Consider the following 60,948-nt stretch of genomic DNA (forward strand, 5'->3'; position numbering starts at 1 on the left):
CACTTCACTGGCCCCACATGGAACATATCTGTGATAGCAATATATTACCGCACAAAACCAGTCTCAATGAATTAAAAAAAAAAATACAGTGCTTGTGAAACTTCTCCAGAGGAACAGAACCTAGTGTGTGTCTCAATGTATATTTATTAGACCACCTTACAGGACACAGGCTGGTTAGTGTAACAGTGGTTGTCTGTAGAGCGTATGTGAATCTCATAGCTCTTTAATCCACTAGATCAACCTGGCACTGAAGACCTTGAGAATTCCCAGAAAGCTCTCTGCTCTTCAGTTCGAAGAAGCTGCACTCCATTTTCAGGGAAAGAGAGTAGTAGAAGTCCCAGCAACAGAACAGAAATCACTAGCAAGGGGCACACGAGGACAGATAAACAGCATTGCTTTCCCTCAGCCCTGATTACGTCTAGGACACCATGTAGATGATGCCCAATCTGACACAGGGTCTTCTCCCATCATCCAATTCTTCTTGGAAATAACCTCAGAATCCCATCAAAGCCATGTATCTTCATTGATTCCAGAGCCAACCAAGTTGACAAGCAAGCTGAATCATCACCATTCCCACCCCAAAGATTTCCTCCACACTAACCAGGGAGGAACTTCCAGCCTCTTTTGTGGAGTCTCCACAGGATTCTATTCCATGAGTCCTACCATCTTCCCTTTTCCTGGTTCATTCCACATTGGGTACTCATCTCTCTCTAAAAATCCATAAATGATGCTTTTAAAAATAATTCCTGTCCCTGATAATGTGATATTTCACACCAATATGGCATTCATATTGATATTTTTTCTTGCCATGAGCTCATCCTTCAATGAACTCTTTCAATCTGGAAGGATGTGTCACTTGGGGGATTTTTTATTATTATTTCTTTGGTAGCTTGATTTTATCTACTTCCCCCCTCTCTTTTCACAGTTATCATTCACATAGTCCCTATTCAGTTTTTCTAATCTCTTGTATTTTATTTTCTATACTTCTGGTATGTGTTGCTTATTAACAAAATACATTGTCTACTGTGGACATGTTTTGTTCTCTGAGGATATTCTTATTTCCCTTTTCTTCCTGTTATTTGTGTCTTGGCTCTTTCATAACTCAGTCTACTCTGGCAGACATCAGTTTAATGCCTTGCCTGTATGTCTGTGTTTGCGTATGTCTGTTTGTCTGTGTGTCTGTGTGTTGTCTGTGTGTGTGTCTGTATGTGTATATGAATGTGTGTATGTTTGTGTATATGTATCTCTGTCTGTATATATGTCTGTATTTGTGTTTGTGTGTATGTCTTTTTGCATGTGTGTGTCTGTGTGTATATCTCTGTGTGTTTGTGTATGTGAGTGTGTATGTCTGTGTGTACTGGCTTACTTACTCTCTGGCTCTTTCGCTGTTGACTCTCTTGTATATCCCAGCACCACCTGCCTAGGAATGGTGCCATCCACACTGGGCTGGACCCTCCTCTATCACCAATCAAGAGAATTCCTCATAGATAGAGCCACAGGCCCAGTCAATCCTTCAGTTGGTACAACCTTAGGTAATCCCAGACTGGGACAAGTAGCCAGCTGAACTAAGTAGGAAAACATACCATTGTAAATGTTGGTGACATAGGTAATTTCTTTCCTTCATGCATAGTTTAAAAACCCATAAGAAAAGTAAAAGGAAATAGAGAGAACATTCTTCAGGCATCACTTGATTTTGAGATTCTAAAATTGCCTACTACAGATCTACAGTGAGTTATCAGCACATGCTTTCCAGGAGCCAAGCTTTCTGCCCTCGTTGTGGTATCTGTTCCAATGGCAGGAAGTTTGCCGGAGGAAGTGTATGTACACTTACTTTGTGTTCCTACTCTTCTTTCTCTTTCTCCTGCTTTGTGCTACAAAGGCAAAGGCCTTAGATTGCTAACCCCACATTTCTAGTTCCCAGAGAAGTACTGGGTATGAGTTAGATGTCAAATTTTTGGTGTAATTGGATAACAAAAAGCATCTCAGACATTTTTCCAGAGACTGTACTGGAGTCAGCTTGGGTCAAGGCTAGCTAACATAGTCAGCAGGGTGGAGGGTCCAGGCAAGCTAACCTAGCTCTAACATCTAAACTAGGTCATCCAGCCTGGCTGGGGAGCAGGGATTTTGTAGTTTTGCTTGCAAAGGCAGCCCCATGTTTATGGACAAATGGAAATTTGGCCTCAGATATTGCTACCAGCCAGAAACTTCATAAACAGGTTCAATGAAGTATCTGGATATAAAATTAACTCAAACAAGTCAATGGCCTTTCTGGACACAAAGGATAAACAGGCTGAGAAAGAAATTAGGGAAACAACACCCTTCTCAATAGTCACAAATAATATAATACCTTGGTGTGACTCTAACTAAGGAAGTGAAAGATCTGTATGATAAGAACTTCAAGTCTCTGAAGAAAAAATTAAAGAAGATCTCAGAAGATGGAAAGATCTCCCATTCTCATGGATTGGCAGGATCAATATAGTAAAATTGGATGTCTTGCCAATAGCAATATACAGATTCAATGCAATCGGCATCAAAATTCCAACTCAATTCTTCAACGAAATGGAAAGGACAATCTCATCTGGAATAACAAAAAACCTAGGATAGCAAAAACTCTTCTCAAGGATAAAATAACCTCTGGTGGAATCAATATGCCTGAACTAAAGCTGTACTACAGAGCAATTGTGATAAAAACTGCATGGTACTGGTATAGCGACAGACAAGTAGACCAATGGTATAGAATTGAAGACCCAGAAATGAACCCACACACCTATGGGCACTTGATCTTTGACAAGGGAGCTAAAACCATCCAATGGAAAAAAGACAGTATTTTCAACAAATGGTGCTGGCACAACTGGTGGTTATCATGTAGAATAATGCGAATTGATCCTTTCCTATCTCCTTGTACTAAGGTCAAATCTAAGTGGATTAAGGAACTCCACATAAAACCAGAGACACTGAAACTTATAGAGGTGAAAGTGGGGAAAAGCCTCGAAGATATGGGCATAAGGGAAAAATTCCTGAATAGAACAGCAATGGCTTGTGCTGTAAGATCGAGAATCCATAAATGGGACCTCATAAAGTTGCAAAGGTTCTGTAAGGCAAAAGACACCGTCAATAAGACAAAAAGGCCACCAACAGATTAGGAAAGGACCTTTACTTATCCTAAATCAGAAAGAGGACTAATATCCAATATATCTAAAGAACTCAAGAAGGTGGACTCCAGAAAATCAAATAACTCCATTAAAAAATGGGGCTCAGAGATAAACAAAGAATTCTCACCTGAGGAATGCCGAATGGCTGAGAAGCACCTGAAAAAATGTTCAGCATCCTTAATCATCAGGGAAATGCAAATCAAAACAACCCTGAGATTCCATCTCACACCAGTCAGAATGGTTAAAGCAAAAATTCAGGTGACAGCAGATGCTGGCAAGGATGTGGAGAAAGAGGAACACTCCTCCATTGTTGGTGGGATTGCAAGCTTGTACAACCACTCTGGAAATCCGTCTGGTGATTCCTCAAAAAACTGGACATAATACTACCAGAGGATCCTGCAATACCTCTCCTGGGCCTATATCCAGAAGATGTTCCAACCGGTAAAAAGGACACATGCTCCACTATATTCATAGCAGCCTTATTTATAATAGCCAGAAACTGGAAAGAACCCAGATGCCCCTCAACAGAGGAATGGATACAGAAAATGTGGTACATTTACACAATGGAGTACTACTCAGCTATTAAAAAGTATGGATTTATGAAATTCCTAGGCAAATGGATGGACCTGGAGGGCATCATCCTGAGCGAGGTAACCCAATCACAAAGGAACTCACACATTATGTACTCACTGATAAGTGGATATTAGCCCAGAAACTTAGAATACCCAAGATATAAGATACAATTTGCTAAACACATGAAACTCAAGAAGAATGAAGACCAAAGTGTGGATACTTTGCCCCTTCTTAGAATTGGGAACAAAACACCCATAGAAGGAGTTACAGAGACAAAGTTTGGAGATGAGATGAAAGGATGGACCATCTAGAGACTGCCATATCTGGGGATTCATCCCATAATCAGCTTCTAAAGGCTGACACCATTTCATACACTAGCAAGATTTTGCTGAAAGGAGCCAGATATAACTGTCTCTTGTGAGACTATGCCGGGGCCTAGCAAACACAGAAGTGGATGCTCACAGTCAGCTATTGGATGGATCACAGGGCCCTCAATGGAGGAGCTAGAGAAAGTACCCAAGGAGCTAAAGGGATCCGCAATCCTATAGGTGGAACAACAATATGAACTAACCAACACCCGCCCCCCCAGAGCTCGTGTCTCTAGCTGCATATGTATCAGAATATTGCCTCTTCGACCATCAGTGGAAAAAGAGGCCCATTGGTCGTGCAGACTTTATATGCCTCAATACAAGGGAACGCCAGGGCCAAGAGGTGGGAGTGGGTGGGGGGGAAGGTGGAGGGAACTTTTGGGATAGCATTGGAAATGTAAATGAAATAAATACCCAATAATAAAAAAACAATAATAACAAAAGGAATGTCCAAAAAAATCCCTTTAAGTTTAACAAAGTGGAATAACTTCCTATGCACAGCTGACAAGGCCAATTTCTTAAATGCACATAGGAGAAACTGTTTGGTTGAATCAAATTTCAGCAATTACTCATCCCAAGTCACAGTAAGGTTCTGCTGTATTAGTTAACTCTGCATTGCTGCGACTATAAATCCTGGCAGATATAAGAAAGGAAATATTTACTTTAGCTCACGGTCTCAGCCCATTCTGGCAGAGCAGGAGTAGCAGCAGTTGAGCTCATGGTGGCCAAAGCATGTGACAGTGGCAATCCCTAGTGTGGTAAGCCAGGAAGGTGGAGGTGTGGTAAGAACCAGGGCCTACCCCTATGACTCAATCCAGCTATTCTACACATGGCTAAGATGTCAGGACCTGCTCCAAAAACTTGTGGAGGAAGTTTCAAACCTGAAATATAACATCTAGATTGTCCTATCATACCATCACAGTATCATTTAATATGCCCCTAGGTTCAGTATATTTCTTATACATAGATAGTTTCTGAGGTGGTGAGACTTCAAGTTCATTATGGGAAGGAAGAGAGACAAAACCTCATAAGCATTGGTCTGAGTAGCCACCAGGAGTCACATAATATTCAGCCTAGTTCGACTTAATCATTAGGAATTAACTCCCAGCCGTGTCCACTTTACCATTCCTTCTTAGGTTTTAGCTGGAATTATTTCATAAAAAGCTATTTTCCCTAACACACACACACACACACACACACACACACACACACACACACACTATACAATTAAGAATTCAATCTGTGTTTTCCCATGAAGTAGATATAGCTTTTCATGTGTTTTAATAAATCTTCCTAATATCTTCCGTGAGCAATTCAAATATAATTTTTAGGTTTATTTACTCCCTTTGTTTATTTCATTGCTATTATAAATGCTATCTTTAAAAAAACTTCATCCATGCCTACTTCATAGCAAGAAAAATATGACCAATTTTTTTTCATCTTGTTCTCAGGTTGAATAATTTTGCTAACTTTTCTGTTCTAATACCTGCCAATTATTTCAGGATTTTCTAGAAGCCTCTCTTCCAAGGTTGCTGCTGTTCATTTTTTCTCCTAGTATTGGTCTGTATTTGATTTCTTTCTCATGTCTTACACTGCTACCATAGCACCTTTGGGACAATATTGGGCTACACCAGAATCTTAAGTTATCTGTACAAAATATTGTTAGTCACCCGCCATTTCACCAGGGAACAAAATATAAAAGAAACAACTCTACTCATCTCTGCTCACCCCAGAGACTCACTCATCTCCCCATTACAGATATCCCAGAGGTACTATATGTGAATCTATCATAGCACCAATCTGGAAGGCTTGTCTGGGGCCTTTTCTGTTTCCTGGGCTTGACTTTGTTGACTATGTTGAGGTTGACCAGTTGGTGTGCGGCTGTGAAGCTTCCCCCTGGTTTGCTTATGAAGCTTGGATAGAGAGAAGGCAGTGAACCTCATGTCAATATAAGCAGGATGAGCTACACTGGGGTTCCAGGGAGTCCTGAGCATAGTGGGGACAAATCAGTGGGATGGAGCTAAGGAAGCAGGAAGTCATACTTCCCAAGATCCTGAACAGACATGATAACAGCCATTCAAAAGAAGATGTAGATCATGAGACAAAACTCCCAGCAGTGGGTGACTCAAAGGTTATGGGTATTGGCAATGAGTCAGGGACAGGTGCCTAAAACACAGGTTTTGTCATCTGAATATTATTTAATCAGCCTAGGAATATGCCTATATCTATAGGTCAGACTCCAGTTTAGCACTGAGGGAACAAACTAGTTATGTATGAAAAGTCCCTCACTAGTGTTCTGGCATGCAACAGGAGATTAATACACAGCAGCTCCTGGCAGCTATAGCTCCTCTGTACATATTCAATGCTGTCTCTGCCAGAAACTGCTGTTTATTATACTCCCCTTGCATGCCAAGACACGAGCTAAGGGCTTTGTGGTCTGTTAGCTGTGGGCTATTCTGCCAACTCTGTCAACCCCCTCTGTTCTATGGCCTTCAGGTGCTCCCTGCTAACCTATCATAGCACCCATTCTGGAAAACAGCTTGCTGGAGCTTGCCATGTTTCCTGGTCTATGGATGCTCAACCCTGCCTGCTGGCTTTGACACTTGCCTGTTGGCATGGTTTAGAGTTCTTTTCCAGTTCGTAGACAAAGCACAGGTGTGGCCTTCATGAACAGGCTAGATTCTGGATGCACTGGGTGTGTGGGCTTTAGGGTTCTTTGTTGCCAGGACCAATTTTATTCCACTATACCCTGGCTTGTATCTTAACCATTCAGGGAATCAAAGAAGCGAAACCTCCCATTTGGACTGTGGAATCACTGCCCACGTGTGCCAATTTGGTATATGATCTTCAGCATGTTTTCTTCTCTGGCCCTGAGACCTCCTAATTTAACTGTCCAGGAATCTCTGAGAAGAGACCAGAGGCCCCCTTCCCAATTTTCTTCTTCCTGGAAGGCTTCTAACTCTAGGCAGAATCTTTCTACTATAAAACTCTGCCAGGGAGGTGTCAGGAAATTCACTCCTCTCATAACTCATACTATTATCATGACCAATATCCTTTCACACATTTCATCCTTCATTTGATGATGTCTATTAAAGTCGGTTAGGAGCTCTCTCCATTCTTTGAGGAATATTTATGCATTTTATGGGACTCTCAGGAAGGAGAGAAGCCCCTTATTAGGGGCAGGCAGGGAGATCCTACCTTAGAGGGGCATCAGGAGGCCTCGATCAGGGAATAGTGAGGCTGAGACTTTGTTTAACTTGCTAGTTTATGCACCTGTTTGAACTGTTTTCTTTGTGGGGATTAAGGGATAATTCCAAGCAGTGTAGATGGATTGCTCCCTCACTGAGGCTGCCTTCTCTTTGCAGCAAGGATGGTAAGAAAGAGTTTAGGTCACGTTTTCTCCTCCTCATTCTCCTCCTCTCCCCCTTTCCTCCTCTTTCCTCTTCTTCTTCCTCTCCTTCGTCTTCTTCTTCACCTCTCCTCTTTCACCCTTCTTCATGAATCCACTAAGCAATTAGTGCTTGGAGAGTTGATTTACATCTACCATATTCCCCACAGTTGTAGTCCCCAAGCCACATTTCAGTAATTAGCCTCCACAGAACGCCCCATGCTTCAAAAAACAAAAGTGACTCTCCAGCCACCCCTCCTTTGTGATTGAACTTCAATATTTAGAGATATTTTTGGTTCATATAAAAATTGAGCCGTCCCCATATGCCCTCTCCCCATCCTCATAGCCTTACCCACCATCAGCATCCCACATCAGAGTGGCACATTTACTGTAATCGATAAGCCTATATGGATGCATCTTTATCCCCCAAACCATAATTTACATTAGAGTTTGCCCTTGCAATTGTCCGTCCTGTGGATTTGGGTAAATGTACAATGAGATTCAAATACCATGATAGTAGCCTACAGGATAATTTTACTGCTCTAAAATGCTGTTTTGCTCCAAATGTTCACCTCCTCCTCTTTGCAGCTTGGAAACTGCATCCTCTGTCTGCCTTTCCAGCACGTTGTAAGCTGAATCATGTGGCGCATGGCCTCCTCAGATTAGTTTGTCCCATAATGCTAAGGCATTATGTCTTTACTTTCTCTGTCTTTCCATGGCCTAATAACTCATTTGTTTTTGTGTTGAATAAAATCCATTGTTTTGATGCAATGTAGTTCTTTTGTCCTTTCAGCTATGGAAAGGTATCTTGGGCATCTGTGAAAAAAAGTTGTCATAGACGTCTGTGTGTGGGTTTTGGGTGAGTGTAAGTTTTCAGCTTCTTTGGGTAAATACCAGGGAGCATGAAGGCCAGATCATATGGTGAGATTGTGTTTGCTTTATAAGTAACTGTCAAATTGTCTGCCAAAGAGATCCAGCTCCGTTTTGAGCCATTGCTTGTCCCCTTGGGAAGTGGGCTTTCTACACCAGGCGCTGATGGATTTCCATTTTTTTCCCTGTGTACTCAGAACTCTGTGTTCTGTTGCTTCTTCCTCCTATATATGGCTCCCAAAGGCTTCATCTTCTTGATAGAGGTTAGTGCAGGGTCTTTGTGTTCACTATTGCCAAGATTCCTGCAGCCATCCCAATGATGATCGATGCTACTAGGTTCCTGGGGATGGTGAGATGGGCCAGTTCCTAGGTTACCCCAGAGCCAACCAGTACGTTCCTGGGAAGTCCACCTCAGAATCTATGTTGAATTCCCCACCTCTCCAGGCAAAGCTGATTTTGGCAGTGACTTAATTTTGAGGACTCCTGACAATATTCAGAGCACACTACTCACCTGCATTTTAGATCTTCCAAAGTACCAAAGCACATCTTTCAGAGTTCCAGCATCCTCCCCACCCCACCCCATCTTCCCCAAGGAGGTACCTCTGGATTGTGGACCTTCTGCCCTGCCCCTCCCTCCTAGTAAGCCTCCCTATGTCCTGCCCTCCCCACTCCCTGGCCTTTTAACAACTGGGTCTGCTGCCATTCTGTTTGTGCCTTTTCCTCCACTTTATTTTAATTGATTCTGAAGTGTTAAAGCATTTAGTGAGTATGAATTTGTGTTTTGCTGAAATCATCTCTTTCTGCAAGCTTGATTCCCCCTTCTTTCAACTCAGCTAAATCTTGCCTCCCCCAAATTAAATGGCTCCAGGGCTAAACCAGATTTGACTTGATTACAGAATTCCATAGCATCTCGGATGCTGCTGATCTGGCTTGTCCCAGTTTGACCTAGAAATGCTTCCCTGCTCTAGAGTGTGAGCCTCATTTGCTGAAACAGGTGTGCCTGCCCCTGTCCTCTGGGGGATGGATGACAGATAGGATGGCTATCAGATAAAGTGGGGCATTTTGCCAAAACAGGGATGAAGAAGACCACTCCAGCTAGGAAGGAGGGAGGTATTGGTGACAGCCTCGGATGTTTGGGGTTACTCCAAGAAAGAGGGCAAATGCTCTCCTTTCTCAATCACTAGTTAAGGCTCATTGTCTCACTCTGGGCTTGGAGATCTGGTGTCTCTGCATTATGAGGAGACAGAAAGTATGAGGGAAACAGTTGGATCTTGCCCTGTATTCATGCGACTTCTCCTGTCAGGTGCTCACGCAATGGTGACTGTGTGGTTTAGTGCCATCCATAACTCGGTTACAGAATTCCATAGCAGCTCTGCGGCTGCTGATCTGTCTTGACCCCCTTTGATGTGTTCAGATTGGTATGTACTAGACTGCTTATTTTTACTGAAGTAGAAGGGAGTCACTGGATGGCTTTAAGTGGCTTTCCCAAGGCCATACAGTTGATCTACTGTTCACAGGAAGTGGAAAGACAGGGTTTGAATGTAGGAGAGTTCTCTTCTCTACGAGACTCATGTATTATAGTGTCAGGGGCCCAGCAGGCTCCATTCATTACTAGGACTTCGTTTTCTATGACGGATAGTCTTGGTGTGGTTCCAGCTCTTCCTCATTCATTCCTTTGGTACACAACCAGGGGGCTGCTCAGTGAAGGAGGTCACTTGAGTGCTTGTGTTTAGTACTCCCAGGCTCTTATTTCGAATGCCTTGATTTTAAGCTATGATTCTGTGAGTCTGATTACAAGGTAGGATAAAGGTCCTGCTTCTGTGGCATTATGACATTTGCATCCATGCATATAATCCACTTTAATCATAGCCTTGTCACATTATTTTGTACAATTAATATGTGTTCTCTTAAGACAAGGGAGAGAGTGCACCTTACTATGGTATGTGGGTGGTCATTGCTCTGTAAGGGCTGAGTTTCCAGACGAAATCCAGCTACTGTGCTGCTTTGACCTCTACCCCTTCATGACTTCACACCTCCTCTCCCCTGCACCCAGGGTATTATGTAGAATGAGCTACTTCGGGAATGTGAATGCACTTGATTGCATAGGATTTGATCAACACTTCTTTTTTTATATCCACACATCTGTACCTACAGTCACAAATAATAGATTCTGTTAACATATCTTCATAAGCTACAGCCCTAGCTGTTGAAAACAGACAGGACAAGTCTCAGCCTGACTGTCTGTCCAGGGCATGCCTTTCAGCTCTGCAGGCCAGGGGATAAGATGCAATTCCAAATCACAAGGATACCTGTCTTTGTTAAGGAGTATACGGCGGGTGATTAGGGGTTACGCTGATTATGGACACGTAGAAAAAATCAACCTCAGTCAGTTAGATCAGCAATTTGTCCTCCTGGTTTCTTATCACCCCAGGGTGTATCCAATTATCTCAAGAAGGGTCAGGAACCACTCAAGATGTTATTAGTTTTAATCCATCCTAATTAAATATATAAATGGGCCATGTACCACTTTGTGGAAAGAGAAGGGGGTGGTGCGATACATCTCAAAGCCAAATAAGTAGTTTTTGAATAGTTAAAGCCTACTTCTTAAGGGCTGCCTCTTCCCCACCCCCTCCCCTTCCTCTTTTTCTCTCTATACCTTGCTGGGTGTTCTGACAGCATACAGTGTAATGACACTAACAGAACCAGCAGTTGGTGTGGGAAAAATGAGGCCCAAGTCTGAAGTGGGTTTTAGTGTGTGTAATGGAGAGGCCGGGACTATGGAAAACTTTTGCCTCTTGATGCTGTGTGGTTTGAGGTCAGTCAGATTTGAAGGAGTCTCTGATGAGGTTCTGGTTTCTAGGGCTCACCAGGTGGTGAGGAGGCTTGAGGCAACAGTAACATGCCAAGTGCAGAGTGATTGATACTGCCACACACTCACGACCTTCATTTGGTTTATTAAGCACTGTCATGTTCTGGGCACTGGGCCTCGCGCAAAGGAACAAAGATGAACAATAGATTTAGAGTCTCTGTTCTCTTGGAGGTCATAGTAGAAAGTCTTTAGTGGAAATGGTCCCAGTGATGCATCGCAGTCTATGAACAACAAGCTCTCTCTGTGCTAGTACACTCTCAGGCCCCCAAGACTGCTTCCAGAGGCAGAAGAGGGACTGCTCCTGCTTTCAGTGAATACCGAAGGAAGTGGGATGCTGGCCTCTCAGGTGTCAGCCGTTTCTTCTAGAAGCTCTCTGGGAGTCTGTGTCTTGTCTTTCTTGCTACATTATTGCTTTATATATGTTGTAAAGGAGACAGAGAGGCCACAATTCAGAGTGAGCTGGAGAGGTGGGGTATAGAAATGGATAGAGTCTGTGAAATGGCCCAGTTTGAGTAAGAGATGCATTCTGGAAGGGACCAAAATGGCTCTGTCACCTGGTGAGGGACAGGTTGTTGGGGACATATTGTGTCCTTATACTGAGACTATTCCACACAAACCACAAGATAGGCTTTCTGGAGCTTCCATGCTGCTGCTAAGATGTCCTTTAAGGAGGCTTTGGTGGGACAGTGAGGCTCTGCAGGGGAGGAGTGTAAGGAGATTCGTTGCCTCATCCATCCATGCACTCAAAAGTCCCAATGTGAGATGGCAGGCAGTTGAACCTAGCAGCTGATGACAGGAAGCGTGGCCTCTTGACATTTTCTTTGTCATTTTGGAGGGTAGGGAGAAAATGGAGCAGGGAGAAAAGCTTCAAAACTCATGACCCTCATGTCTCAGCCTCCTGAGTTTTGGGGTTGCAGGCATGTGCTACTTTCACAGTCTTGTGCATCTGGTCTAGGAACCTTACATATACAAGACACTTCCCTTCTAGATTTCTCCATCTACACTGCCTCTGCATCTATCCAGTGCTATCCCACCCGTTACATTTTCTATCTAGATAGATAGATATCCCCATCTATCTGTCTATCTATCTCTATCATCTATCTATCTATCTATCTATCTATCTATCTATCTATCTATCTATCTATCCATCCAACTCTATCTATCTATCTATCTATCTATCTATCAATCTATCTATCTATCTATCTACCTATATCTATCTATCATCCATATCTATCTATCCATCCATCTCTATCAATCTATCTATCCTCATCTATCTGCCTATCTATCTCTATCATCTATCTATCTATCTATCTATCTATCTATCTATCCATCCATCTCTATCTATCCCTATCTATCTATCTATCTACCTATATCTATCATCCATATCTATCTATCTATCCATCCATCTCTATCTATCTATCCTCATCTATCTGCCTATCTATCTCTATCATCTATCTATCTATCTATCCATCCATCTCTATCTATCTACCTATATCTATCTATCATCCATATCTATCTATCTATCTATCCATACATCTCTATCTATCTATCCTTATCTATCTGCCTATCTATCTCTATCATCTATCTATCTATCTATCTATCTATCTATCTATCTATCTATCCATCCCTATCTATCTATCTATCTATCTATCTATCTATCTATCTCTATCCATCTATCCATCCATCTATCCATCTATCCATCCATCTATCCATCCATCCATTTCTATCTATCTACCTATATCTATCTATCATCCATATCTATCTATCTATCCATCCATCTCTATCTATCTATCCTCATCTATCTGCCTATCTATCTCTATCATCTATCTATCTATCTATCTATCTATCCATCCCTATCTATCTATCTATCTATCTATCTATCTATCTATCTATCTATCTCTATCCATCTATCCATCCATCTATCCATCTATCCATCCATCTATCGATCCATCCATCTCTATCTATCTACCTATATCTATCTATCATCCATATCTATCTATCTATCCATCCATCTCTATCTATCTACCTATATCTATCTATCATCCATATCTATCTATCTATCCATCCATCTCTATCTATCTATCTATCTATTTATCTATCCCCATCTATCTATCTATCTATCTATCTATCTATCTATCTATCTATCTATCTATCTCCATCATCTATCTATCTATCTATCTATCTATCTATCTATCTATCTATCTATCTATCTATCCATCCCTATCTATCTATATCTATCTATACATATCTATCATCCATATCTATCTATCCATTCCTATCTATCTATCTATCCATCCCTATCTATCTATCCCCTTCTATCTGTCTGTCTATCTATCTATCTATCTATCTATCTATCTATCTATCTATCTATCTATGTATCTATCTATCTATCTATCTATCTATCTATCTATCTATCTATCTATCCTGTGTGTGTTTATGTTGCACATGGAGGTTAGAGGACAATTTCTCACCTTTCCCCTTGGGTCAGTATCTATCTGTCTTATTTCTATGGCTGTGTTTGGTAGTTCACATCAGCTGGGTTTCTATACTTCCCCTCCCCCTCCTCCACCCCATCCCCTTTTAGTATCTCCTTGTATTAGCTCATTGGTAAGACTGTTGAGATCACAGAAATGAACCTATGTCTGCATCTAACCTTTTCCAGATCAAATGCAGAATATCAGGCTTGCAAGTCAAGAGCTCCCACCTACCAAGTCATCTCTTTGGCCCGCACTCCCAGTCTCGTGGGAGATTTTCCTTCTTAGATGGAACCTAATTCCCTGGCTGAGGCAGGAACTGTTCCCATGCATCCCTTATGCTCTCAGTTCCTCAGTCTTAATGGCCCGGTCCACACACTGATTCTATAGAGAGAGCAAATTACTTAGTAGAAGTTTAAGTCATGTTTCTGGAATGAACTTTATGCTGAGGGTCTGAGTGTAGAGCCAAGATGATGATGGTGGAGAGCAGCAGCATGACAGCAAGAGATAGATGTTAATCTTTACCACCAGGAGCTTTAAGATCAGGTATAATCTGTCTAGGTCATAAAATGTGCTCGAAGTTTCTTCTAGCTTTCTTTGCTCAGAAGCCTGGGGCTGTAGCTGCAGCTACATTTCAAATTCTTAAAATGTCTTGAGTAATTTTTTTAAAACATTTTACCTTCAACGTGCTTTGCATACCACCACACAGTTTTAAGACTCACATATAATTTAAGGAACATTTAATCAATAGTCTTGATTCATTTTTCCCTTAAATCATCAGTATTAGGGTTGTGAAGAGCCCATTTGAAGTTCAGGAAGGCTCTTAAGCATTTTTAATAACCATTTTCTCCCCGAGTCCCCCCTTTTTTTTTCAAAACTATCTTTTTGAAAGATACTTTTTCCAATGGGTGAACAATCTCAAAATGCCAGGTTCTCAATTGCTTAAATTGTGGTCAATATGTAATCCTGTAAAGAAAAAGGACTTGTCCAGCATAATTTTATTCACACACACACACACACACACACACACACACACACACACACACAAATATAAAACCAAAGTGGATTTTGCTGGTAGTTGTGGGAAAATGCCCTGACACCGACTCTTAGATTCCAGTTATGGGTTAAGGGGCCATAATTGGTCAAGTGAGATGAACTCTATAACAGTGTTTTACTTCCCTAGGCTCTTGGGCTCCTAATACATACACCTCAGGGCCGATGTGACACTCTGTTTCTACAGTATTCTGCTTATTGCATGTGACATTTCCTGAGTACTTCATTATTACCTCACAAAATTATGTAATTTCCAGTGCATGTTACAGGCCAGGGACCTGAGCCATTCAAGGACTTATTGTGCCCTGAGGCTGCCGTGACAAATTACAACAAAAGCCTGGTGGCTTGGAACTGCAGTGGTTTATTCTTTCCCAATTCTGGAAGCCAAAAGGATGACATTCAGATATCATTAGGGCTATACCCTGGAAGGCACTGGAGGATAATCTGTTGATCTATTTCCAGCCTTCAAAGCTTAACTTTTAGTGACTCCAGGCATTCCTTGACTTGTGTCTCTAACAGCTCAGCTTTGCTCTTGTGGTCCCATGACCTTCTCTTCTTCATTTCTGGTGTTCTATCAGCTATTTTTTTCATTGCTGCAATAAGATGCCTAATAACAGCATCTTAAAGAAGGTAGGGTTTATTTTGACTTATAGGTCAAAGGTACAGTGCACCCTGGGTTGGAACTAGGATCTTAAAGGAGCTTGTCTCATAGCTATAGTCAAGATATGGATACTTCAGCTTGACTCCTGTTCTCCTCTTTAGTCAATCTGGGATCCCAGTCCATGGAAATGGTGCAGCCCACATTTGTGGTGGGTCTTCTCTCTTAAGTTTTGATCTGGAAATTCTCTTCTTGGAGAATGCCCAGAGATTTGTCTCCTATAATCTAGGTGATTATAGAACCAGGTAAGTTGACATTATTTATCATCACAAGTGTCCTTTCCTTTTCTGTGTCTGTCTCACTACATACATCACTGGGTAGCCCATTAAAAGCTCCTTTCACCCACAATCTTTAACTTAACCATTTTTTTCATAGAAAGTATACTATCCACTCACTTTGTAAGATAATATTTACAGGCTCAGCAATTAGGACATGAATACAGGTTTGGGTTTTTTTTTTGGGGGGGGGGCAAGCACCTATGGTAGCTTCTAAGGAGTAAAATCAGTAGTTGAACTCAAGCATTGGAATCCTTATAGGTCATCAAGATGAGCATAAAGTACACTGTGAGCCACTGGTTTGGGGTCTTGGTTCCTTACACCTTTTCTATTATTTAAATTTTTTTCTTTCCAAGGCTGAAAAATGCTTGAGTCTAAGCCCTCACATGAATCTCAAAGTTTCCAAGGCTGGTGTTCTACTATAGACCATAATCTTTCACTGTAGGCAGTCATATGTCTGTCCATCCCTTATGTGAGTGCTGTCTGGGATGTAGGATTATATGTATAGATGATCTAACCATATCAAAGGGTCATGGTTTTGATCAACAATGATCAGTTATCAACAGTTCTTTATACTCCAAACCTATGCTAATTGAAACCATGTTTCCCATAAGCATTCTCCTCTTTCCAAAGCTTGCCTTCATCCACATGCTTTCTCTGAAGGTCGGAAGAATGTTCTAGTTTCCTGCACATGCCTTTGATTTCAGCATGTGGCTGACCTGACTGATCCCTGCTCCTGACTTTTTTAGGCACGTCTTTGGAAGATTTGGCGCTTCGTCATGCCCCAGATCCCATCTTAATTTCAACTGTCTCCAAAGAAGCCACAAAGCAGCCAGCCCATCTTGAAGTCATCAGCTTCCATTGAGGGACTGGGAGCATCTGTCTGCAACCAACATATTACTTTCCTGGCTGGTAAATCAGTAGTGGACTGTGTGCTGTGCTTACAGGTAATGTCAATTAATGTCAAGTTGGGTCCAATTCTAAAAATACTCTCTTCCTTTCAGCATAAGATTGTTTCTGCAGTATGACCCATCTCATGACTGGAACTCCATTGCACTCTAAACATTTACACATCTAATGCATGCTGAAAGATTAACCTGCATTATGCCTATCCTGCAATGTGGAAGTTTCCTTTCCTGGCAAAGTCTGTGCTATTGGAAATCATTTATTGAGATTTATGTTCTAACAAGGCTGCATGGGGGCTGGCTGCTTGCACTGTGAAGGTCCCCAGAGCCAAGCTTGAAATCCTAAAGTTGAGAAATCAGGGATATTTGGAGTCTTTAGGAATACTTGATCCTAGCTATGGAGCAACACCAGCCAGGTGCCTATCCAGCAGTGATAACTCACTGGCTGTATCACTGAGAAATACTACAATCTTTGAACCCATGCTTGATGGGGTGAGATGAACATCCCATACATTTTAGGGCTAATGGACAGGACCTACCTTGACATTCCAAACACAGAAGAACACTTTGAATGTAGAAAATTCATGAATGCTTTAAGTGTTGTGGCAGATTGAGAGGTTGAGCAACAAGGATATTGCTACAGGATCCTACAGCAGGGAGAAAGCAAAGGCTTTGCAGGAGAGAGTCAAGGATCCTGCTCCATTTTGCATGGGAAAAGAAGTAGAAAATAATACAATGGGAGGCAGAGTGTGAGTTTGTCAGAGACCTTGTTTCTTAGTACTTAGCAGTCACCACTCAGCAGGTGTTTAATCATTGCACACTGTGCATTTGCTTAGCACTTACTGAATAACTGCTATGAGGCTAAACGCATGTGTTGATAGCAATGCATTCTGTGTTGCTATAACAGAATGCTTAGTGCTGTGTCATTTAAAATAAAAGAGGTTTAATTTACTTGTCCAATGCTGGTGGCTGGACGGTTCTGGCACCCTTCTCCTGGGTACACTACCATGTCAGAGAAGTGGAGAGGAGAGTGGGTGCGTGTAAAGAAAGGGAGCAGATGTGCTCGGCTCCCATTATAACAACCCACTCTCACAGGAATTCATCTATTTCTTAGGGTGGAGACTCCAAGATCTAAATTCCTTATACTAGGTTCCACCTCTTAAAGAGCCCACCGTCACAGTACTGCCAATACTATAAAACAAATTCTAGCACATGAGCCATTGGTGAAGTTTTAATTTGAATATGATGTGAATGTGTCCCACAGCGACTCATGGATTGAAATATCTCACTGTAGAAATTAAGAGTGTGGAGATTCAATCGCATGGGAGTTTAGAAGAGGGGTCTTTGCAAACAGATAATAAATGTCTCTACAATAAATATGTGATTGGATGCTACTGCCATTGTAAGATGAAGAGAGGTCAGAAGACACACACACTCACACACACACAGCCTCTGATGTGTCCACAAAGATGCTGATAAACACATATCTGCACACATATGCACATGCACACACATGCACATTTGCATATTTATGTACATACCTGCACACACTTATACAAACTCACACATGTACACATGTATACATATATGCACATACATATTTACACATGAACATGTACACACATGCATATATGCACACTCACACTTGCTTACACAATGCACACACACACTCACACACATACATGCAACATGAATACTCACCGATTCACACACACGCATGCATATGCATTCTCACATACATGCACAATCATGTGGATTTCCTGTCTAGCTGTGTAACTTCTTCCTGTCATGATCCTTTCTACTTCTGTAATGTCAACTATCATTAGACAGGTGTCATGTTGTTCAGATTTTCACCCTCCAAAGCTATCAACTAAATGAACTCCTTAAAACAAACAAACAAACAAACAAACAAACAAAAAACATTACTCAGCTTTGAATATTTTGTTATAATAGTGGAAAATAGACCAACCAATAACCAGCCCATCTTGAGACCTATCCCAAGGGCAAGTAACAATCCCTAACACTTTAATGATACTCTGTTATGTTGGCAGACAGGAGCATGGTGTCCTCTGAGAGGCTCCACCCAGCATTTGACTCATACAGACAGATACAGGCACCTACAGCCAAACAGTTGATGGAGTTTAGGGACCTTGTTGTTGTTGTTGTTGTTGTTGTTGTTGTTTTGTTTTACATTCCTAATGTTGTCCCCCTTTCTGGATCCCCCTCCAAGAGTTCTTCAGCCCATCCCCTCCCTTTGTCTCCGAGAGGTGCCCCCCCCCACTCTCCACCTCCCTCCCTCACCCACCCATCCCCACCTCATCCCCCCTTTGCACCTCCCTCCCTGGAGCATCAAATCTCTGCAGAATTAAGCACATCCTCTCTCACTGAGGCCAGACAAGGCAGTCCCCTAGTACATATGTACCAGAGGCCAGGGACCAGCCCATGTATGCTCTTTGGTTGGTGATTTAGTCCCTGGGAGCACTGGTGGGTGTAGTTAGTTGATACTATTGTTCTTCCTATGGGGTTGCAATCCCCTTCAGCTCCTTTAGTCCTTCCCCTAACTCTTCCATCAGGGTCTCTGAGCTCAATCCAATGTTTGCCTGTAAGTATCTGCATCTGTCTCAGTCAGGTGCTGGTTGAGCCCCTCAGAGGACAGCCATGCCAGGTTCCTGTCTGCAAGCACAACATGGCATCGGCAATAGAGTTGGGGTTTGGTGTCAGGCCCTTTTCTATAGGTGACACATTCTGTCATTATGGTGAACCCCTGGGTTGACATCTCCAAAGGCCCCAAATATTATCAATGCTTCAACATAAATTTGGAAGGACACATGTTCCAACACCATGCCCCACAAACTAGAGCCGGTTACCATTAGATGTGCTCTGCCTGAGAGAAGTCATATTAGGTCCACTGATGGACATCAGGTGGAATCTCAAAGACAAAGTAGAAAGTCCTTACATAAGGTCTGAGGACATGCCAGTAAGTAAAGTTGTCATTGTGAGATGAAGGAGCTCAAGGAGCACGACAAAATATTTCCATGCCAAGATTGATTGGAAGTTTTAATGACTGATAGGCACTTCAGGCAGACACACAGCAGGTGAATCCTGAGAGAGAATATTTTGCCTAAGAGTGAATGGGGTCCATTTTATAGTCATTAGGAAATATCTGTCCTTGTCTCCTGGGAAGTTTGTTTGGCCTCTTATTTGAGTAGTTAGGAGGACAGACAACTATGTTTTCTGACATTGTTGGCTCCCTTTTCTGAAACTGGCCACTGGGAAAGGTACCCAGGGATATTTGGATTGGTCCTAAATGCTTGTAAACTGCATCACAAACACTGTCAGGCTTCAAGCGGCAAGGAGCTGATACAAGAGTATAAGATTTTGCCCTTTATTTAGGGCTCTTTTATTTGGGGCTTTCTCTCTACAAAGAGTACAATTTTGATCTTCTCTGTGACCTAAGCCAATGTGATATGAAGACTTAGAAGTTATTACCACTGGAAACACAGTGAGCACTGGTGACTGTGACATCAGCACCTGAGGTGCATGGGTCTGGAACAATGCTTACAATTCCTGGAAGCCACAGTGATACAGATTTGCGTGAGTGCCATCACCTTTACAGATTCAACTGAAGACCCAGCAATGTAGCACAAGTCAAACAAATAGTCTGAATGTTTCAGAAGGGTCAAATCGGCATCTTTATGAAAAGCTTCAATGCATGCAGTTAAAAAATATGGATGCATCATCATACTTAATAATAGTTATCAATTCTATAATCAAAACATTAATACCTTTAAAGGGAGAGGCAGATTGCACTTCAGCAATGGCTGGGCATCAAGGAGACTACATACAAGTGACCTTATACTCAGGGTGCAGGGCATGCCTCCCTGTGCCAATGAACTGTCACTTTGATTAATGGAGGCCTTCTCACTGCAGCCTAAGACACTCTTGAGATAGTCTGGCTCTTAAATGTCCCCCAAAGGGACTATTGCATGGCTATAGACACTTCTTGTGATGGGTCTCTTAGGAGGGACTTAAGCACATTAAATACTTTTTATTACTGTGATAAAATATCTGATAGAGGCAATGGGGGGTGCTACTTTTGCTCAGATATAGAGTCTTCCACAACCAGGAAGGCATGGCTGCTGGAGAAGCTGGTATGTGGTGACACTCCTTATATGACAGTGGCCTAAAAGAGAGAGAGCCCTTCTTAGGCTAGGTATGAACTTAGAATCCACCCCTGCCCCACAGTGACCCACTACCTTCAGCAAGGCTCCCAACTCCTATAGGCCCCACAACCTCCCCAAAGAGTGCTACCAACTGTAGACCAAATGTTCAAACACAGCTTGTGGGGGATGCCTTACCTTCAAACCAAACCATGGCATCAGGTCATCAGCATCAGGTCCTCTTGGGTAAGATATGGGGACCTCATCTCTCCTTGCTTGTTTCTCTGATGTGGAAGATTCTATCTCCTGAACTGTGAGCTAAAATGATCAATATAGATTCCCACCTTCTGTACCCATCAACTAGCATGCTCCATATCACCTCTATTATACAAAGATACCACATAACATTTCTAAAGTGGAACGTGCATGCCTCTGGTAGCTGAATGTAGAGGCAGCAGCATTTACAGACATGAAGATGTGTGTCTGCCTCTCATCTCCTTAGTTTCCCTATAGTTCTCTCTGCTTCCCACCTTTTATCAGGCAGTAACGCAAATCCACAGTCTTTCCTCAACTGCCCCATGTGCCAGACACAGAAGGAGATATCTGACCATGCTCAGAAGTGATCACCTTCTACAAGGACAGTGGTCATAGAAGTCCAGGCCGCAGACATTCATGTGTGATGTGTTGAAGAAAGAGGAGTCAAGATGTGTATGTACTATGGAGAGCCCTCAGGAATACACACCATAGAGAAGCAACAGAAACCTTGCACTAAAGAAAGGAATGTGTGTGTCTCACGATGAAACCTTCTTTACCAAAGAGCCACACTCATCATGTACAGAACAAGCCCTCTCTTCTTAGATCACTCGACAAATGGATCAATTTACAGATATCTGTGCTTTGGTGAGGTTTTGACAAATAGTGCTCACAAGAAAAGTCCTATAGTTTAAATTTAGTGGATACCCAAATTAAGGGTACTGAGAACTCCAGCTTCAAAGGACCCTCTTTCAACAAGTTATAAGACCATGTTTACCAAATTGTGTGACAAAGAGCCCTTCCTCCCTTTAGCAATCAGAGCCAAGATCCTCCCAGAGTTCTCATTCCATGAAACCAGATAGGTCTGAACTTGGTCAAAAGCTGTGAGTGCTTCCATGCTGTGCTGTATACTAGGAATCTGTGACAGACCCAGAGTTCAGTGTTTTGTTGGGGGCTGGCCACACAGGCACCTGTGCTAAGTTCAGGACTCCCAAATAAGAGAGGTACATAGTGCAGACATCACTGCTGACACCATGTAAGCCAAAGGGTGTTCTTGTTAGAGCCAGCAAGGTAGGGGCGAGGGAGCTAAGAAATTACCTCTCCTCCACACATGAGTGCTGGCACCCCAGACTGCCAGTGCCAGTGTGCCCCAGTGCTGACTTGTAGGGTTAGCTTGAGGTTTTCCTGATGTAACATACCTTCTCATTCCCAGGTAGGGAGACTTGGGCCTGTGTTGTCTGCACTGGGAGTAATGAGACAGTGAGGTTATCCAGCTGGAAATGAGAGAGGGAAGAGACCAGACAGGCTGGGACCCAGACACTGTGCTGTTTGTTCTGTTGCCCCCGTGTTGGCTGTGAGGAAACCCCACCCACAATGTATTTCATCTTGTGAGTGAGGATTCACAGAGTTGGTATAAGGTTGCTCTCTAAGAGAGTCACTGGGTACAGGTTAGTGAGGGTTCAATAGAGTAGTTAGCCTTGGATGACTGATAGAGATGAAGAAAAAGTGATATATTAGATGATAAATATCATTGTAATAATAACATTCTTTAACAATATTTGAATGCACAAGAACTAGAGGTTGAGTTTTTGTATGTATCAATTATTACAATAGCAATACTTCCATTTAAAATTTTTTCTGTAATTTATTTATGAATTCACCTAACATTCTGATTGCAGACCTCTCTCCTCTCCTCCACATCCCACCACCCTCACACTCCCCTACCCCCATTCTCCCTTCCCCTCTGTGATGGGGAACACCACCACATGGGTGCCAAGCCACACTGGCATATCAAGTTGCAGCAGGACTAGGTGCATTTTCTCCCACTGAGACCAGACAAGGCAGCCCAGTTAGGGGAAAGGAATCCAAAGGGATGCAACAGAGTCATGGACAGACCCTGCCTCACTTGTATGGGACCTGCCAAGGACCTGTCCCAGGCACTGGTGGCTCTCCCTGGAAGGTAGCTGATGGAGGGAATCATTGGGGGTGGGCAAAACTTGGTTTTTTCGAGAGTAAATGTTGCTTAGTATTAATAAGGTTTACCTATCTTAACTCTAAGTTACTCTGAGGCCTGAAGCTGCAGGCCTGAAGGTTAACAGTGGGGGATTAGGTTATGGATGAATTGCTAGGACTCCTTTCTCTCTTGCCCAGAAGCCTCACCTCACACTGGCTAGAGTAAGAAGAATGCTTGGAGCAATTAACTGTTAGTGAACCAGGAAAAGAGAGTCATACTCGCAGAAGGAAGCACTTTTATACATGTGAATATGCACAGACACACATACATTCACACACACTTTCATAAACATACACATTCACTCATGGTTGTGATACACTAAACACTTATTATGTCACTAGCTCCACAGGTTCACTTAAAGTTTAAAACTACAATTCTTATGTCTAAGTTAGCATTGAAGTTGTATGTAGGTAAACTCAGTGGACATGTTATCTTCTATTCTAGTTTTTATAGAATCATATTAGGAACCAAGAAATCATCTATTTGTCTATATAGCACCACTACAAGACAGTACATGTTCGTTGATCTGCAGAAAATCTGCCCAAATAGGGTGAGTTTCTTCCCAGGAGTTATTATATTAGCATAATAATGACAGGAAAGGCATATCAGCTGCAAGAATCAGTTCCTGAGATGAAGTCTTTCAGATCTTTCCTCCTAGAGCCCACCCACTGCAGTCCATGCAAAAACAGTAGGCCATCTCCAAGAAAGTCATCCTCTAGCCTTAGCCTCACCTAGATGGCTCCTGACAGGGACCCACACGGAGACCATGCTGCACACCTGCTACATATATGTAGGGGGCCTAGGTGCAGCACCTGAATGTTCCATGGTTGGTGGTTCAATTTCTGTGAGCACCCATGGTCCCAGATTAGTGTGGTGTCCATGATGCCTCTGGTTAATTCCTTTCTATCCCCTAGTCTTCCACAAGACTTCCCAAGCTCTGCCTGATATTCACTGTGGGTCTCTGCATCTGTTTCCATCCACTACTGGATGAAGTCTCTCAGGAAACATTTATGCTAGGATCTTGTCTATAGCATAGCACAATATCACTAATAGTGTCATTTGGCTTTCTACATTGGGATGGGTCTCGAAGTGGGGCAGTAATTGGTTGGACATCCCCTTATTCTCTGCTCCATCTTTAACACTGCACATCTTGTAAGCAAAACAAATTTTAGGTTGAAGGTTTTGTAGGTGGTTTGATGTCTTCCTTCCTCTACTGGAAGTCCCACATGGCTATAGGAGGCTGCCATTTTAGTCTCCATATGCCCTCCTGGTAGAAACCTCAGCTACGGTCACACCCATAGACTGCTCAGAGCCTTCCTCATCTCAGGTCTCCAGCTAGCCCCAGAGATGTACCACCATCAACTTCCATTCTCACCCCCAGCCTTCTCCCCCACTCACGCCCCCACAACTGTTCCCCATATCAATTCCCCTTCTCAACCCCTTTCTGGCCCAGTTTCCTCTCTCCAACCACCTGCAATTACTACTTTCTCCATGGCTAATGGAAGTGCAAACTTATACAGCTACTTTGAAAATCAACTTGGTGGTTTCTCAAAATATTGTGAATAGTCCTGCCCCATGACCCAGCTATACCACCCCTGGGTATATACCCCAAAGATGCCCCATTATACACAAGGACACATGCTCAACTATGTTCATAGCAACTTTTTTTGTAATCGCTGGAAAATGGAAACAAACTAAATGTCCCTCTACTGAAGAATGATCAAGGTAATGTGGTAAATCTATACAATGGAATATTATTTACCTATTTAAAAATAAGGATATTGCTGGGCTTGGTGGCATACGCCTTTAATCCCAACACTTGGGAGGCAGAGGCAGGCAAATTTCTGAGATCGAGGCCAGCCTGGTCTACACAGTTAGTTCCAGGACAGCCTGGGCTATACAGAGAAACCCTATCTCAAAACTCCCTCCCAAAAAAACACTCCCCCAAAAGGGGGACATCATGAAATTTGCAAGAAAATGGATGGAAATAGAAAATATCATCTTGAATGAGGTAGCCTAGACCCAGAAATACACGTATGGTATGTACTCACTTATAAGTGGACATTAGTCATAAAATACAGGACAATCATGCTACAATCCATAGCCCCAAAGAAACTAAGTAATAAGGAGGATGCAAGGGAGTTATGTGAACCTCACAGAGGGTTCTTTGATGAGCACAGCAGGGACTTTTTGGCTTCAGGGTCATCTCCATCTTCCCTATAACACTGCTGAAGGCAGACCCATTACTGTGGACAGATCCTTTCTCTGTTCAGCTTTTGCAGTCTAAGGCTGATTGGTCTGTGTGTTACTTTTCAGAAATACACAGTATCTCTCTATCCTCCTGCAGGGTGGGCTCTCTGGCTGCCTGTGAAGAGTACCAGCTGGAAGCATTATACAAAATTCACCATCAGGCTCCCAAAACAGGTGGGGCCTAGGATGGAGGACTTTCTCTCTAGGTCTCTGCAGCTTCTGACTGCTTGCCTCTTCCTCATCTAGCTCAAGTCTGGTCACCAACATCTCTAGACTTCCTTCACATCTGGAGCTCTGCACTCAAGGCTTCCAGATTGAAGAGGTATGTGTGTGTGTGTGTGTGTGTGTGTGTGTGTGTGTGTGTGTGTGTTAGGCCACGGTGCTAAAAGGGAGCCTGGGAGTCTCCTGCCAGAGCTTCTCAGGAAGTGATATTGAAATGGGGACAGGGAGAGTGGTGGGGCTCAGGTGTGAGAACTGGGTGAAAGCAAGCAAATTTATTGAAATGAATTCTAAAATGTGGCTCCAACTTGTTAACTTGTAAATTCCTTGGCCTCCTGTAGCCCCCAGGGTGACATTGCTGGTCAGGAGACAGGCATCAAATGCAAAATCTCTTCTCCACTGGTATAGGACACAGGAGACACTGACAATAAGCTGGAGTATATGTGGCTAACCTCAGGATGGACTGTTCTACTGTTGGGAGAGTCTCAGAGCAGGCACACCCCGCTGTAGGTAACACTTCAGGATGACTGTGCCCCACAGCCGCAACACATTAGGGTCAATAGGTGACCATTATTTATTCCAAGTACGGCACCTCTGGGTAGGCATGCCCCACTGAATACAACACCCTGGAATAGACCCCAAAACTGTGAAAATAAAGTCTGCCTCCTTACACTGTTTCTCTCTGGCACTTGTTGCAACAACTGATGTTATAACTCTTTCTCCTCCATCTCCCATTTCCTCTCCTCCTCTCCCCTCAAATCCCATAATTGGTGTGGAGTTCATTGCCATTTTGGGAAGGACATTACCCCTGCTGGTGGCTTCCTCTTCCCTAGGTGGCTGAGGGAATTACATAAAATGACATTGGGATTTGTCACTCCAATGATGTCAATGTTTGTTATGTCTTTTGAGTTAGGAGGAAGGGCTGGAAATTTTGCCCTTCAGACTCTATACTTGGTCCCCTCTATTTTGTAAGCCTGAATGTGACTTTTGTATAGTGCTCCTAGCTGGTGCTCTTCACAGAGCCCACCCTACGTGTGTGTGTGTGTGTGTGTGTGTGTGTGTGTGTGTAGGTTTCTCTGTAGATCTCTGACTATCCTGGACTCACTCTGTAGATCAGAGTGGCCTCAGACTCAGAGATCCACTTGTCTGCCTTCCAAATGTTGAAATTAGAGATACACACCACTGCCAACCAGCACCCCACCCCCATCATTCTTTAGGACATATCCTTCTACCTTTAACAGATGGCCTGACACTATTTCAGAGGAAACATTTGCAGTCACCTGCCCTCAGATGACAGGATCTGCTCAGTGACTCTCTTGCCTGTACTTTCACAGAAGATATGCAAACTTTTTAAAACAAACTCTACCAGTCTGTCTGTGATGCCCAGAACCAACTTCCAGAAAGGTAGCAAGTAGCCAGTAACTGCAAATTGACCTGGAATAAGACTACTGAAATAGGAATGGTGTGGGTTTGGAAATCTGAAAAGCATAATGTGCCCTTAAGCTGGGCTATTCAAGGAGTAGACTGCCTGCCATGGACTCCATAGGAGGTGGTGGTGGTGATGGTGGTGGTGGTGGTGGTGGTGGTGGTGATATGTGTGTGTGTTATCCTGGGGTAATGTTTTTGTTTTGGTGGTGGTGGTGGCGTGTGTGTGTGTGTGTGTGTGTGTGTGTGTGTGTGTGTTAATCTGAAAGCCATGAGTATTGTTGTGTGGAGTGCCCTGGATATTTGGGAGAACATGTGGAACGGACCTACTGGAAGCTATAGTTTCTGGGTACACCTCATGCCTGAATGGCAAGAAAGTCAGCTTTAAATTGGAACCAGAACTTGACCACAGGTGGAGCTGTGGGTGATGCTGTGTATATGTAGAGAGACAGCGAAGATAGAGGCTTGGTCAGTCTTTCTCCAAACATCCAGGCTAGGACAATTGTTTAAAATTGGGATTGAAGCTATAGACTCTCCCATGACAGGCAAGGCCTCTGGCTCTGGGCTGCATCCTCTGCCTTTTAGCATGGGTTCACTTTCTCACCGGGTTTAGTTTTGTTTCCCAGACTGACTTTAAATATGCTCTGCAGGGTCACTCTTTCTGTCTCAGTCACCTGAGAAGCTGGGATGGCGAGGCCCAGGTTGTACTTTTCATTAGGCGTGGTCCTACTGAACCTCTGGTTTCTGTCTTTACCTGTAAAATGGGAATACTAATCTCTACCTAGCAGAGGTTTATTTTATGATGAAATAGATAATAATGTGAATACAGCACCTTCAGCAGGCTAAGGGAGCCCTAATGTCCTGCACCCACAATTACTCCTATAGTCTTCTTGATAGCTGTCAGGCTGGGCAGAAGGGCTGACTATGAATCGGGACCAGCAGCTAAAGCAGATAGGGTTCTCCTTACTGCTTCTCTGTAATGTGTTAGGTCCCGAATGGCCACGTGGGCCTTTTCAGTTGATTACAGTAGGACTGAGCTGCAGTTATAGCACACCAACCCAGTGCTGTCACGTTTGCAGCCATGCCTGAGGCTGGCTCAGAAGTTGGAGATGCCCCTGGCAGAGCTACTTCCTGTTTTTCACTCTCATAGTATGACTCTGTGGAACAAAAAGACTGAAAGGGGGCTCTTGCATAGACCACTCCCAGTGAGATCCTCATTGTCTGATCCATGCGTTATTTAATCCATTCACTCATTCATTCATTCATTCACTCATTCACTAGTAGTGGTTTCATGCACAGTGGATGTGGCTCTGAGTCAGGTATAGGAAGAAGAGGAGAAAAACAAAGCATGTAATCAGCTGATGGGAACCTCACTGAACACTCAATAAGTTCTGGTTGAATAATTAATTGCTGGTCACCAATTTAGCAGATTGTAGGATGATAACAGTTTAACCTTGAAACTGAGGGATAAATAGATGGACTTAGGAGGCTCCCAGCTTCACTTGTCCCCACTTTCACTTGTTGGGGCAGCATTGTTGGAGAGAGAGCTCTAAACGTTCTCTGTAGGTGACACATGTTCACCTTACCTCTGCTCTGAGTCTCCTTGTCCTGGGCCAGCCTGCCAGTGGCAATGCAATGGTGATTGCTAGATGCTGTGGAAAGTGACAGGCTGAGACTTGTACTAGTGTAAGATAGGAAACCATGGGGATGTGAGCATCGGTTAGAACTGTTAGGGTCAAAGGACATAAGCAACAAGAAGACAAGATACTTTGTTTTATCTCTGTTATTTCCACAGCCCTTGGAAGAGCATCAAGCCATAGAGAGCGTAATGCTTCAAGAAGGAAATTAATGTGCAAATAAATAATTAACGAAATAAAGGGATGAGACCATGAGTAATTTGCAGGATCTGATTTCGGGAGGTTTTCATCCAGTGGGAAATCCAGCCCCTCCCTACTCATTTCCATCAACCTTCTTCTTCAGCCATTAAGGTGAGGTGAACATAGGGGCCCCCAGAGGGCGCGAGGCGGCTGGGTTTCCCGCACGGAGGGCTTTTCCTGTGGCACCGCATTGGGCGGAGCCTATGGGCAGGCGCCCAGCCGCTGGACGCGGTAGAAAGGCGGGCAGAACGCAGACCTGGGGTTGGGGCTGTTGCAGTGTCCTCCGGAGCGGTTTGGGAAGGGCACGGGGCGAAGATGGCGGTGGAGCCGTAGGACGCCTTGAAGGTGTTCGTGGCGGTGAAGGGCAATGAGGACAGGACCCGTTTCTTCCTGGAGTCGGCTGGCTGGAACCTTCAGGTAGCACCGCGAGACGGGCCGCTTCGGGCGGGCTGGGGAATGCGGAGTGTGGCGTCTGCTCTGAGATCCCTACTGGGCCAAAGCACACAGTCAGGCCTGCGGGGGTCGCCTGCCACGCGTCGCCGGCCTGGCTTTGAAGTTCATGGACATGGGCTGACCCCGGCCTGCTTTTCAGGGCCTCAGTTTTCTGGCTGGCTCGCAGTTTTGGCGAGACTTTGGGCGCTGCCGCAGTCCGCATGGAGTTATCGCATGGGGGCGTGGCAATCGAGTGCAATGGACTTTCTGGCTTCCAGATGGTGCCCCACCGAGGTTTAGGTGACCTTCAGATTCCACTTCTGCAAGGATGCTGTGCTGGTGGGGGAAACCCTGCAGTGCATCAGCCCACGTCCCACTCGTGCCTAATTGCAGGGAGAAACTACCTGTGGGATTGTGGATACTACCAGTACCCGCGGGATTGGCATCTCTGCACATTTCGTAGTTAACTGTAAAATGGGAATTTCTTAGGACTTACTGCCTTGTTCACTGGCATGTAGTAGTCACCAAGGAATTAATTTAGAAGACAAAGCTCCACCAGGCATGAAATGTTGCACACTTCTGATCCCTAGAGCAACGCCCATCTCTTAGTGCTCAGAAACACAGTAAGTAATGTTAGAAAGAACTGATTGCATAAGTGTCCTTGGCCAACCTACATCTTAGGTAGATGATGATGACTAATATTTCTTGAGTACCTACAACAAGCCAGGCACTGTTTAGCATTACAACATGTCTCATTTACATCTCTCACAGTGCAGCTGAGACTTGGAGGATAACTAACTTGCTGAATAACTCACTAACTACTAATTAAACAGGTAAAGACTAACCCTATCTTATGGATGAGGAATTGGACCATCAAAGGGACACCGCATGTGCTCACTGTGTGAGCTTTCTGATGTAACCATGTCTACTGACTGTAATATTTAAATAGCTTCCCTAACATTAGGGATCTTTATTCCTGTAACTCTTTCAGCACTCTGGAGGCAGAAGATCTCTGAGTTCGAGACCAGCCTGATCTACATAGTTCCAGGAGTAAATAGTCCCTCTTTCAAAAACATAACAAACAGGAAGAGGTCAGATGCTCTTAAAGGCGCTGTGAAGCCTCTGTGCTGAGCAGAAATACGTTAGAGAAAAGCTTCTATCCCAGGAGATCATCCGAACTGAGGCTCTCACCTGTGTGGTAACTTGACTAACAGTGCCAGGACTTGAATGCAGGTTCTCTAAATGTCAGTTTAGTACAACTCCTAAGATGGCACTTGACTTCCCAGAAGCTGGTTATACTACGTGAGGAATACCTTCAGACTGATTGTCCCATGACAGCTCATTTCCTCCTATACAGTTGGTTACCTTTTAGGAGGTGCCTCCTTCACCTCTGTGGGTAAGAGTCGATAGTCTAGGTATTCAATTTCATGAAGGTAAAATCAATTTGTTCTCATGATCCTTTGTACACAATAGCAAGGACTGTAATGAAGAGTTAGTCACCATCTAAAATTTTGGAGAATTTAATGCATCCTACATTATCTTCTGTTGAAATATCCTATTTGAATTTGTTAATCAACAATGTGATCCAAAGGAAAGGACATTGTCATTTCTACCTGAGGAAAATGAAAGGGGAAACCTTTCTTTATTAAGGCACTAATAAATTTAAAACAAGGTACATGATTTTTAATTTGTTGTGCCAGAAACGTGTGTGGAAAAATAGATTATTCTTCTACATAAGTCAAAATCACATCAGTAATTCTCAGTAGGATTAACCTAGGATTATAGAAACTGTAATTAAATGAGCCCTCTCTCTGTGACCTAAAAAGGACACTTGACATTACCTTGGAAAGTTCCATCTGTCTAGGGTGGTAGGCTGATGCTTTAGCAAGTACTAGGAGACCTAGGTGAGTTTGCCATATCCAATTGCTTTTCTTTCATCATGACTTCAAAAATGTCCCATTCTTTCTGATAAATGGCATTAATTTACTGAAGAAAAAAGAGTGTTTTAAAGGTTGGATTTATTGAAACAACAGTGAGATAATTATGAAGCTTTCTGAAGATAAATTGGTAAGACATCCTTGATAATATACACAGGCATATAAAAGAGGCATTTAAATATGTTCCATGGTTTATTTAGACTGCCCTGAGCCATATGGGGTGGTCCAGACAGAACATTAAGAAAAAGACCTCTGAAATAGCCCACCCACACTCTGGAGAAAACCAGGCTTCTGGCAATTGGAAGCAGCTTGACTCTGCATTCCTCATTCCTCTGGTGGAGCTAAAGTGATGCTTGTGGATCTGGGTGGCTAACACCATGGATTATAATTCTCTGACAGAAGATCTGGTACTGGGTTCTGGTGATTTCAGGCGCTCTCTTCCCTGGTTGTAGTGATCAGTTTGCAAGACTTCATCAAGCCTTTTTTTAGGGATGAAGCCCACCTTCAGACAAGACTTTCTCTCACTATTTAACTATCAGAAAACAGACTGACTAGCTCTGGGAGAACCCTCAGGTACTAGGGAGAATATACAGAGCAGTATCTCTTATTTCTTCCACCTCTGACTCTTTAAAGAGCACTCTTAGGTTGCTTAAGATATATTTCCCTTCATGAATCTGAGGCTTTTGTTTCCATAGATATGACGTGAGTGGAAAACTATATTTAATGCAGGAGACAACAAACCTATGAAAATTATCTTTCACTTCCTGATATTTTCTTTCTCTCTCCATAGAGTAGGGGGTTTGAGGTTCACTTGATCTAGTTTTAAATGTTAGCCATCAGCTCCTATATTTCTGTTTCCCCTTTTCTAATGAAATGAAAACAAACAAACAAAAAACAAAACAGGACAAGACAAAAAAAAAAAAAAACCCTTAATAGTTGAGCATCTTTACTTTGTCATCTAATTCTGGATTTCTGAAAATTCACAGTGTAACAAAATCTCCCAACCTGAAACAGACATGGTTTCATTTCATCATGGTTTCCTTCCTGCATTCTACTAGGGGAAGAATTTTGGGACTTTCTGTGATTTCACACATTCAAAGTTTTTAAACATAGATCTTGTTCCCAATCCAGCCCTTCTACTGAGGCTAAGAACATGAGCATCTTTCCCTCCATCTACTCTCCCAGTGTCTCCTTTTGGGTGTGCTGAGTTCAGAAGGTCATCTGAATGTTTTCCCAAATAAATAGTTCTCTAACTAACTAACAACAACAGTCTTATTTCACTAGTTCTCTCGCTCAGAGGATTGTTATCACCAGAAAGTCTTTGATGGCACACCCTCCTCTATCAAAAGGTTTATGGTCTTCTGATTATTCTTCCTTGTCTACTGGTGTCTACTTAGCTTGTAAAAGTATGGCTGCTCTCAACTGTGACTTAAGTATGAAATATACACTGAGCCTAAAACAGAACATTAAAACAAAGTAGAGGTAAAATAAGATAGTTTATATACTGGGTAAATGCTGTAATTATCTGATGGGGATATTTCTGTGATAAAATATGTGGTTAAAATCAATGGACTTTTTATAACTTTAAAACGTGTCTTTCTGAATATTTACCGTTCTCCAGATTTCAATGAATTCTATGTTAGTGAGTCCTAATGAAGTTCTATATGAGCAGGCCTACTAGCTGACCTTAGACCATTACCAAGGGTTGAAAACTACAATCCAGGAATGGCTGCCCCAGCACTGACCCACAGACAGACTCTTGTATATAGAGAGGCATTTAATGATATATTTCTGTCCTTTTATTTTAGAGGAGAATTTGGATCCTAAGGAAGAATACTTTGTCTAAGTTGCACAGTTATGTACTAACAGAACTTATACTATAGCATACTCATCTTGCCTTATGGTCTAGAGATCTTTGGCCCAATGGCCTTTGGAAATTCAGAGATGAAAAAAAAATGGCATTTTATACAATTGCACTAATGATCGTCACAGTGGCAATATTTCACAGTTGGCCAAAAAAAGAACTGCCAATTTATTTCTTTAAGATTACCATAAATTTCTACATTTGCTGTTTGGGTGATGAAAGAAAGTTCCCAGGCTAGCTCATGCACAGGAGGTACACTGTCATCTTATAGGTAGGGTGCTGACAAACAGCTTAGGGCCCATGGTGACAGCAATGGAAGCATAGTCAGTCACCTAGGTCTTCAGAGAAATGAGATCACATGTTCTGCCATTTGCATGGTTTGGGGAGAGAGATGCTAGTTTCTCTTTTGCTTCTAACTAGCTTGGTTGTGGCCTTGATCTTACTGAAATCTGAACAATTGGCTATTACTTTGTAGCTACTCTATACTTTAGGTGCCTCCTAACCTGACTTTGCAAGGCCTTTCACTAGTTACAAATATTTTCTGTTGTTTTTCATTGAAGTTCTTGGAAAATCTGGTTCCCATAGCCAATCATTTAAATATAGGGACCCCTGGCTGCAATGATCAATGGTTAGTTTATGCTTTACTTGTCAGAACAGCAGGAGAGGTTTCATCAGCCATACCTCAGAGAAGGTGTAGGTAAGGCATTGGAGACTATGGACAAGATTGTTTGCTTGCAAGAGGCCACAAGAATAACCACAGTGTTACAAGTTCATCTGCCAAGCTGATTCTGGTTGTTGGATGCTCTGTGCTTTGTTTGTAGTGTTGTTAGTTCCACTCATTCCTTTACGACTTAAACCAAGTCCTATAATTATCTAAGCATCAAAAACACACTGTGTCCTATGTATCCCCAAGGCCCATCCAGACTTGACCCTGAATGAATGAAGGAGAAAATTAGGATAAAGAACACTTTTTATATATTTACTCTTTGGGCACAGAGGGAGTTTTGACTGTATGCTTTTCAAATTATAAATGATGTCACAGTAAGCTAAGCATCTTGTCATTGCCACTTTGTGCCTGTCTTACCTCAGGTAGTTTTGTTCAGGAACAAGAAAAGTCAGAAGTGGAATCTAATTTTTCCCACATATTCATATGGAACATTCATTCACAGTTGGAGCTGACATTGCTCACAATGTTGTTTCGGACCCATGTTGATGTATTTTATTCATATCAATGACTAAAATTTAGAATTATTAAGAGTGAGAAAAGCTGTCTCAAGAATCGAGTGGAGCATGAATAATAGAAGATATCCTTTGCACTGATTGGATATAACTACCTTATTGCTCAAATATGATTGGGTTATTGTGAGACAGGAGGTCTTTGGAGTCCTATGCCAATGGGACCCACGAGTATCATATTAAATTATGTTGAAAATGCTATGAAATGCTGCATAGCATGCTCTATACTGCTGGCCAGTATTATAAAAACCAGACGACTGGGAAGAGATGGAGCTACTATTACCATAGCTGCTACTACTGCTACTACAGCTACTACTACTACTTAAGTTTATGAAATCTATAAGGGATTTAATCAGATGCTTGACTAAGCTTTGCATAACTCTCTGGTTATTAAATGTCATTCCTATTTCCAAAACTGTGTGTGGAGGCAAAAAGTGACACTTATCTTTGAGCCACTGTAAAAACCTATTCAAGTTTAAAATTATCTTCATTTCTGTTTCTTTGCTATGACACACTATAGTATTTGTGTCTGGCATTTGAGAATGGAGCGAAATATATTATGATATTTTGTGTACTGCCCGCTGTATATTCTGTACCCAAGAAAAAGTGAATCCAAACTTAAGTCTTGCACCAAATGCAGAACTCTGAGATAGAGAATTATGTTTCAACAATTCTTATAATACTTCCTCTCTCCCTTCTCTGATTTTCACAGACAAGGCATAATTCCTGTGATTTGATTTGAAAGAGGGAACAGCTCTGTGCTGAATGATGAGATCTGAGCACAGAATAAAATATTCTTGAATTAATTTGTATAATAACTACACTGTAGCTGTCTTCAGACACTCCAGAAGAGGGCGTCAGATCTCATTACAGGTGGCAGTAAACCACCAGGTGGTTGCTGGGAATTTAACTCAGGATGTTCAGAAGAGCAGTCAGTGCTCTTACCAGCTAAGCCATCTCGCCAGCCCCTGGGACTTAACCTCTAACATTTGATACCATGAAGCACAGGGAAAGAACAAACACCATAATCGTAGGCTGGATAGGAGAGGGGAACACAGGCCATTAAGGAAACAGCGTGAACATTGTGGATATTCTATTAGTTCACGGAAATCCTTCAAGTAACTTCATATTTCCCTCCAAGAATGGCCAAACTCTTAAGAATTACATCAGTAATAGTGCATTAAAATGGTAAATTATATTTTCTTTTTTTTTTTCCCAATTTATTTTTTTTAATTAGGTATTTTCTTCATTTACATTTCAAATGCTATCCCCAAAGTCCCCCAGACCCCCCTCCCACTCCCCTACCCACCCACTCCCACTTCTTGGTCCTGGCATTCCCCTGGTTCTTTTTTTTTTTTTTTTAATATTTTTATTACATATTTTCCTCAATTACGTTTCCAATGCTATCCCAAAAGTCCCCCATAGCGCCCCCCCACTTCCCTACCCACCCATTCCCATTCTTTTGGCCCTGGCATTCCCCTATATTGGGGCATATAAAGTTTGCAAGTCCAATGGGCCTCTCTTTCCATTGATGGCTGACTAGGCCATCTTTCGATACATATGCAGCTAGAGACAAGAGCTCCGGGGTTCTAGTTAGTACATCATGTTGTTCCAACAATAGGGTTGCAGATCCCTTTAGCTCCTTGGGTACTTACTCTAGCTTCTCCATTGGGAGCCCTGTGATACATCCAATAGCTGACTGTGAACATCCACTCCTGTGTTTGCTAGGCCCCAGCATCGTCTCACAAGAGACAGCTATATTTGGGTCCTTTCAGCAAAATCTTGCTAGTGTATGCAATGGTGTCAGCGTTTAGAAGTTTTTTATGGGATGGATCCCTGGATACGGCAGTCTCTAAATGGTCCATCCTTTCATCACCGCTACGAACTTTGTCTCTGTAACTCCTTCCCTGGGAGTTTTGTTCCCAATTCTGAGAAGGTGCACAGTGTCCACACTTTGGTCTTCATTCTTCTTGAGTTTCATGCGTTTAGCAAATTGTATCTTAAATCTTGGGTATCCTAAGTTTTGGGCTAATATCCACTTATCAGTGAATACATATTGTGTGAGTTCTTTTGTGATTGTGTTACTTCACTCAAGATGATGCCCTCCAGGTCCATCCATTTGGCTAGGAATTTCATAAATTCATTCTTTTTAATAGCTGAGTAGTACTCCATTGTGTAAATGTACCATATTTTCTGTATCCATTCCTCTGTTGAGGGACATCTGGGTTCTTTCCAGCTTCTGGCTATTATAAATAGGGCTGCTATGAACATAGTGGAACATGTGTCCTTTTTACCGGTTGGGACATCTTCTGGATATATGCCCAGGAGAGGTATTGCTGGATCCTCCGGTAGTACTATGTCCAATTTTCTGAGGAACCGCCAGACTGATTTCCAGAGTGGTTGTACAAGCTTGCAATCCCACCAACAATGGAGGAGTGTTCCTCTTTCTCCACATCCTCGCCAGCAACTGCTGTCACCTGAATTTTTGATCTTAGCCATTCTGACTGGTGTGAGGTGGAATCTCAGGGTTGTTTTGATTTGCATTTCCCTGATGATTAAGGATGTTGAACATTTTTTCAGGTGTTTCTCTGCCATTCGGTATTCCTCAGGCGAGAATTCTTTGTTCAGTTCTGAGCCCCATTTTTTAATGGGGTTATTTGACTTTCTGGAGTCCACTTTCTTGAGTTCTTTATATATATTGGATATTAGTCCCTTATCTGATTTAGGATAGGTGAAGATCCTTTCCCAATCTGTTGGTGGTTTTTTTGTCTTATTGATGGTGTCTTTAGCCTTGCAGAAGCTTTGTAGTTTCATGAGGTCCCACTTGTCAATTCTCGATCTTACAGCACAAGCCATTACTGTTCTATTCAGGAATTTTTCCCCTGTGCCCATATCTTCAAGGCTTTTCCCCACTTTCTCCTCTATAAGTTTCAGTGTCTCTGGTTTTATGTGAAGTTCCTTGATCCACTTAGACTTGACCTTAGTACAAGGAGATAGGAATGGATCGATTCGCATTCTTCTACATGTTAACAACCAGTTGTGCCAGCACCATTTGTTGAAAATGCTGTCTTTCTTCCACTGGATGTTTTTAGCTCCCTTGTCGAAGATCAAGTGACCGTAGGTGTGTGGGTTCATTTCTGGGTCTTCAATTCTATTCCATTGGTCTATTTGTCTGTCACTATACCAGTACCATGCAGTTTTTATCACAATTGCTCTGTAGTAGAGCTTTAGGTCCGGCATGGTGATTCCACCAGAGGTTCTTTTATCCTTGAGAAGAGTTTTTGCTATCCTAGGTTTTTTATTATTCCAGATGAATTTGCAGATTGCACTTTCTAATTCGTTGAAGAATTCATTTGGAATTTTGATGGGGATTGCATTGAATCTGTAGATTGCTTTTGGCAAGATAGCCATTTTTATAATGTTGATCCTGCCAATCCATGAGCATGGGAGATCTTTCCATCTTCTGAGATCTTCTATAATTTCTTTCTTCAGAGACTTGAAGTTTTTATTATACAGATCTTTCACTTCCTTAGTTAGAGTCACGCCAAGATATTTTATATTATTTGTGACTATTGAGAAGGGTGTTGTTTCCCTAATTTCTTTCTCAGCCTGTTTATTCTTTGTGTAGAGAAAGGCCATTGATTTGTTTGAGTTAATTTTATATCCAGCTACTTCACCGAAGCTGTTTATCAGGCTTAGGAGTTCTCTGGTGGAATTTTTAGGGTCACTTATATATACTATCATATCATCTGCAAAAAGTGATATTTTGACTTCATCTTTTCCAATTTGTATCCCTTTGATCTCCTTTTGTTGTCGAATTGCTCTGGCTAGGACTTCAAGTACAATGTTGAATAGGTATGGAGAAAGTGGACAGCCTTGTCTAGTCCCTGATTTTAGAGGGATTGCTTCAAGCTTCTCACCATTTACTTTGATGTTGGCTACTGGTTTGCTGTAGATTGCTTTTATCATGTTTAGGTATGGGCCTTGAATTCCTGATCTTTCCAAGACTTTTATCATGAATGGGTGTTGGATCTTGTCAAATGCTTTTTCCGCATCTAACGAGATGACCATGTGGTTTTTGTCTTTGAGTTTGTTTATATACTGGATTACGTTGATGGAATTCCGTATATTGAACCATCCCTGCATCCCTGGGATGAAACCTACTTGGTCAGGATGGATGATTGTTTTGATGTGTTCTTGGATTCGGTTAGCAAGAATTTTATTGAGGATTTTTGCATCAATATTCATAAGGGATATTGGTCTGAAGTTTTCTATCTTTGTTGGGTCTTTTTGTGGTTTAGGTATCAGAGTAATTGTGGCTTCATAGAATGAGTTGGGTAGAGTACCTTCTGTTTCTATTTCGTGGAATAGTTTGTGAAGAACTGGGATTAGATCTTCTTTGAAGGTCTGATAGAACTATGCACTAAACCCATCTGGTCCTGGGCTTTTTTTGGTTGGGAGACTATTAATGACTGCTTCTATTTCTTTGGGGGATATAGGGCTGTTTAGATCATTAACCTGATCTTGATTCAACTTTGGTACCTGGTATCTGTCTAGGAACTTCTCCATTTCATCCAGGTTCTCCAGCTTTGTTGAGTATAGCCTTTGGTAGAAGGATCTGATGGTGTTTTGGATGTCTTCAGGATCTGTTGTTATGTCTCCTTTTTCATTTCTGATTTTGTTAATTAGGATGCTTTCCCTGTGCCCTCTAGTGAGTCTGGCTAAGGGTTTATCTATCTTGTTGATTTTCTCAAAGAACCAGCTCCTTGATTGGTTGATTCTTTGAATAGTTTTTCTTGTTTCCACTTGGTTGATTTCACCCCTGAGTTTGATTATTTCCTGCCGTCTACTCCTCTTGGGTGAATTTGCTTCCTTTTGTTCTAGTGCTTTTAGGTGTGTTGTCAAGCTGCTAATGTGTGCTCTTTCTAGTTTCCTTTTGGAGGCACTCAGAGCTATGAGTTTTCCTCTTAGAAATGCTTTCATTGCATCCCATAAGTTTGGGTATGTTGTGGCTTCATTTTCATTGAACTCTAAAAAGTCCTTAATTTCTTTCTTTATTCCTTCCTTGACCAAGGTATCATTGAGAAGAGTGTTGTTCAGTTTCCACGTGAAGGTTGGCTTTCTATTATTTATTTTGTTATTGAAGATCAGCCTTAGTCCATGGTGATCTGATAGGATGCATGGGACAATTTCAATGTTTTTGTATCTGTTGAGTCCTGTTTTGTGCCCAATTACGTGGTCAATTTTGGAGAAGGTACCATGAGGTGCTGAGAAGAAGGTGTATCCTTTTGTTTTAGGGTAAAATGTTCTGTAGATATCTGCCAGATCCATTTGATCCATAACTTCTGTTAGTTTCACTGTGTCCCTGTTTAGTTTCTGTTTCCATGATCTGTCCATTGGTGAAAGTGGTGTGTTGAAGTCTCCCACTATTATTGTATGAGGTGCAATGTGTGCTTTGAGATTTACTAAAGTTTCTTTAATGAATGAGGCTGCCTTTGTATTTGGAGCATAGATATTCAGGATTGATAGTTCCTCTTGGAGGATTTTACCTTTGATGAGTATGAAGTGCCCCTCCCTGTCTTTTTTGATGACTTTGGGTTGGAAGTCAATCTTATCTGATATTAGAATGGCTACTCCAGCTTGTTTCTTCAGACCATTTGCTTGGAAAATTGTTTTCCAGCCTTTCATTCTGAGGTAGTGTCTATCTTTTTCTCTGAGATGAGTTTCTTGTAAGCAGCAAAATGTTGGGTCTTGTTTGTGTAGCCACTTTGTTAGTCTATGTCTTTTTATCGGGGAGTTGAGTCCATTGATATTAAGAGATATTAAGGAAAAGTAATTGTTGTTTCCTGTTATTTTTGTTGTTAAAGTTGGCATTCTGTTCTTGTGGCTGTCTTCTTTTAGGTTTGTTGAGGGATTACCTTCTTGTTGTTTCTAGGGCGTGGTTCCTGTCCTTGTATTGGTTTTTTTCTGTTATTATCCTTTGAAGGGCTGGATTCGTGGAGAGATAATGTGTGCATTTGGCTTTGTCGTGGAATACTTTGGTTTCTCCATCTATCTTAATTGAGAGTTTGGCTGGGTATAGTAGCTTGGGCTGGAATTTGTGTTCTTTTAGTGTCTGTATAACATCTGTCCAGGATCTTCTAGCTTTCATAGTCTCTGGTGAAAAATCTGGTGTAATTCTGATAGGCTTGCCTTTATATGTTACTTGGCCTTTTTCTCTTACTGCTTTTAGTATTCTATCTTTATTTAGTGCATTTGTTGTTCTGATTATTATGTGTCGGGAGGTATTTCTTTTCTGGTCCAGCCTATTTGGAGTTCTGTAGGCTTCTTGTATGTTCATGGGCATCTCTTTCTTTAGATTTGGGAAGTTTTCTTCTATAATTTTGTTGAAGATGTTTGCTGGTCCTTTGAGTTGAAAATCTTCATTCTCATCCACTCCTATTATCCGTAGGTTTGGTCTTCTCATTGTGTCCTGTATTTCCTGGATGTTTTGAGTTAGGATCTTTTTGCATTTTCCATTTTCCTTGATTGTTGTGCCCATGTTCTCTATGGAATCTTCTGCACCTGAGATTCTGTCTTCCATCTCTTGTATTCTGTTGCTGATGCTTGCATCTATGGTTCCAGATTTCTTTCCTAGGGTTTCTATCTCCAGTGTTGCCTCATTTTGGGTTTTCTTTATTGTGTCTACTTCCCTTTTTAGGTCTAGTATGGTTTTGTTCATTTCCATCATCTGATTGGATGTGTTTTCCTGTTTCTCTTTAAGGACTTCTACCAGTTTGGTTGTGTTTTCCTGTTTTTCTTTAAGGACTTGTAACTCTTTAGCCATGTTCTCCTGTAGTTCTTTAAAGTCCTTCTTGATGTCCTCTACCATCATCATGAGATATGCTTTTAAATCCAGGTCTAGTTTTTCAGGTGTGTTGGGGTGCCCTGGACTGGGCGAAGTGGGAGTGCTGGGTCCTGATGATGGTGAGTGGTCTTGGTTTCTGTTAGTAAGATTCTTACCTTTACCTCTCGCCATCTGGTAATCTCTGGAGTTGTTATAGTTGTCTCTGTTCAGAGGTTGTTCTTCTGGGGATTCTGAGTATCCTCTGTCAGCAGACCTGTACAGACTAAGTTCGGCGGAGTCCCGGAGCCAAGATGGCGCTCCCTGCAGGGCAGGTCACTGTTCTCCGGCTGGGAGGGTGTCGGATGTCTGCGGCCCCAAAAGGGTGCTGCCTCAGCGGTTCTGTGGCTCCCGCCTGTCCCAGAAGCTGTCTGCCTCTGTGGTCCTCACTCTGACCTGTACAGACTAAGTTCGGCGGAGTCCCGGAGCCAAGATGGTGCTCCCGGCAGGGCAGGTCACTGTCCTCCGACTGGGAGGGTGCCGGATGTCTGCGGCCCCTAAAGGGTGCTGCCTCAGCAGCTCTGTGGCTCCCGCCTGTCCCAGAAGCCGTCTGCCCCCGTGGTTCCCACTCTGACCTGTAGAGACTAAGCTTGGCGGAGTCCCGGAGCCAAGATGGCGCTCCCTGCAGGGCAGGTCACTGTCCTCCGACTGGGAGGGTGCCGGATGTCTGCGGCCCCAAAAGGGTGCTGCCTCAGCGGCTCTGTGGCTCCTGCCTGTCCCAGAAGCCGTCTGCCCCCGTGGTCCCCACTCTGACCTGTAGAGACTAAGCTTGGCGGAGTCCCGGAGCCAAGATGGCGCTCCCTGCAGGGCAGGTCACTGTCCTCCGACTGGGAGGGTGCCGGATGTCTGCGGCCCCAAAAGGGTGCTGCCTCAGCGGCTCTGTGGCTCCCGCCTGTCCCAGAAGCTGTCTGCCTCTGTGGTCCTCACTCTAACCTGTAGACTAAGTTCGGCAGAGTCCTGGAGCCAAGATGGCGCTCTCTGCAGGGCAGGTCTCTGTCCTCCGGCTGGGAGGGTGCCGGAAGTCTGCGGCCCCAAAAGGGTGCTGCCTCAGCGGCTCTGTGGCTCCTGCCTGTCCCAGAAGCCGTCTGCCCCCGTGGTCCCCACTCTGACCTGTAGAGACTAAGCTCGGCGGAGTCCCGGAGCCAAGATGGCGTTCCCTGCAGGGCAGGTCACTGTCCTCCGACTGGGAGGGTGCCGGATGTCTGCGGCCCCAAAAGGGTGCTGCCTCAGCGGCTCTGTGGCTCCCGCCTGTCCCAGAAGCTGTCTGCCTCTGTGGTCCTCACTCTAACCTGTAGACTAAGTTCGGCGGAGTCCCGGAGCCAAGATGGCACTCTCTGCAGGGCAGGTCTCTGTCCTCCGGCTGGGAGGGTCGAATTATATTTTCTTACCTTTCAGAAGCAAATGTTTTCCTACTGTCCCTGCCCAAGAAGCCCTGGGATACACAACCAAAATGGTTGTAGATTATGCCTATGTATCCATGTCAGGGCTGAACTTTTTGGTGTTTCACCAAAACTCTACAAATAACTAAACATATTTAGGAAATTTAAAGGATAGAACCATTTTAAAAAGCAGTCTATTCAGTTTTTCTTTGTGAACCACGAGCAAACTGTGTAGGGCTTGTTTCTATAATAATGATAGAAAATTTACTGAGAGTAATAAAATGATATTTATGAATTATTAAAGTTATTAATAATAAATAAAAATTAGTTACAATCTTTATTGTAAATATATAAAGTAGTTCAAACCACGTAACAATTTCATATAACAACTAATAGAACATTAATATAAAGGAGGTTAAGGACCTCAGAAATCATGAGGACAGAAAGTGAGTGCATAGGCTTTATTGCTGCAGGAAAATCAATGAAGTCTTTGATGGGTGTGGGCTCTGAAACACAGAGCAGAATTCGGGCAGAGCTGCTTTCTAATTGGCAGCTAAAAGACCATAGTAGACTCTTGATTCCATCAATACAGATTTAGGGAAAAATTGTCTTGTCTAAACGCTTTCCGGAAAACATGAAAATCCAAGGATATTGGAAGTTCTTTCAAGGGTCTGGGGACAACATGTCTATCACTTTGCTCCACTGTCCACTATGATCATAGGGTCATAGGAGGTTCTTCTCCCAAGAAGATAATAGCTCCAGACTCTGGACAGTAGACAGTGGATCTAGAAAAATCTGATTAGTTGAAGGATTTGTAATAACATACACCTAGACTTGTATTTGTAGTAACAAATATAAGTGTCCTTTGAAGAGGATCTCTACAAAAATTACATTAATATCACATGGTGGATAAGGAAGCCTAGATGTTGATGGAGCTGCAGAAGTCACACTTAAAGGAATCTATAATTTATAATATACAATTTATAGCCCTGATTATGTAAAATTAAGCAAAGACCTTTTAAGAATCTGTGGAGATAAGTTTGTATATGTATAGGCTTGAATTATTATCTCATAAATGAGTCCTAAGAAACTGGCAAAACGGTGACTCATAGCTGAAGAAGTGATGAAAGGGAATAATCACTGACAGAAATGTGCTGCATAAAATCATGCTTACATCTTTTTGAAATATATACGTGCATTTCTTTCCAAATAACTACTGAAGCATATGTGCATCTCTATATTTTGTATGTATGCATATATACAATAAAGAGAGAGAATAAGAGGGGAAGAACTAGAACCTGAGAATTAAACATTTTCAAATCCATCAACCTCATCATTACCTCGGTCATAGCAGTTATCTAAGACTCCATTTCTCTGTTCAGAAAATGATGATGGAAATCACTTTCTCTCATGATATATGTGTGACTGTATGTATGTGCACACATGTGTACATAGTGTAACTATCAGCCTATGTGCTTTTATTGTGTTCCTCATGAAATTACAAATCCTGCATTCTTTCTTTCTTTTCTCTTCTTTTTTGTTTTCTAGCTTCATTCTGACATTGACTTCGCTGATGGGAACATTAAATACATTCTCTCAGGTGAAGGAGCGGAAACCATTTTTGTGATTGATGACAAATCAGGGAACATTCATGCCACCAAGACATTGGACCGAGAGGAGAGAGTCCAATACACGCTGATGGCTCAGGCGGTGGTCAGGGACACCAACAGACCACTGGAGCCACCTTCAGAATTCATTGTTAAGGTCCAGGACATTAATGACAACCCTCCAAAGTTTCTGCATGAAATCTATCATGCCAATGTGCCTGAGAGGTCTAATGTGGGTAGGTAAGTAATGGTCACCTATTCTATTTCTATCTGGTATGTCTGCAGGTTGACAGGCTGGTGCCTGCCCTTCAACCCAGGAAGCAGAGCTTGTGTTGAATCATTATTGCACATTAACAAGGAAAAAATGCTTTGTTAGATTATTAAAAATTAAAATAGTTTTTCTTCCTCGCACAAAATATCATGATTATGGCTTCTGCTCTTTCCACCCCTCCCAGTTACTCCACACATACCCTGCCATCCAGATGCATCCTTTCTTTTTCTGTCTCCGTAGTAAACAATCAGACTTCTAAAAGATAATAAGAAAAGAATATATAAGATTTAAAAAAAGAAAACCCTAACACATTGAACACAAGAAACAAACAGAAAGGAAGGGCCTGCAAGGAAAAGTGCATGAAACAGATATAGAGACTCAGATTTTCAAATGTTTATATTGGACTGGAGGTTGTAAAGTCAACTATTAACTAGGAAGTCTGGAAGGGGAGGAACGAGATTCAGTTTAGCAAATCCTGACTTCTGTTCAGCTGCGTGAAGTGACACCATTTAATATTTGCTCTTCCTCTGTAGAAGAGCAATAACAATTTCCAGTCTTCAAAGAGTAATGATTTTATTCATCCAATCACTACGGCATTGATGTTGAATAAGTAACAGCAATGATAATGTTTGCTGCTTGGGGCTTCACAGTAATTGATTGCAAACACACCCCAGTGTGTTTAACTTCCCCATGATTAAACTTTGCAAAGCAGTCATTCCAGTTGGTCTTGGATAAATGAGAAACTGAAGCAGAAACAGATGAACTAATTAGTCCAGGGTGACTTGTGTAACTAAAGTCACCCAAAATGCATATAAGGCTGCCATCAACTGATTTTTATGTCAAAGCTGATATGCTTGAAGACATACTGCTTTGCTTGAAGATGGAACTCTAACATCTGCCTCTTGGTATTATTTCTGCTTGAATTTCTAGAATGTGGTCTTTTGAGTGAATCTGATCCATTGGCCCCAAGTGAATCTAAAAGCCATAAGGGATAGATTGTTCATTTTACCAGTGAGAGAAAAACCAAGCACTGATTATAAAGATTAGCTTACTCAAGACAGTCAGCTGTGACTTTAGGGCTCTGAGAGACTTCCAGTCTGTGTGTGGAGCCTCCTGTGACAGAACTGCCATTGCCCTAAGATGACTACTAAGATCTTCTTCTCTTTTTTTTAGATTTATTTTTATTAGATGTTTTCTTCTAGTTTCCTCTCCAAAAGTCCCCTATACCCTCCTCCTTCTCTATCATCTCTATCTCTATTTATTTATCTATATGCATATATATATATATATATATGTATACACACACACACATATGCATATGTGACTACAACTCTCCCTGCTCCCCAGTTCTCCTACTCCCACTTCCTGGTCCTGGCATTCCCCTATACTGGGGCCTAGAATATTTGCAAGATCAAGGACCTCTCCTCCTACTGATGGCTGACTAGGCCATCTTCTGATACATATGCAGCTAGAGACACGAGCTCTGGGGGGTACTGGTTAGTTCATATTGTTGTTTCTCCTATAGGGCTGCAGACCCCTTCAGCTTCTTGGGTACTTTCTCTAGCTCCTTCATTGGGGACCCTGTGTTCCATCCAATAGATGACTGTGAGCATCCACTTCTGTATTTATCAGGCACTGGCATAGCCTCACAGGAGACTGCTATATCAGGGTCCTGTCAGCAAAATCTTGTTGCAATAGTTTAGAACACCCAAGATACAATTTGCAGAACTCATGAAACTCAAGAAGAAGGAAGACCAAAGTGTGGATACTTCCTTCCTTCTTAGAAAGGGGAACAAAATACCCATGGAAGGAGTTACAGAGACAAGTCTAGAACTGAGACTGAAGGAAGGACCATTCAGAGACTGCTCCATCTGGGGATCCATCCCATAAGATCTTTTTTTTTTTTTTCCTGAGAAAAAGCCAGGCTGAGTCATTGTCTCCTTCCTTCCTTTAACTTTTCTTGTCTGGTCCCTGGACTGCTCTATCCTCAGATGTGAATTCTAATGAGAAGAAAGGATGGAAGAAGCAGATGTACTACTCATCCAAACTGATAACCCAGGTGGACTTTTGCTCCTTACAGGACACTTTGGAGCCTACAGCAGTGCTCAGACTTTCTACTCTATCATATGAATTTATTGTCTTTATCATCAGAAAGCTGTGTGAACCAGGGCTCCTTTGTATCCCTTCCTAATTTATCATTTCGTCAACTATGAAATCAAGATAATAGTTACTAATGAGTTCTGGGTATATAGGTCAAATATTTGATAACTCCTTCAATATTAGAATTTTTCAGTTTTAGAATTTTTAAAAATTCTTTAAAAAAATAGAATTCCATTAAATTATAAAGATTTATAACTTTCTTAGCATTCCATGAAGTCTTTCTCTGGTATAATACCCACTTTCTAGAATAATCCCTACTTTGTAGGAAGACGTTCACAAAAGACAGTGGGTATAGAAAATTGATTTTGAAAAAGAACATTATCTTGCGTTTCTCATAGAAGTCACCGAAACCCCTCGGAAGTAAAGGATAGCTACCTGTAAGTTGTGTAAACAGGTTGTGTACCCTGCCAGGAGGACCTCCCTCCCACCATTCTGCTGAAATGTCAAAGGGCTTGATTCTTGCTAGATGTCCCTGCAAGATAGATTCCCAGCTGTGACAATAAACAACATGAAAAAGGGATTTTAAGATCTCATATTTCTCATCCCAAATCTTCCCTCAGACAGTGCCTGACAGAGACATCCTGGATAATTGCCTCTTCCCTCCTTCCCTCTCTGTGTTGAAGCTCAACATGGCATGTCTCAGATGCTTATGGTGACAATAGAGCTTATAAAGAAAAAAAAGGTCATCCCATTCTTTTATCCCCTGATTTTCATGTCTTCTGACATAGGAATGTCTTAGATCCCATTGATCCCTCACTGACCGGTCTGTGACGTGGATACCAGACACTACAGAGAGAGAAACATGTAATTTTCATGACATTGGGGAACAGCATTCTATAGAATATTTATAGCCACAAATTAATTAAAATTTAGTATCAGAAGTAATTTTCTTGCATGCAAAGCAACAATGAAATGATATGTTCATTGTCACAGATGGGAAAGTGCCCTCTATCCTTTCATGAAAAGCAATTCTTCATTAATTATCATTTATTGCACTCTCCGGAGAGATTTTTATTTGATTATGTGATATAGTAAACATTGAATTCACATGGTTCTGAGTATTTGACAAGAATGTTGATATTATGTTAAATAGCAAACCAACCAGGAAGAACTGTGAAAGTAGAAAGTTTCGTTTTAAACCTTAGTTTGACCTTGCTGATAAAAAAGAAACAGAAGAAGGAAACTACAGAGGGAAGAATGGCAGGGAGAGGAGTGGTCTGCACTTGAACTATAGGACAATGAGATCATGTAGAGTCATTGTGAGCTTCATTACAGGTCTTCATTTTAAATGAAATTCTGTAAACAACAATGAAATTTGAAAAGTTTATTGGATGTTGCTAATTGCTCCCCCTGACCCCCCTTTATTTAGGAACATCAGTTATTCCAAGTGACAGCCTCTGATCCAGATGATCCCACCTATGGAAAAAGTGCCAAGTTAGTGTATAGCATCCTTGAAGGACAACCCTACTTCTAGGTGGAGGACCAAACAGGTATGGTCGATTACATCATCTTTGTAAGTCATGACTTATTTTAAACAAGGAGTCTATGCCTTGTCATTTAACTGCTTTGGCTCTAAAATTCCATAAATTAAAATGGAACTAAAGGGCCACTTGGCAGTTAGTACGAGATGGCCTATGTATGTTCTGTGTATATGGATGAATGGAATAATACACATTTATTGGAGTATCAGATGATAATTACAAATATTTAAAATTAAATTTATGTATTGGAAATGCCTTGAATTGTGGATCTATATTAAAAGGGTCGAAGGTTGTTACAAAGTAGTGTTAGCTTTTAAAACATCCTTGGAAGACCACTGGATAAACTAAGAAGTGTCAGGAGTAACTGTAAATGTTCACCCTCCTAGAAGATCCAGCACATTCCCAATCTCCTGCTGTGAACATAGGTTCCCAAAGGATGCTGTAAAATAAAGAGCAGACCAGTAAAGTCAGTGAGTCAGAAACTAAAACAGTGTTTCACTTCATTGATACTCATTTGATTGTCAACAAGAGTGAACACTACAGTCTATAACATTGCACTCCGCAGTATTACACTTTTCCTGTCCACATAATACATTCTGTACTTTTGAAAGGTTTTCATACAATTTGCAACTTTTACATGAATTCCTAATTTAATATTTTTTATTTGCTTTCTTAACTCTCACCTACTTATATGTTAATTCATTTTTCATTTCCTTGCTTCAAACAACAACTTGTGGAGTTATTATCTATGGTTTCCTGGAGATCTTTGCTTTTAGTCTTTGGGTAAACTAAGGATAAATGTGGGATTTCATCTAGACTACTTAAAATAGTAAAAACTCTAGTCTTCTTTCTCTCAGGGAACCAAGGCTGGTGACTACCAATTGGAACCCATGAAACTAACCAATAAGGAAAATGATGTCTCATAAATCCTAGGGTGTTGCAAAGAAACATCTCAACACTGGTCTCAGTGAGGTGTAATATAGCCCAGCACTTCTTCCTTGCTCTTTGTATTTACACTACAAATGTTACTTTAGTCAGTGAGTGTAAAAGCTTCCATACGATCCCTAGAGATGTAAGTAAGCATATTTTTATGAACATCATGTTTCAATATACAGAGGTCATGAATAATTCAATCCTAAATTTATTTCAGTAACTGTTTTTCAGTTACATGTGATTGTCCACTCAGTCTTTGCACAAGTTTTGTTCATCTTTTTAACTCCTCTGTTCACTCACTCAAAAAATTAATAGTAGCTATTTAATGTGTTCAAAAAAGTTTATGCCTCCTCTGTAAACCTAATATGAGATGAAGAGATGTTTCTTTTCTTGTTTTAAAAAAAAGATTTATAATGTTTTTATTTATATGAGTACACTGCAGCTATCTTCAGACACACACTAGACGAGTGCATGGGATCCCACTACAGATGATTGTGAGCCACCATGTGGTTGCTGGGAATTGAACTCAGGACCTCTGGCAGAGCAGTCCGTGTTCCTAACTGCTGAGCCATCTCTCTAACCGCATAGTGATGTTTCTACTAGTTTTATATAGGACTTGATTTCTGAAGCCTTTTGCCAGAAGTCCCCAAGTATAGATTCAGATATGACTTATCACACAATAGGCTCTTGTCATTCCAGTCTTCAGGATTCTTGTGTCTGATAGGGAAGACATTGTTACTTGCATGCAGAGTGAAAAAAAAACTAATTAATATGTTGTAAGTAATTTTTATTATTTGCTTGATGATACATAGGTGTTATCTTGGACACTTTCTGTTATGTTTGCCATGTTAAAATGACTTTTCTTTGAGCAGGCTATATTTTATGTATCTTAAGCTTCCCAGGATGTAACATTTTTTTTTAAATCTTGTCATAAATGAATATTTGTGATTTTTTTAAATTTTCGTTTGATAGGTTTCATCAGGACTGCCCTTCCCAATATGGACAGAGAAACCAAGGAGGAGTACCACGTGGTGATCCAGGCCAAGGACATGGATGGACACATGGGTGGACTCTCAGGGACAACCAAAGTGACGATCACTCTGACTGATGTCAACGACAACCCAGCAAAGTTTCCACAGACTAAGGAGTCAGAGCTGGTCTTTGCTAATGACCACTGCTCAGCGAGAGCCTCATCTTTTCATTCACTCCTAATTTACCCAGCTTTCAAAAGGAAGAGTCTAGAAATCCAAGAACCATTTTCATGATTCCTGCAAAAAACTAGAACAAGATAGCAAAGACTTAAAAACACACAGAGGAGAGTTAAACAGTATAGAGATCATGAGAGGGAAGGAAGTCATTAAAAACTGTGTAACTCTAGAGACCAGAATATCTGAGTCTTGAGGTATTTTAATTCTTAGGTATTAATCGTAAAAGGCAGTCATCAATTAACGTTCTCCTGTCTCAGTGTTCTTCACTGATGCTAACAGAATCGTGATCTGATGCTTACCTTCCATAAAAAACTCCCCCACATCTTCATGATTGCAAGTAACAATCACTTATTTGTTTCTTGACTTTAATTTGTACAGAGCATAGGAGAAATAGCTACTCTGTTGTCACTCCAGCATCAGCTGGGCACAGTTCTCCTGTGGCAGAAAATCCCACTTCTAAGGTCCCTTATAAGAATGGCAAATTGAGATTGGCTTGTGCTTCCTCTCCACGTGGGCCTTTCTGTGGCTGAGTTCTGATCATGAGAACTCCGTGACCACAGGAACCAACTACTTTGCATTTTTTGAGCTGATACCAGAAGCCATGAGACTTCTTTCCCTGTAGCCTTAAGGCTGCCAGCATAGCAGTAAAGCTCAGCCAGACCTCACAGTTCTATGAGAGGACCATAATGAAACATTGGAGGGGCCTGTGGGATAAGAGCTATACTTGCATACTTTTAGAAGATGACACCCTAGCATTTAACCTAAATATAATCTTTGTTCAGATGAATCCAGCTAGTGCTAATTTTTATATCATCTAAAAATAGGCAATAATTGTTCAGCCATTGTTATTTTGAATACTGTACAATATTTATGAAGTTACTGAGGGAAAATAAAGTTATTTGGCAGTTGAGGGTATATAATTCTTTTACAGAAATCCATGGTTAGGTTCTTAGCAACAATATTATTGGCTCTGAACAGCTGAAATTCAGGGCCAGGAGGACCTGTAGCCTTCTTTTGGTCTCGGTTGTATCTGCATTCCTAGTCACAGAGCCACATAGACACAGGCATATGCATACCTAAAAATAAGATACATCATTAAAATGTTTAGGTTTACTATTTTCATTAGGTGTTTATGAGTGTGTCTATATGTGGATGTTTCCTATCTGTAGATACCCACAGAGGCCAGAACTGTCAGATTTCCCTGCAGCTGTAATTATGTGTGAATGTAAGCTGACTTGGGTGGGAATTACCAAACTCTGGCCAGTAGGAAGAGAAATATACGGTCTTATTTCTGAGCCATCACTCTAGCACCTAACAAAACAGCTCTTTGGAGACAATGGTATTGAAATATTGAAATTAGTGACACCTGCTAATTTTAATATCTGATCACTAATGTTATAAATATCTAAAAAGAGCCTATGTTTTACAGATATAATTGGCTCCTAGGGAAAGGACATTGAGGGGACTAAAGAATTTCTGGAATCATATTTTAATGTGTATGTGCAAAGGGGAGTACAGTGTTATAACACAATAATAATGACTCTGAGCTTTCCAGTAATGACAAAACACCCATGGCTCCAGTTACAGAGAACTTTCTGGTCTCTGCAGACACCCACATACACATGGTGTACACTCAAAGACAGACAGACAGACAGACAGACAGACACACACACACACTATAAAAAATAATAAACCCAAAGGAAGTCAGTTACGTATACCAATTAAGGAGGCACTATGGTTATTCGAAGTTACCCAAGATGACAGTCTACCAAATGAAGATATCATGGTAGAGGATCATGAGACATATTATTTCTTGAGGACCCCAAAAGAGATGGGTATTCGTTGCTATTCGTTCTCAAATGGAAAGGTATGCATATTTGATAATATTGAGGCACATACAACATAGTCAAAGCTGCCTAATCCATTTGCACAATGTACAATTGTTCCATATGCCAGAAAGGTAGGCAGACAGACTCATTCATGGATGTCCACTATTGCCCTTTTTTATAGAGAGTGGTATAGAAATTTTATATTTCAGTTTTAGTATTTCACAGTCATGGGCTTGAATGAGATTTGGAGAAAATTACATTGCAACAGATCTTCTGAACATTGTTATACATTGTACATTTCTACAGAAAGTCACACTCACTGTGCCTTGACTGTGAATACAATACAAGATTAGGTAGAAAATGAGTACAGTATAATCACGAAAAGAATGCAGCACTGCAGCATATAATAGCTACAGTAGAGGAAAGGAAGAGTCTAGGGGAGTCACCTAATGCCAGTGGGCTGAGCACTGCAGGAGAGGGTTCAGCCCATGCATAGTGTGTCTTAGACAGATTGCTTTTCAAACGTGTCAAATGATGGTGCTACAGCTCATTCCTCTACTGAAAACTGTCCAGTGCTTTCCCTAAATGGAACTCAACCTCTTGTCCTTTTTCAGCCATGCCTGTTTGCATGCCTTCTTGCTATCCTGTACATTTTCAGAATCTTCAGAATTTGTAGCCTCACCTGAGGCTTTCTGACATTTGTTGTTCCTTGTACTGTGACACTTATTGCCCACATATTCATACACTTGTCTTGCTCATTTCCTTCACTGAAGTTCAGATTTCCTCCAACGAAAGTTTTCTGTCTCTACCTTGTCCAAAATAAATCCAGATTTCCTTCTCATGTACACATACTTAACCATGATAGGAGTCCACTCACATACATTGTCGTAGAAGAACATATCATCCTCCATCTTCACACTAACTCATATAGAGCATAGTCACATACATAACTGCACACTCATTTGTGTAGTTTAAATGCTTACACACACACACACACACACACACACACACACACACAAACCCCACTTCCCTTTATCCCTTACCATACAATACTACTTAACCTATAACATCATAGTGTATCTAGATATGTTTTGTTTTCTCTATTTTTTAATGTCATGTTGAGAATTATAACTCTTCCTCTACTTAGCTTCAGAGCTAAAAGAGTGTATAGCATCATTTGCATTCATAAGAAATAAATACTATAAACATAAATATAAATATGCATGCGTGGCACCATTCTTCATTTCTGAAAAATATAAATATAAATGGAGTTGACTGTCTAAAAGCTTCCAGAGCATTCCATGCTTAACCTAGTGCAAAGGATGAAGAGTAAGATGAGAGAGAAATGTCTCTTTGCTCAAGAAAGATTCTTGAAAGATTTGTATTTGTCTCTAAAATATACATGAAGTGATGAACCTGTTTAAGCAGAGGGTAAATGTACTCTTCTGTGGCTGCTTCTCTTTGAGCAATTAGTTCAAGGAATCCTTGGCATTACTTTGTGGGACACCCTGAAAAGGAAGCCTCAGGTGTTCCAGCATGTGGACTCTTCCATAGGACCTTGTCACTGTTTTCCTTTCTCTCATGTAGCAGTTGACTTCATCATCTTACCAGGACCCCAATAGTGTTTTGTCATCCTGTAAGGAACACATTCCTCCTGCACGCTGGCCATCTGGGATCCTCTTCCCATCCATCCACTTCACTTCTGCATCTACCAATAGAAAGTTCAATTTTAAACCCTTTGAGAAATTTACTGGGATTCAATGAAATCTAAAGTCTTACAGCTGCCAAATAAAAAGGGAAATAAAAGTAGATGTCTTCTTCTTCCAGGCGTGTACCAGATGTCTGTTTCAGAAGTAGCTGACCCCAGGGGAGGAAGTAGGAAGGGTGAAGGCTGAAGACCCAGACATTGGAAAAAATGGCTTAGTCACATATAATATCATTGATGGAGTCGGCATAGAACTGTTTGAAATCACAACAGACTATGAAACACAGGACGGTGTGGTGAAGCTGAAAAAGGTAGGTTAGAGAAATCAGCCATGTCAGTCATAAGGTCTGTGTTGCCCAGGCAACCTAAGGAAGACAGTGGACTACTGGCTAAGAAATGTGTCTATGAAAGACAGAGAGAGGACTTTATCAATTTGTGGCTAAGGCCTGAACTCTGAGGATATAAGAGAAATCTTTTTCATACTGATGTTGCAGAAAGTGCTGTCCAAAGAGCAGATTATACCTTTCTCAAGTTTCTAGCTTGTTCTTCTGTATTTTGTCAAAATGATCTGGTGGGAGAAACAACAAATTCATGAACCTGAGTTTGAGAAAACCAACTTTGATTTCAATGAGGTCTGTCAGACTAAGTCAGGTAATACAGAATATACAGTGGTCTTATTTCAAACATTTCTAGTTCACAGCACTGTGGGATGTTTTGTAAAATTTTAACTAGTCTCTGTTTTACTCTTTTTTCAAATCTGAACTTGAAGTAACAATAAACATTCTACTTCCTTATTAATTTAAACTCTCTTCAGAAATGAAACATATCCCTGCATGAATTAATTATACAGAAGAGTATATTGTTCGTATATTGTTTCCTTTTGTTTAGTTTTAAATAAGTCAATCTCATATTTACTCTATAATGACTGTGGAGCAGAAATAACCTACCTCTCATTCATTTTTTTAACATGACAAAGTCATGAAATAAATAGATAGTTCCAATGATCAATAATTCTTCAACTTAATTTTGTCATTGAGACTCTGACCACCTCAGTCACAGTCACATAGATGCAGGTGGATTTCAAATATAGATGCTATTGGAAGTGATGTCTCTCTTAAGACATTTTGGAAGCAACTGAGCCAGAAAGTCAGATAATCCTCCCTTTGAAGTGAAGAAACAATTACAGTACATTCTAAAGCTCTTCCCTTCTGATTTACCACTTGAGAAATCAACACCTCTCTATCATCCCAGAGTATGGAGTGTTAAGTGTGAATTGGTTGAGGGGGTTACCTTGGTTTTCATCAGGCATTCCTTTTCTGTAGCTCTAGTTCCAGAGAATCTAATGCCATCTCTGGCTCCCTCCTGCACTGCATGCCCATAGTTGCACAGATAGATGGATAGAGAGGTAAAATACCCATATGCATACAATAAAAATAAATATATATATTTTAAAATGAGCATGGTCCTCAATCCTCGGGATCACTAGGGTGGGGAGAGGAGTTGGAAATACAGATCCTTTGCCCTCACCTGAAGTGTGTGGAGACGGAATGGCTGGAGATGAACTTCCAATATCTACATTCTGGCAGCCCCTTAGGCTTGTGGCTGAGCGCTCACATTGAGGAGCGCACATGCACATGCGCACCAGGAATTAGACTCTGCCTGAGGTTTGAGAGCTTGCTGATGGCGCAATGCCAATTCTGAAACAGGCCTTCCTCACTCAGGGAAGCTTCTTACCCACCAGGCATTCCTGCCCTTCGGCCATGTGTCAGTGGAACTCTTCTGGGTCACAGTAATTCTCTGCTGATAAAAGTTTCCCACCGTGTGGGTATTCAACTTTAGGGCAGGAAGGGGATGCCTTTGGCTTCATCAGTAATGGTGCTGGGCATAAAGGCATGGGAGCTCCACCTTCTGGGGTCTGCCCATGCTTTTCCAGTTCTTGCATTCAGATCTTATTCTTGTTTGCAGAGCTCCCTTGATCTTCTCTCTGACCCCGCCGCCTCCTCTGTACCAGCTTTAGGATTCACTAGCTCACCCCCTGCTTGTCTACTTCTCCTAGTCAGGTGAGTCTCACTGATGTGCTTGGCCTGCTGTGGAGCACAGGTGGAGTTCTCCCTCAGTGAGGTCTTGGAGTTGTGCAAGCGTGGGAATCAGGGGTGGGACACTGAGTGAGGATCTTCAGGGTCGCCAGGAGTGAGTCCCTTGCCCCACTCTGCCTATACACTCAGGAGTGGGGCTCCCAGCATTCCTTCCAGCCCCTCCCAGCCAACTGCTGCCTTGCCTGGGAACCAAGTGATCAGCTGTATCTTGTATGGCCATCATTACCACTAGCTTCTCTTTCTGCCTTGGTCTATCCTCCCCCTCTCAGTCACCCTCCCCCTCCCCTCCCCTCTCCCTCCCTCTCTCCCTTTCCTCTCCTTTCTTTTTCATCCCTTCCTTCCATCTTCCCTCCCCCTCCCCCTCCCCCTCCCCCTCCTCCTCCTCCTCCTCCTCTCCCCCCAAATAGCCCAGCAGTCTGGGCAAAAACTCATGATCTTACTGCTTCAGACTTTCAGGTTTTACACTAGTCATGCCTGGCTCTTGATGACCTTTAGTTTTGTCTTGTTTTTGCCAGTGTGAGCTGACTTCTTGATACTCCTGCCTGAGCTTAGTGTCACTGAAGAACAGGGAGCAGATCTCCTTCAGAAAAGTTGCCTGGTGGCAGCAAACCTCCCCATAGTCTCTCTGCTGTCAGATTTGGCTGCTCCAAAATTTTCCTTTTCTTCATATGATGCTTCTGATAACAGAAGCTATTCTGAGGCTCCTAGTACCAGTCCTACTGTGTGACTCTGTGTTTAGGCATTATAACTTCTCTTAGATAGGATGGCCTTGAGAGCATGGGTTAGATCTAATCTATTACAGCACCAAGTATTGCTTCATGTACTTGTGCCTAGCTCCAACTAAGCTCCTTCCTGTATATGTCTGCCTGGCCTTGCTGAACACAGTAGATCAGCCCAGGATAGCCACACATGCTTCCTGCCTCTGAGCCTTTGCCCAAGCTGTCCTTCGCTTCTGAGATGATTTTCCTTCCTCACTGTGCCAGCCAAGGCCTCCCAACCCTTTAATGCTCAGCCCAAATGCAACACCTTTCACCTAGTCTATCTGAATCCCATTCCCATTGGAAAGTCCTCCCCTCGCCCCTCACCCCACTCTAGTCCTCATCTGTCCAGTGCAAAGCCTGCACCCAGAGCTCTGTGATGGTTCCTCTTCACTGGCAACTTGACTAGATTTGGAGTCACCTCGAAGACAAACCTCTGGATGTGACTGTGAGAGGGTTTCCAGAGAGCTCTCACTAAGGAGAAAGGCCCATTTTATATACGGACTTATGGGCTGGCATCCTAGACTGAATAAAAACAAAAACGAAGATAAAAACAAAAACAAAAACAAACAAGGAAGGAGAGAGCCTTTGTTGGAGTTTCTGGAGATCTCAGAGAGCTGTCACTTATCGAGTTGCCTATGAGATCTGGAGTCAGTCACTCCAAAAGTAGATGGAGGTAGCCTGGGCCACCAGGGGCAAGATCCTGTGGTTAAGGAATCCCTGGGCCTGCTGCTCTTATCCACTGAGCTCTTTTGCCCTGGAGAAGCACACTTGTTGGAGGTGGCATATTGGGTATCATATTTCTTTCCCCTTTTTGTTTCTTTTTGACACAGGGTCTTGCACTAAGCCTGGAGCTCACTGATTGGGCTTGATTTTCTGAGTAGTGTGAGTCTCAAGGATCTATCTATGTCCACCGAGTTGGGATTGTGTGGGTGCTGGGATCTGAACTCACGTCCTTAGGCTTGCATAGCAAGCACCTTATTGATGGAGCCATCTCCCTGTCCCAGACTCCTTTACATTCAGCCTAATATGTTACCTTGTTAAAAACATAACAGCTTTGGGCTGAAGAGATGGCTCAGTTGTTAAGAGCACTGACTGCTCTTGCAGAGGTCCTGAGTTCAATTCCCAGCAAACCACATGGTGGCTCACAACCATCTGCAATAGGATCTGATTGATGCCCTCTTCTGGTGTCTCTGAAGAGAGTGACAGACAGTATACTCCTATACAAAAAATAAACAAATAAATACATCTTTTAAAATATATATAACAGCTTTATTGAACTGGAAGTCATATATGAAGCTCATCTTTTTATATAGTATAGGACTCAGTGTGTGTGTGTGTGTGTGTGTGTGTGTACACTCACTGATCCTCAGTACTTAAAGAGGACTGGCATCACCTTCTGAAGAATCCCAACCCCTCCCCCAGCCCCTGGTGGTAATCTTTCTTCTGTCACATGGGTTTTCACACAAATGGACTCATGTTTATGAGGTGGCCTTTTGTGACTGGTTTCTTTCACACTGCACAATGTTTTCAAGGGCCATGGTGATGTAGCATGCATCAGTACCCCTACAGAGCATGGTCACTGTATGGGTCTACCCTAGTTGGTTGGTCCATCCATGAAATACAAATGCTTTTAGTTTTAAGGAAGTACAAATTATCTATTTTTGCTGTATTTTGATATTAAGGGGGAAAAGAAATATTTTTGGATGGATATCTGGGTCCTGTCCTCCCTTTCACCATCATGAACAAGGCTGCTCTGAACATGGCTGTGCAGTTTTTTTGTGTGAACATTTTAAATTCTTCAGCACTGCAGATCTAACAGTGGATTTACAGAATCAGTGAAGTCGCAACTCCATTTTGAATCTTTACAGGCTTCATCAAACCATTTCCCCAAGCAGAGGCTATGATGTTTCAGGATGGTGTTTCTCTGTTTCTTCAGGAATGCATGCTGTTATCTGTCTTTTTATTGGACTGCTCCTGGTGGGCTCATAGTCTCATCTCATTGTGATTTTGATTTGCATCTCTCCAGGGACTTTTCATGTGTATATGAATATGCATCGCTTCCCTGGGAAATAATGACTCAAATCCTCTGCCTTTTAAAGTTTTAATTGGGTTGTTTGCCCTCTTATTGCTGGGTGTTAAAGCATTTGCAGGGACTGAGAAGGTAGCTCAGTGGAAGAGTATTTGTCTAGCATGGGAGAAGCCATAATTCAATTTCTAGCACTGGGTGGCTGCAGCAGCAGTGGGTGCTGCTGCTGCTGCTACTGAAGGAAGATAAAATATTGTAACTTGTGAGTTTAGGAGCCCACAGCCCTGGCCTGGGACTGAGAACAAAGCAGAACAGCCCCCAGGCATGCCAGGGCAAGGCTGTTGTTAAGGCATTCCTAAGAACAACTTGACTGTAAAGATAAAAAGGTATGCAAGGACCAGCAGGGCTATATTATCTAAGTCAATACCATCTGGCCAGAACCTCCCCTCTGTCTATTGCTCCTTGGAACCAGGTAAAGTCATACACCAACTGGTTGCTATGTGAACAAAGATAAGCCCCCAGCCCACAGGAACAAAGTCCTGATGCCCTTTCTGTTAATGTTTGAATAAGCCAATAGTGTGTCGCTATGCTGAGTTCCACACCCCTAAGCCCCTTACCCCATAAAAACCCCTAGCTTTCGAGCCTCGTGGCCAACATCCATTATCTCCTGTGTGAGATGCATGTCGATCCGGAGCTCCGTCATTAAACGTCCTCATGTAATTACATCAAGAGATGGTCCTTCGTGATGTTTTGGGTGCACGCCGAATCGGGAATGGGGTGGGGGTTTCCCCACTAGATCTAACATTTTGGAGGTCCCACCGAGATCTGCATGACACCCAAGAACCCCGAAGGACCCCTTGGAGGTACGTTTGTTTGTGTGAGTCTTGTATGTTGTCTGTTGCCTAAGTGTGTAAGTGTGGCACCACTGAATTTGTGTCTTGGTTTTGTGCCTGTATTCTGTCTGAAAATCTGGTGAGATCCCAGTTTCGGTTTTGCGAATGCTCCTGTGAGGCCAGCTCCGGGAGGGAGAGCAGAGTGGATAAGGGTAGTCGTGCCCAGGTGTCCACTGTTCGTTCACCCTGGGAGACGTCTCAGGAGGAGAGGGGGAGGACCAGGGACGCCTGGTGGACCCCCGAGGGGAAAGTCAGGAGATAAGTTTTCTCCTTGCCGATCTGTCTGGTTATGAGATCGTGGGTTTGAGTCCCACCTCGTGCCCTGGTTTTTCGGTTTCAAGATCGTGGGTTCGAGTCCCACCTCGTGCCTTAGTTTTCCATATGTCTTTTTTTTCGCTGTTGCTGTCTTGTTTTTGTTGTGGTTTTTGTCATGGGACAGACTGTGTGTGTGTCAACCCTTTGTCTCCTTGGACTGACTTTGGGACAGAATTTGTCAGTGATAGTTAAAAAAAAAAAAATCGCGGGCCGAGGGAGCGGCCACAATGCTTGCCACAGCTGGGGAGGGGCCGACTACAGCTGCCGCCCCTCATTTGGCTCCTCCCAGAGTCTGCCTGCACTCCCTTGTGCCCACCTGGCTGCTCGCTCTGCCACCACCGCCTCCAAGGGCTTGAGCCAGGAGGGCGGACAGTGCAGCGAGCACCGAGCACCAGTGTCTGTCAAGTGGTTGAGTGGCCGCCTCTGCTGCCTTCCCCCCTCCCTGCCAGTGTTTGCCTCTCCCAAGAGCCTACATCTCAGGTTCCCTGGCAGCTTCTCATTTCCCTGTCCCTTAAATCCCGTCTCTCTAGTTAACAGAAAGACTGCTTTCACTTTAAGATAAGTACCAGTGCAGCTAGCTCTGAGAACTGCACTCCCTTCTCTGCCCCATGTGTTTTCTCAGGCACTGCCCTGAGGTGCTGGCAGTGAGTCTGTTCCAAGCTCCCCATCCGCCCACGTGGGGCTTCTGTCTAAGGTAAGGAGTATCTTCCAGTCTAACTGCCAAGCTCTGATGAGGGTCTCCTCTCTGTGGGACTACCCCAACAATCTGACCGAGGTAATAGAAAGTTACAGAAGTTAAGAGAAGGACAGGGTAAGTCGGTAAGAAAGTTAGCATAAGTCGATAAGAAAGTGCAGAGGAAGAGAAACAAAAAAAAAAAAAATAGAGGTCTGCAAAAAAAAAAAAAAAGAGCTGAGAGCAAAGCTTCAGCAGAATCAGAAGAGAGAGGTTAATGGTGAAAAAAAGTAAAAATAGAGATAAAGGAGATTAGAGAGGTCTGAAATGAGAGAGATACTCTAAATAAAAAAATATTTAAAAGAAGAACCAGTAAAATGAGGCTGACAAAGACAGAGACCAGAATCAGAATCAGAGATGTGCTGTGAGACAGAAAGATAAACCAGGGTAGAGGCAAACTATGAGAGAAGATAAGTG

General features: G+C 42.2%; 1 long non-coding RNA gene across 1 annotated transcript; it reads left to right on the forward strand.

The window, feature by feature from the left end:
• The first annotated feature begins 28,979 nt into the window (after positions 1–28,979).
• Positions 28,980–55,147, forward strand: LOC147002515 (uncharacterized). Its single transcript, XR_015048688.1, has 4 exons — positions 28,980–29,199; positions 44,062–44,360; positions 47,921–48,041; positions 49,938–55,147. It is a non-coding gene; the product is annotated as an uncharacterized LOC147002515 (long non-coding RNA).
• The last annotated feature ends 5,801 nt before the right edge of the window (positions 55,148–60,948 follow it).

Source organism: Mus caroli, unplaced genomic scaffold, assembly GCF_978045245.1.
Source record: "Mus caroli unplaced genomic scaffold, Mus_caroli_1 scaffold_10, whole genome shotgun sequence".
In the NCBI taxonomy this organism is placed as follows: domain Eukaryota; kingdom Metazoa; phylum Chordata; class Mammalia; order Rodentia; family Muridae; genus Mus; species Mus caroli.